The sequence below is a fragment of the Colossoma macropomum genome, unplaced genomic scaffold (assembly GCF_904425465.1).
Source record: "Colossoma macropomum unplaced genomic scaffold, Colossoma_macropomum, whole genome shotgun sequence".
NCBI lineage: Eukaryota > Metazoa > Chordata > Actinopteri > Characiformes > Serrasalmidae > Colossoma > Colossoma macropomum.
The window spans coordinates 9,823,010-9,883,009 of NW_023494794.1; the positions used below are offsets into that span (position 1 = coordinate 9,823,010).

General features: G+C 41.2%; 4 protein-coding genes across 9 annotated transcripts in view; all 4 read right to left on the bottom strand.

Annotated features, from left to right (window-relative positions):
* Nucleotides 1-5,300: 5,300 nt before the first annotated feature.
* zgc:153990 (uncharacterized protein LOC768125 homolog) lies at nucleotides 5,301-13,961 on the bottom strand. Of its 2 annotated transcripts, none has more exons than XM_036580949.1 (4): nucleotides 13,869-13,961; nucleotides 11,024-11,202; nucleotides 7,549-8,013; nucleotides 5,301-6,294 (listed from the first exon to the last, which is right to left on the bottom strand). In XM_036580949.1, the coding sequence occupies exons 2-4, from the start codon at nucleotides 11,151-11,153 to the stop codon at nucleotides 5,843-5,845; spliced, it is 1,047 nt and encodes a 348-aa protein (XP_036436842.1). In that variant the 5' UTR covers nucleotides 11,154-11,202; nucleotides 13,869-13,961; the 3' UTR covers nucleotides 5,301-5,842. The 2 variants fall into 2 exon arrangements, with proteins under 2 accessions (XP_036436842.1, XP_036436843.1); XM_036580950.1 differs by having other exon boundaries at nucleotides 13,831-13,925.
* A 337-nt stretch (nucleotides 13,962-14,298) lies between these two features.
* capns1a (calpain, small subunit 1 a) lies at nucleotides 14,299-27,541 on the bottom strand. Its single transcript, XM_036580127.1, has 11 exons — nucleotides 27,410-27,541; nucleotides 24,937-25,009; nucleotides 24,088-24,124; nucleotides 22,483-22,575; nucleotides 21,837-21,894; nucleotides 21,117-21,181; nucleotides 20,228-20,296; nucleotides 19,273-19,351; nucleotides 17,237-17,353; nucleotides 15,710-15,768; nucleotides 14,299-14,781 (listed from the first exon to the last, which is right to left on the bottom strand). Exons 2-11 carry the CDS (start codon nucleotides 24,981-24,983, stop codon nucleotides 14,755-14,757), a joined length of 651 nt encoding a protein of 216 aa, XP_036436020.1. The 5' UTR covers nucleotides 24,984-25,009; nucleotides 27,410-27,541; the 3' UTR covers nucleotides 14,299-14,754.
* Nucleotides 27,542-32,773: 5,232 nt separating this feature from the next.
* On the bottom strand, nucleotides 32,774-40,877 carry alkbh6 (alkB homolog 6). Of its 4 annotated transcripts, none has more exons than XM_036580128.1 (6): nucleotides 40,731-40,877; nucleotides 40,554-40,622; nucleotides 37,484-37,544; nucleotides 35,641-35,792; nucleotides 34,807-34,905; nucleotides 32,774-33,502 (listed from the first exon to the last, which is right to left on the bottom strand). In XM_036580128.1, exons 1-6 carry the CDS (start codon nucleotides 40,782-40,784, stop codon nucleotides 33,233-33,235), a joined length of 705 nt encoding a protein of 234 aa, XP_036436021.1. In that variant the 5' UTR covers nucleotides 40,785-40,877; the 3' UTR covers nucleotides 32,774-33,232. The 4 variants fall into 4 exon arrangements, with proteins under 4 accessions (XP_036436021.1, XP_036436023.1, XP_036436022.1 ...); XM_036580130.1 differs by having other exon boundaries at nucleotides 37,484-37,587; nucleotides 40,731-40,784; XM_036580129.1 differs by lacking the exon at nucleotides 34,807-34,905.
* Nucleotides 40,878-55,832: 14,955 nt separating this feature from the next.
* The window catches only part of nova1 (NOVA alternative splicing regulator 1), a 40,271-nt gene continuing 36,103 nt past the window's right edge, over nucleotides 55,833-60,000 (bottom strand). For both annotated transcript variants that reach the window (XM_036580132.1, XM_036580133.1), the window contains exon 4: nucleotides 55,833-57,068. In XM_036580132.1, coding sequence (XP_036436025.1) covers nucleotides 56,049-57,068 — 1,020 coding nt within the window. In that variant the 3' untranslated portion in view covers nucleotides 55,833-56,048. The remainder of the gene's footprint in view (nucleotides 57,069-60,000) is intronic.

Consider the following 60,000-nt stretch of genomic DNA (forward strand, 5'->3'; position numbering starts at 1 on the left):
GTGGAAGAACAAGGTGGGTGTTTCTAATAAAGTGGCCAGTGAGTGGAAGTACAGGTAGGTGTTTCCAATAAAGTGGCCAGTGAGTGGAGGTACAAAGTGGGTGTTTCTAATAAAGTGGCCAGTGAGTGGAGTGGGTTTCTATAAAGGGCCAGTGATGAGCAGGTAGGTGTTTCTAATAAAGTGGCCAGTGAATGTAAGTACAAGGTGGGTGTTTCTAATAAAGTGGCCAGTGAGTGGAAGAACAGGTAGGTGTTTCTAATAAAGTGGCCAGTGAGTGGAAGTACAAGGTGGGTGTTTCTAATAAAGTGGCCAGTGAGTGGATGTACAAGGTAGGTGTTTCTAATAAAGTGGCCAGAGAGTGTGGCGATCTTAAGCGCATTACTGCCCTCTACTGGACACATTTTGTAATTTGTGATGAATTATTCCATTGAAAGTGCAGCTTCAGTGCATTAAACTGTCAATCCATTCCACATCTGTGAGTTGGAAGTACAGATGTTTCATTATGATGTGAATTACATTCAAAGTTATTGTTTTTAACGTTTTTTTATTAATTTTTTTCATGTTTTTGTCATTTTTTGACATTGAAACAAAGTGAAAGACACTAGCGAAGCATAATATTGGAATCAAATCCATATCGCCAGACAGATGTTTAGATCTGACCACTGTTTCAAACAGATGTGTTTGGTGATGCTGGTTCTGCACTAAAATATCTGCTTTTTATTCATTTAACTGCGTTTGTAACATTACAGAAATAAACTTTATATTTCTCTGATCCCAGTTTCTACATTTTATAAATATTTGTTTATCAGCATTAGCAGATCTGTACATGTCACATCAGTCCACAACTACCATAGTGGTTCATTTCTAATAGATATAGAGTGTATATTACATATAAATTAAATTTAGTATATAACTATGTAATTAGGCATATAATCATATAATTAAAACATCTAAAGAACAAGAAGCCACAAGAAGCCGATTATTATCAAAGTGTGACATTTTATTTACATATTTAACAATTCTACCATCTGCAGTTTTACTATATATGGGACAAAACATAAAAACTTCCCCTTCGACGCTCAACTAGCTTCCGTTAACAACACGGCTGTTGGTTGAACACACTGGGGTCTGAATGTTTACATTACAAACATAAACACAAAACAAGGTTGTAAATACAAAAAAAAATGTCCAAAATGACAAAAAATGTACCTGATCACATCAGTAACGTTATGTTCTGCATTAGAAAAGGCCGGAGAACGTTCTCCTGATTCACAGCAGGAACATCTGCCACATCACACTCCTGATTCCAGCCATACGGTTTCAGTCGAACTAGAACAGAGCAGATCCTGAAAGTTAAAGCAGACTTAAAGCGCCAGTTTTCACTCTTACCCCAAATACAATCAACCAAGTCAGGTTTGGTGGCTTCTTCAGTTTTTGCACTGGAGCTACAAAGCTAATGTAGCTACAAATGCTAATGTAGCTACAAAGCTAATGCAGCTAACAAGTGAGCTGCATCACAATCAGCACTGTGCAAATCAAACGGAGTCGTTCATCTCTAACAGACTTCATTATGTGGTTCCTGACACTGTATGACCCACTGTAATCTATGAACACTGGCACAGCTGAGGAGCACAGAAACAGCCACACTGTAGGCTGGAATTTGGTACAAACCACAAACAGTCGTATGCAGTTTGAACAAACCTGGTCAAATTAGATTTTTTGTTGATTTTCACACTTAAATATGCGTCTATTTGCAATTTTACTGCACAGTTTCTATTTATTTGCTGAGTTTAACACATTGGCGTGAAAAACTAAGTGCGCTGTAACTTTTGCACAGACCTACAGAGCCCCGCTGGTGACTTCCTGTATAAACAAAAATAATGAGTGGCCACGACTTAGTAAGGCTTGGGAACAAGATAACTAAGTCGTGGCCATGACTTAGTAAGGCGTGGGAACAAGATCCTAATGCGTGGACACAATTTAGTAAGGCGTGGGAACGTGATCATAATGCGTGGCCACGATTTAGTAAGGCGTGGTAACGAGATCCTAATGTGAGGCCAGGACTCAGTCAGGCATGATCTTGTTCCGACACCTTAATAAGTTGTGGGCACAACTTAATTATTTCATTCCCATGACTAACTAAGTTGTGGCCATGCATTAGGATCTCGTTCCCACACCTTACTAAGTTATGGCCATGCGTTATTTGTAGTTATGTCACCAGCGGGGCTCCGTACACATTTTATGTTTTTTTTTTCTAATATGTTAAATCCAGCAAACAGTAATGTGCATTAAAATGTGCATAAGACTGTTTTTTGCAGAGGATGTTTTCACTAATTTATATTCAGGAAATCAACAAAACCCCTAATTTGACCAGGTGTGTTCAAACTTTAACATACGACTGTAAACAAGCCTTCAGACACCAAACATGTTTTGGCTAATCAGTTGATTTTATGCTAAACTCTCCTTCTAAACTCACTGAGCAGGTTAGTAAAACAGACATGAACATCATTCATCTGTGCAAAAGCGAAAAAACAAAAAAACAACCATGTTAAAAAGGCAGTTGTCATGACGACTGGCTAAACTGTAGTATCCTTTCTGCATCAGAGCCGTGTGCATTATAAGGCTTAATAAAGATGATTTGTGTTATGCAAACGTGAATAAAAACAACATAAAATCTAGACTTTACACAAGAGCAGCATCGCGTCCTCTTCACCTGGAACCCCGGCAGGTCACTCAGGCACGGGCGAGTCCGTCCAGGAGGACTGAAGTCTCATGTTTTTCTTGCTCCAGCACAGATTCAACCCACCGACTAGTCAGGGCAGAGCCGTGACTCTCTCTCCAGAGCGGACTGGAGTTCAGCACCCCAGCCATAACGTCCTGTAAGGCAGGGGGGGTCGTATTCACAACGACCAGAACGGGCCACAAACGGCTAAAACAAAAACTGACCCTCATAAATTACAGACAACATCAAACCTCCTGAACGCCTTCCTTTTATTGGTGGAGAAATCAGTCGACTATGCAGGTCATGCCTGAGAGCGACGACTCGAGTCAGTCGAGTACCAGCTCACTTTGTGTTAAAAGGAATATTCCAGTGTTTTTCATCCGAATCGCTATCTTATCAAACAGATGCACCAATATGGGAACCGGGAAGTCCACTGTGTCTTTCAGTTATCAGAGATTTTCTCATTTAGCTCATGATTTCATATGAAGCTTTTAGCTGAAGTCACTGGTGTGACCGACTTTATTCTGAGGTAACTGTGAAAAAATAGAATACATACTAAGTGATAAGTGACGACATATTCTATTCATTTGATGAGTTTAACACAGTAGAAAAACGAAACATATAACAGAAAATGTGCTGTAACTTTTGCACAGACTACACTGTTTTACTATTCTACTATTATGTAAAATAAACAGTGAGTGCATTTACATGCGCTTAATAATCCGGTAACTGTAGAAAATCAGATCGTGTCAGTAACTGGTTCAGTATGTTTAAATGCACTTGGGTAATCAGATAATGGAAAACTCCAGATCTACATGAGTCAGACAGTGATTGGATTTCTGCTTCGCAACCAGAAACTAAACTCACAGAAGAAAATGTGACGTAAATGCAAAACTCTAACTTCATGATGTGGCTGTTTCTTAAAACATCGCACCACTTTACCTAAAAAATATGAACATACATCATTTAGAAGATGAAGAATGTTTAAACCCTACATTTCATCAAGCATGTAGTTGGTTTCAGCGCTGCTCCAAAAGCGTTTTGCTGCATCTCACAGTGATGCTGCTTGCTTATTTCCGGTGCTGCCGTCTGCTTTCACACATGCTCAGACTGAGAAATCCGAAAGAAATCAGAGTAAGAGTTCACATGCACTGAGCAATCTGATTACTGAGCTAAATTCCAGCCTATTTATCAGATTTCTTAATCGGATTTCTAGACCTTACCCCGATTTAAGAAATCAGAGTATGCTGTTTACATGACCATTTGAATAATCAGATAACTGCGGATATCGATTATGATCGGATTATTGAGTGCATGTAAACGCAGTCAGTAACTATGCATTAAAATGTGCTGAAGTGCGTCTCTGTAGAGGACGTGTTCACTTATTATCACTCAACAAAACATGACATTCGACCAGGGGTGCCCAAACTTTTGCATACGACTCTGTGTCTGTAGAAAACATTTGTGAATTTCGTCAGTTAAAGGAATCTGTAATTTAAGCTTCAAATCTTTTGTACTTTAGAGACGGAGCGAAGAATTTGTTGTATATATTTCCAAACGACAGCGATGATCAGCACGGACACCGGCCGACCTTAGAGAAAGTGAAAGTAACCAAAACTCTGTTTACTGAGCTGTTCTAGTGTTTGAAAGCTGAGTAAGATCAGCTTTGAGACAATCTCAGGAAACTCTTGCACATGGTAACTGACCATGCGGTAAAACTAGACATTAGGCTGAAGAAATCTGGAATATTCATTTAAAACAAGCCCAGATTTAACAAACGTGACTGTAATTCAGATTTGCGCTCCTCTTTGGTCAGAAAAGTTGGATTCAATGTCTGTATAAGCCTTCATATGTCTAGAACAGAGGTCACCAGGCCTGGCCCTGGAGATCCACCTTCCTGCAGAGTCTTGTTCCAACCCTGTTCCAGCTAATTAGCTTCTTCACAAGTCTTTGATTGGCTGGATCAGATGCATTAGTGTTACGTAAGGAGGGGGCAGCATGTTAGTTGCAGGTTGGAGTTAAACTCTGCAGTAAAGAAGAAGGAGGTTGGTGACCACTGGGTCACAATGAAGGACCCCACCGTTCCTACAGCAGTGCAGGATCTTTAAAGTGATACATACTTCAAAGATTTACTCAGTCGCCCCTCTGAAGCCTAAACGACCAGCCAAAACATCTGCCGTCTGTAGTCTGCTTCTTTAGTTTTGCACTGGAGCTGTGAATTTAGGCACATATCCTACATTTTTCTTGAATTTTCTTTTCCTTACATTTACATTTAGAGCATTTGGCAGATGCTCTTATCCAGAGCGACTTACAATTTGATCATCTTACACAGGCAGGCGAAGGTAGTGTTAGGAGTCCTGCCCAAGGACTCTTATTGGTATAGTGTAGGGGGCTTGGGCAGGTGGGGGATCGAACCCCAGTCTACAGCATAGAAGAACCATTATATATATATAGTAAAATGGTTCTTCAGATTGATTGAGAATGTGCTGTAGATGGTTCTATATAGAATCTTTTTAGAAACTGTTCTATATAGCACCAGAAAGAGTTCTTTTATTGTTAGAAACTTGACATTGTTACAACAGCAGAACCCTTTTGGGTGCTATATAGAACCCTTACCAAAAAGATTCCATACAGAACTATCTATCTCTAGCATTCGTGGTTCTATAAAGAACCATTTTCTTTACTAAAGAACCCTTGAAGAACCTTTTTTTTTCCCAAGAGTGTACCACATTAAGCTCCTTCACTTAAATGGCTTTAACATTTAAAAAGTAGGGACTTTTTTAACGTTAAACAAACAATGCAAGTTCAGAGCTTCACAGCCAGCTTTGTGCAAATAGCCTGAATCTGCATTATCCTCACAGATCTAGTGCAAAACTAAAGAAGCAAATTTCAGACACCGATCATGTCTTGACTGATCCGCTGTTTTATGGTAAGAGAGGAAAACATGAAAATCTGACTTCTTGTCAAACCACTCCATTAAACAAACAGCTGTTTGGCTGCAGCAGCGCAGTCCCTCCTTCCTTTACTGCAGCAGCGTCGTTCCCGTTCTGTGGTCGGCACAACGTAGCGTCCGAGCCTGAAGACAAAACTCCTCGGTGAAGCTCTTTCACATTTACATCCTTACAGCAGCGGCGGCTTCCCGTTGACCTTTTCGTGCAGCAGCGTTAGCGCTCCGGTGGCGAACTCCCGCAGCACCTGCACCGTTTCCCGCTGCAGCTGCAGCGACTCGCGCACGAACTCCTGCTGCGTCTCGGCCAGCTGCTGCACCGACTCGGCCAGCAGCTCCAGTGAGCGGGACACGGTGGCCAGCAGAGCGTTGGTGGTGTGCTGCTCTTGCACACTCAGGCTGGCGTTCTGCGCTAACTGCTCGCGAGCACCGTCTGGCTCTGCTGCCATGGTGGGCGGGGCTTGTTGTCTGGGGGCGTGGTTAGTAGAGGAGGAGACGTGCGCTATGTTGGCGCCCATGAGAGTCCCGTCGTCTTCTGCGTACGAGTTATTTACAGACGACAGCGAAGAGGAAGGTAAGACATCGTGGTGATCATCGTCGGAGTCCATCAAGCGGGAATCTGGGTCTGAAATAGCAGGAAAAAACTGTTAGAGATATAGAACTTCCTAATATTTACCTGTCCAAGTGTAACGTAATAATGGCAAAAATGCCTCACTGCTCAAATCTGATTTTTACCTCAGATCTGATCTCTCTAACATGATGGTTCACACTTGTTTAGGACACAAATCTGTCACTAATGTGAACAAACCTGCGTCCATAAATGACCCACATGCACACATCCTAAGGTCACGTGAATCGTGTGTCATTAACAGCAAACAAACTAACGAGCAGAACGAGCCTTCGGTGTGAAGGTAATTAACTCTGAACAGCTCTCAGATGAACTGAGCGTTCTCATTAAGGTCACATGGCCACGTATACGTATGCAATCTAGGGCTGCGTTCACATTACCAGGTTGAAGTGGCACAAATCTGATTTTATGCCCTAAGGTGACTCAGATCTGATGTTTTCAGGACTGCGTGGACACGCAAATCTGATCTTTTCAAATCCGACCTGAGCCACTTTAGATACATTTACATTACAAGCCTCACTGCTCAAATCCGATCTCTCTGACACTATGGTTCACACTTGTTTAGGTAATTGATTCAAATCTGTCATTACTGTGAACGAACCTCGTGTGCACATCCTACTCAGTAACGTCACCTGAATGAATCAAGTGCATCATCAGCAAACAGACTAACGAGCAGAACGAGCTTCGCTGAGAAGATAATTAACTCTGATCAGCTCTCAGCTTCATTATTAGAGCGAGACGAAGGAGAAAAAGGTGAGATGAGCTGCTTTTCCACCATTTACAGGCTTTAACTTCTGTTTGGCGCTGCTGCCATGGTAACACTGAATGATGGCACAAGAACACAGTGGAAAAAAAGCACATGAATTCCGATCTGAGCGTCACATTAAGGTTGCATGGCCATGAATTGGATACGTATCTGATCTAGGACCACATATGAAAGTGGCTCAGGTCGGATTTGAAAAGATCAGATTTGTGTCCACACAGCCCTGAAAACATCAGATCTGAGTCCCATTAGGTCAAAAAATCAGGTTTGTGTCACTTCAACCATACTTTACAGTCGCACAAGCAATCCTACTATGCCCAATCTGGAAGCAGCACAGCATGGCCAACAGAGCAGCACCTCCTGGGGTAGTAGGGGGGGTTAAGTGCTTTGCCTAAAGGCACAACCAGGTACACCTGGTCAGTTGTGGGATTTGAACCCGCGACCTTCCAGTTGATGGGGAACACAAGTATAGTGCTAGTACCCCTTACCTGCAGCGTTTGGAGCGTCATGCTGCGCCTCAACGGCACTGGCAGCGCCCCCTGCTGGAGGGGGCATTGTCCTCGTCTCGACCCCCAGCCCAGGGGAACTGTGAACGGAGCTCATTCCCAAAAAGCCGCCGTCGTCATCGTCGTCTATGCCGCCCCCATCCTGGTCGGTGCTCCGGCTGCGAGAGCGTGACGGTAGCGCCGCCTCCCACGGCTTCTTGTCCAGTTCCAGGATAGACTCTACGATACACTCTGTTGGGGACAGTTCGGCCTGAGCGAGCGCGGAGTGCGGGATGCTACCGGAGTGCAGCGCGGCTATTTTGCGTTTGGTGTCGCATTTTAGGTCTGACCATTTCTTGATGATCTCGCCGACCTCCCGGTCGCACTCGCCAATCTCATTCACGCGTTCCGTGATCTCCGCCCACTTCCTTCTCTTCACTTCAGACGGGACCCCGGAGTTGAACTTACCTAAATACACAAACAGAAACCATTTTAATACACAACCCCATTTCCAAAAACGTTTGGACACAGAATACAGAATGCAACGACATGCAAATCATGTAAACCATATTTTTAAAGGAAATTAGTACAAAGACAACATATCAAATGTTGAAACTGAGAAATTTTATTGTTTTTTGAAAAAATATATGTCCAGTTTAAATTTGATGCCAACAACACGTTCCAAAAAAGTTGGGACGGAGGCCTGTTTACCACTGTGTTTCATCACCTCTTCTATTAACAGCACTCTGTAAGCATTTGGGAACTGAGGGGACCAATTGCTGTAGTTTTTAAAGTGAAATGTTTTCCTGTTCTTGTTTGATATAGGATTTCAGCTGCTTAACAGTTCAGAGACTCCTTTGTCGTATCTTTTATTTCATAACACTCCAAATATTCTCAGTGGTGACAGGTCTGGACTGCAGGCAGGCCAGTGTAACTCCCAGACTCTTTTAGTACAGAGCAGTGCTGTTGTAATACGTGCAGAATGTGATTTTACACTGTCTTGCTGAAATAATCAAGGCCTTCCCTGAAAAAGACGTTGTCTGAATGGCAGCATATGTTGCCAAAACATGTATATCATTCAGCATTAATGGTGCCTTCACAGATATGCAGGTCACCCATGCCATGTGCACTAATGCCCCCCTATACCATCATGAATACTGGCTTTTGAACAGTGCACTGATAACAAGCTGAGTGGTCTTTAGGCCAGAGGTCACAGTGTTCATGATTTCCAAAAAGAATTTCAAGTGTTGATTCGTCGAACCACAGGACACTTTTCCGCTTCTCCTCAGTCCATTTTAAATGAGCTCAAGCCCAGAGAAGGCGGCAGAGTTTTATCTAGCATTTGTGGATGCAGTGATGAACTGTTTTCACAGACAGTGGTTCTCAGAAGAGTTCCTGAGCCCATGCAATGATTTTAACTACAGAGTCTGTTTTTAATGCAGTGCCATCTGAGGTTCCAAAGATCACGGCCAGCAAACACTGGTTTTTGGCCTCATCCCTTGAATACAGAGATTTCTCCAGCTTCTCTGAATCTTTTACCGATATTATGTACCGTAGATGATTAAAAGCAGAAGTTATTTGCTTTTTTTATGTTGAGAAACATTATTTTTGAATTGTTGCAGTATTTGATGGTGCAGTCTTTCACAAAGTGGTGAACCCTCCTCATCTTTACTTCTGAAAGACTCTCTGAGATGCTCTTTTTATACCTAATCATGTTACTGACCTGTGGCCAATCAACCACCAGGTGCTTTTTTTAGCATTACACAATTTTACCAGCCTTTTGTTGCCCCATCCCAACTTTTTTGGAACGTGTTGTTGGCATCAAATTCAAAATGGGTAAATAATTTTCAAAAAAACAATAAAATTTCTCAGTTTCAACATTTGATATGTTGTCTTTGTAATATTTTCTATAAAATATAGGGTTTAAATGATTTGCACATCATTGCATTTTGTTTTTATTTACATTTTGCATGGCGTCTCAACTTTTTCAGAACTTTTGCGGGGTTGTAATAAGGATGTCAGTCACCCATTATTGACCCCATCTGCACCTTAAACATTAAAACTAGCATCTGGAAGATCAGATTCTAATGACATGCATTTACATTTTAGTAGTCAAATCTGCTTTCAGTTGGTCAGACTAATGATCTGTTACTATATGACCTTTAATATGCAAATCAGTTCAGTGACAGCCTTTTTCTGCTTCTGTGTGAAAGACGGTTGCTGCCTCAAAAACTACAATTTTGCATGGTCTGGTTAAACTACCGTTGTTAAATTCCAAAGACTCCTGTATACACTCAGTTATGGTCCGTGTGTGTTATATGACATGCAGACTGGCAAACAACTTTGTTTTGTGCAATATGCAGAGTAACCAGGAATGCATCAATCTGGGAATTGTGATCCGATGCTCAAAGACGGCATTTTTCATGTACATATTTGCTGACGCCGATACTGATACATATAAACATAAAAACTGGGGTTACATGTACCTGGAGTAGCATTACAGAGAAACATTTGCTTCTGTAGGCTTACAAATACAGTAAAATGAGTAAAATGCAAATATTTTAGTAACCCAGCGTCACCTAAACATTCTGTGCTCTTAAAAAAGAAGGTTCTTCAAGGGTTCTTTAGTCAAGAAAATGGTTCTATATAGGACCATGAACACTCAAAGAACCCTTTACATGATTTAAGGTTCTTTGCATCGAGAAATGTTTCTTCTGGTTGGTGGAGAATGTGCTGTAGATGGTTCTATATAGAACCTCTTTGAAAAGGGTTCCAATATAACTACAAGTCAAAGAACCCTTTTTTGGTACTATACAGAACCCTTTTTGCTGAGAGCGTGCTCTTCAAAGGCAAAATAAATCAATATCGGTTTTAATATAGGCCAAATCTAAACATCGGTGCCGTGAATTTTTTAAGCAAATATCTACAGATTGTGATGATTCAGATGTGTCACTGTTCATCACTGATACCCACTTAACTGACACTTCGTTTTTTTGTGCTGCCTTCTTTAAAAGATCATTTCATGGTGTGATGAATATTGTCGCTATGGGAGCAAATCCCTTCATCTCCATTACTGGACAGTTCGCTTTAACATTCTGTTAAAACCATGATGAATGGACCAATGGGAATGCTGAAAAGTTGCCCGGTAAAAATCTCATTTTATTCGCTTACATTTAAAGTTAAGAGGGTTATTTCCTTTTTCTGTAAAGATACCATTTTGGAGACATGAGATTTTGTTCCAACTGTGATGTTACCATCATATTTTAAGCTGATTTGATGCACAGTGTGCTATTCTCTCAGCTCTGAACCCACTTTTATCACTAAGCACTGTTAGCTTGATCACAGCTGAAACTCTGGCACTGCAGATATGCCAGGCTGTTTTTCTTGCTACTGCCTGTGTGTTTGTTGGAATGCTGTTCACGTCACAGCGCTTTGCTGAATTCACCTCTCGACACACTAAACCTTCACAGACACTCACCCACAACAATGTGCCGGTTCTTCCGGACTTCGTCCAGCAGAATGTGCACTTCGCTGAAAGTGAAGTTGGCTTTCCGCTTTTTGTAGCGGACCAGGCTGTCCTGGCTGAGATACAGAGAAGACGAGGACATTCTTACTCTGCCTTTACGCCGGATCTCCCACACAGCGACCGCCAGGTACCTGCAAGGGAGTAAAACATGAGTTACACACGATTAATGCTGTAATATTGGTTACCAATTTAATCACCCATCTAATACAGCGTACTCAATGATCTACAGTGTACTCAATAATCTGATCATAATCAGACTTCTGCAGTTATCCAAGTACTCAAATGGCCATTTAAACAGCACACTTTGATTTTTAAGATCGGAATAAGGTCTAGAAATCCGATTAAGAAATCTGATAAAGAGAGCTTTATTTTAGCTTAGTAATCAGATTTCTCAGTGTATGGAAGCTCTTACTCTGATTTCTTTCGGATTTCTCAGTCTGCGTCTGGATATGAGAAAGCTGCAAGTTGGCTCTTTATCGGATTTCTTATTCAGATTTCTAGATTGGAGTATGGTGTTTACATGACCATCTGAATAATCAGATAACTGCAGAAATCTGATTATGATCAGATTATTGAGTGCATGTTTACGCACTCAGTAACATTCTCGGCCGCTCCTTATTTTCCCTGCATTTAATAATGTATCAGATTAAGACACAACTTCTTTTCTGAATTTCGTAATTCATGTTTTAATAAATATAATTACATGAAAAGTTTAATCAGAGCTCTTCTTTACATGACATGACTGAGGTGCCCTTGAGCAAGACACCTAACCCCCAACTGCTCCCCGGCGCTGTGGATCGGGCTGCCCACCGCTCCGGGCAAGTGTGCTCACTGCCCCCTAGTGTGTGTTCACTAGTGTGTATGTGGTGTTTCACTGCATGGACTGGTTAGAATGCGGAGGTGAAATTTCCCCGCTGTGGGACTAATAAGGGTCACTTAAAGGCACAGCACCAAAAACAGCCTGTTCAATTTAGAGAGGCTGTAAAATGCACACTTAAAAAAGATGGTTCTTCAAGGGTTCTTTAGTAAAGGCAATGGTTCTGTATTGAACCATGAGTTCTGTATAGAACCATTTCATGCTTAAATGCTGAAATGGTTCTTCAGATTGATGGAGAATGTGTTGTATATTATATACTTTTTTTAAAAAACCCTTTTTGGTGCCGTATAGAACCATTTTCCACATTATACAGTACATTCTCCATCGATCTGAAGAACCATTTCACCATACAAAGACCCATTAAGCATGTAAATGGTTCTACATAGAACTCATGGTTCTGAATAGACTAAAGAACCTGTAAAGAACCACATTTTAAAGGTGTGTTGTGTATAGAACCTTTTCAAAAAGGGTTCTTCTATTGCTACAAGCTTGACATCGTAACAATGGCAGAACCCTTTTGGTGGTGCTGTACAGAACCATTTACAACACATTCTCCATCAATCTGAAGAACCAGTTCACCAAGCAAAGAACCATTCAAGCATGAGAATGGTTCTACATAGAACTCATGGTTCTGAACAGACCAAAGAACCTGTGAAGGACCACATTTTAAGGGTGTGTTGTGTAGGGTTGTGCATAGAACATTTTCAAAAAAGGGTTCTTCTATTTAGGGGTGTGTTGCATATGGTTGTGTATAGAACCATTTCACCATTCTAAGACTCATTAAGCACGAAAATGGTTCTACACAGAGCTCGTGGTTCTGAACAGACCAAAGAACCCTTGAAGAACCACATTTTAGGGGAGTGTTGTATGTGGTTGTGTATAGAACCATTTCACAATGCAAAGAGCCAGTAAGCATGAAAATGGTTCTACACATGTTCTGAACAGACAAAAGAACCCTTGAAGAACCTTTTGAAGTATACAGACGTGTAAAATCGGACTGAGGCTATTTTTTTTGCCACCCAGATGTTCTAAGTGGACCCAAATGTAGGTTATGGGCCCTTTAAACCACACCACCACCTCAGCGGAGGAGCAGCCGTTCACTACCAGTGCCGGACAGCGACTCTGAGGAGTTGGGAGCGGTAAGAAAAGGAAAAAACCACAATTTTAGCCGAGCTTTAGTTCAGATTCATCCCCAAAGCCTGCGGAGATGAAGGGAAGCGTGTAGGGAAGCATCTCTAAACCGTCAGTTTCATTCATTCGCTGGACAGAGAGGTCAACCGGCTGGAAAACTGCAGCCTGACTGGTATAAACTGACCTGAAATAACTAGACATTAACGCCGAGTCCTGATATGAACACCCACAACACAGCAGCCTCTCAGCGTGAGGCGCCATCGCGCTCAGCTAGCTAGCGTTAAATAATACAGCTAGCTAGAGTAACGTTAGCTACACAAGATGGACCGAAACACCTTTAGTTTAGACCGAAAAAAAGCCTTAAACCAACCGTCTTATCCTGCTGGACGTGAAAGGGGGGATAAAAACAACCAGGATTCACCTACAAAGCGATACAGCATCGAACAAGCCCTGTGTTTTGGTTTTGGTCGCGATGTAATTGTAACAATAGCTACCCGCCAGCGTCTTATCCGAACTCTCCGGTCCACCTTAAATCGTGTGGCAGTTACATTCTGGAGCCGAGGCTCCAGGATGGATCTGCCGCACCGTTTAAGGTGGAACGGAGAGTTCGGATAAGACGCTGGCGGATAGGAAGCCAACTTCTGCCTAGCTAGCTACAAAACACGCCGTAGCTACGAACACGTACGTTACTGTGCGCGTTTAATAAAAAACACAGGGCACTTTAGAGCCACTTCCCAAACTCCTCGCATACCTTCAGCGCACACGGTGAGGGCTGCGGTGCAGGTTTACCTCTAAACGACGGATTTGCGCGTAAGATTTGCGTCCAGAAAATCCAGAAAGTTCGTAGCGTCTCCACCTCCGCGGCGAAGCCTGCAGTTACATACTTTGGCCACACCGGCCCACGAACGGCGCTGTTGCGCACCTAACCTCACCACTTGCAGAACTGCTTAGCTAGAGCTGCACAGGAGATCAGGAGCTCAGAGGGACTAAACTAACTGTATCTACGGTCCTTTCGTGATTGTATTGATTAGAGAGTATGTAGGAGTTTATATATGTTCATTGTTCAGTTGCTGCAATTAAAATAAAAAGGTACAAATGACAAAAAATAGCCACCCACAAGGAACAAACAGCCATACATGTCTGGACAAAATGCATTCCTTTTTTTTTTTTTAAATATAGTCACGTGCATAAACCAAACAAGCAAATAAATGAGGACAAGTTTTCATTTCTTAATATACTTTATTTAATATAAAATATGACATTAGGCACTTCTGCCTAATCCAGGCTCTCACTTTTGCTTTGGCACCCCCTACTGGCGACATGCGCTAATGACATCTGCTGTGTCTTATACACGTTCATGCTGTACACATATATAATATATAAACCCCATCTCCAGCCATAATGATTAACTGAGGACTTAATTAATAAGGACTAAAAGGTCTCCTGGCCCCTATTCTCCATATAAATGACACTAGCTAATATAGGACATCAGTAATGTAATAAGAGTAACTAAAAAAATGAAAACAAGCGCTGGAGCGTTGGAGTCGTGTTGGGGTTTGCGCTAGGTTGTGGGTGTTGTGAGAGAGTGAATGTGCTGAGTGGAGTTAAAAGGCTATCGGGGTGGACACGGGTCAGTTTGGTGAAGTTGATGTCAGTTCCAGGCACAGCCAGATGCTCAGGAGTACATGGTCAGCTGCAGCCACTGTGGATGGACACAGATAAAGAGAGAACACCATTACATAAACTACTAAGAGTACATATTACATAGACTACTATTCAGATTTTTGGGTTTTTTATTATTGTATTCACTAGCAACTTGAACAATGTAGACTGAAATATTGTAAATAAGACACAAAAAGTACTTTTAGATGTTATATTCATTTCAAATAATAATAATAATAATAATAATAATACAATGTATCTGCAAAGAAATTGTTATATATTATTGAAAAAAAAACGTTTCCAAACTTTTGAATGGTACTGTATATTCTTTTACAACGTAAATTAAAGCATTGAGTCAGGTTTGCCCCATCTTATATACAAGATATATTATGAAATGCTCTGTTCTAGAGAACCTTACAGAGTCAGAATTATTCACAGTGGTGGTGATAGGAACCAGACGTCTGAGGAGTTTAATGCCTCTAAAAACTCCCTCACAGAAAGATATTACATAAAAATGGTCATAAATATGCTGCCTGATGTCCGAGACACTGTTTTATGACAGTTTTGCAATAAGCTTTTGTGCTAAAAATGCATTGTTAAAAAGGCCATTAATGACAGAGAGATACCCAAAAAAAAGTCACTTTTTTCAGATTATTTTATCAACAATACATATAAAACTCAGAAGACGTGTAGGTTCACTGGTGATTTTGGATAGTAAATAAAATGGCTATATTTGTGTTCTAGTCATGGCGATCCCTGGTTCCTATCACCACCACTGTAAAGAAATCAGAGTCTGTACGTTTCTCCACAGTGAACCATTTCACACCAAACCAATCTGACTCACTTTGTTTAAATCTCAGCCACTCAATTATGCAGAACATAGATAAAAAAATGAGTTTCTAGCTTAGAGTTGTTCATTTTCCAGTAACATTACACAGTAATTCTACAAGTAACTCTAGTCTTCCCACCTCCTGGATGTTCACTTTGATGGAGCCATTATTGTCTCTGTCCAGCGTCTTAAAGGCACCTGAGACAACAGAGAAAAAATACTATTAGAAGTGTCTTATGAAAGAGGAAAATAATGTGACCAGCAAATAAAATTATTAAAATCACAAGTTTATCTGAATAATAATACTGATGTGGACACAATGATACGAATCCTCCTAACAGAGTGTAATAATTTTAATACAGTTAAAAAAAAATAAAAATAAAAAAAATAAAAATATCAAAACAATGTATGGAAATATAAATCTAATTGAAAAACTATTGGTCTGAGCCAAACCAATCTGTGCAGTGCATAATTAGTGCTCAGTAGAATCAGGTCATTTTTAACTTCAACACTTTTCACAACATAAATCTTGACCCTATTAATTACATCTAATTTTGATGAGCTCTGCAGCTTTGGTAAACTTTTTTCAGACTAATACTTTGCAGTTGTTCTGACTGGAATGATTTACTTTCCAATGTTGATTTCATCTCATTTTCAAACAGATACGTAGCTGTAAAACAGCTGCATCACAAATCATCATAGCATTTAACCTACATTTTTAGAGATGACAGCTCGATATAGGTCGTGGACCATTTATATAACCATATTAGCACAGCTGGAAAGTGTTTGTGCACTTGGCTGTAGGAGTTCCAAGTTTGTGGTTTGCTTATGGACTATTCTGGTTTATGGCTTAGAGTCATTGATTTTGTTGATACCCTGTCCAAGCAGGTATAAACATCACATGCTGAGGCGGCTCCAAACCTCTAGGGGGAGCTGTCAGCTAACACAATCAAATGCTAGCACTGAAACTGCAGCGATAGCACAGACCAGAGGCCATTTTGCCTGTTTAACAATCAGCACCCATCGGTCAGACGGCACACGCAGCACAGGCTAAACATTCATAAGCTCTGTTAAAATAAACGTCAGTGTTTTTTCCAAGTGAAAACACAGCAACAGTTCAACACAGAACAATAATGTGAAACTGATTCCTAATTTGTTTTTGCTTAATTCTACATTCAAAATGACCTTCTTTAGCTTTAATGACATCCTGTCATATTAGAGTTGTTCTTTCATTCAAAGCCTTTTTTTTCTTTCAAAGAAGTTTTTCTAGATGTCGTTTTTTGACTGGTGGGCTTACTGAAGGCTCACATTCAGTCCAGTAGTAGCTCAAGTGGTAAGAGATCTAGTGACTAAACACCAGACTGGTTTCCATACCTGTAGAACATTCTAGCCTTTTATTATTTTAATAGAGCTCATATATATATATATATATATATATATATTTCCAAAGTTTAGTGACACGACCAGCAAATAAAAGTAAAGCCCTCATTTCCCTTCAGCTTTGTCCTTGAACACTTTACACACTTTAGAAAATCATTGCTTGCTTTCATGCTTTTGGCCTGTAGCGGACAAAAATAGCCCCATCGTAGCCTCACTGTCGTCCAGCGAACACAACACGACACAGTGAGCAGCAAAACAGTGACCGTAATGGAGAAGCTGTACTCACGGCACATGGCGTCCAGGCGCACCAGGCAGCCGATATAATTATCAAAGTCCATGTTTTTGTTCTCATCGCTGTATCTGCGGATGATCAGCTGGAAGAGCTGATCTTTCAGGGGGAAACCTACACACACACACACACACACACACACACACACACACACACACACTTAATGTCTCTAATAAATAAGCTCATGAAGGCCTGAGGCCCTGATTTAGAAGCAGCTTCTCTCTTTTATGTACACGATAACAATGACCACATCCTGGAGTCGAGAGTCTCAAATGAATCAACCTCAATATGAACAACTATGTTTACTCAGTATTGTGCAAAATCAGAGACCACCTTTAATTCCCACATCAATTTGACCATTAAGAACAATTTATTCCTTTTTCAGCAACAGGAAGAAAGAAGTGAGGAAACATCCATCTAACACCAAATTGCACAGAAACCTTATCAAATAAATATCATCATATATGTTTCAGTATTTATTGTGTCGCTCTTTACCTTCATTACAGCTTCATGCTTTTTTCAGGAGACTCACTTTCAGCAGGGATATTTTTCCCCACACCTCCACAGTTCAGGCCTACAAGTTTTTTACTTTTTCTATTTTCTGTCCTGCTTCTCACGATCCAAGTAATCCCAAACACATTCAGTGATGTTGAGGTCTGGACTCTGGAGTGGTCAAGCCACTGAACACCAGCAGCTTCTTTTTAGTCTATTTCCTGTTTTTCAGTAATGACATTCAGACGTTAACTGACTACCCTTTCTTGGGCCCAATCGCATTTCGCCCCTCGCCCCTACCACTTAGTCCTTACCCCTCCGTTTTGTGTGGTCATAGATAGAGGGGTAGGGTGAAGTGTTAGGGCTGCATGGCCCTCCAAACAAAGGTGTTTCAGAGGCACACTCCAACCGGCAAGCAGTGGCTGGCTGCGCAAGCGACCAAAGAAACCCACAAATGTGAGTATTTTCTCTGTTAAAAATGACAATAAGCACTGTATTATCTTAGTTTAGTGTCCTTTCAGTGTAGCTAGTAGTATTCTGATGTCTCGGTAGTTAGATAACTAAGTTTCGAACAAGAAGCTGGTGAATATCCGACTTCAGCTTCATAGCACTGAAGAATAAGAGGTGGGCGATAATAAATAAATATTTGAAGGCATATGATGCTGTAAATGTATCTAAAGCCCAGCAGCGAAGTTGCTGAACTTTACCCTCCTCTGCTATCACTGAAGGCGAGCTGGGTCGCCTACAGAGCAGCGCTAGTAGCCTGTTAGTGAAGTGATGTTCTTCTTTATTTGAGTGTTGCCCCATTTCATAGGCGAAGATTTCAACCACTACCCCTCGCACCTCAGTTCCAAGGGGTAAGATGAGAATTGAAAACAAGGGGTAGGGGTGAAAATAAGACATGGGATTGGGCCTTGGATTCTCAGCCAAAGAAACTCACAATCACCCAATGAGCAGCGTCTTAGATGGTTGCGCTATTCTGACAAACTCACAGTCTCTCGACAACAGGATGAAATGCTTTAGGTAAACCATTTGGCAGCCTCTCATAAATCTCATGATACCTTTATTACACTCAAGAAAAAAAAAAGCACAGTCACATAACTTCATCACAATAACGATATCACTCCGAATTTTGTTTTATGATGAATGCAGGCGAAAAAGTTCTAATCTTTCTCTGCTCATATAAAGCCGTCCATTCGGACAGCATTTCTCAACCCTGGTCCAGGAAGCCCACTGCCCTGCACATTTTAGTGCTTTTCCTGCTTTAACACACCCACTTTAACTTAACAATGGGCTGTTATTGAGCTGATTAGTTGGATCAGGTCTGTTGGGAGCAGATAAAACACTAGGCAGTGCAGGGCAGCGGGCCTCGAGGACCAGGGTTGAGAAACACTGCATTAGGACATGAAAAGGATGATTGTTTGCATAACATGTACAGGTTTCCTACCTGCCTGGGGTGAAAGCTCTTTATAGAGCGAGCTTAACCCAAACAGTCTGAGAAAACAGTGGACAAGGGTGTGGTCACTGGAGTGGTGTTTTACCTGCAGCTTTGAATGCATTCGGCAGTTCGTCTTCTCCAATCACCCCAGAACGATCTGCATCAAACTCCTTGTAGACAGCCTGTAAAGGCAAACACAGAGTTACCATGTCTCATTCACTGCAGCCAGTTCAGAAAAATCCACAAAAACACACAATCGCAAAATAATCATAATAAATACAACACTAACAACCACCAATGTATACTACAACTCATGCCAGTAATACAATAAACAAACAAACAGCAGTCAGACATTTCCACCAGCAGCCTGTGCCAGTAACAGATTTCTTTTATTTGGAGAACCCATTGGAAAATAACCACAGTAAACGGTTAAACCAGGTTGCCAAAGGTTTTCATATGGTAATTGAGACTGTAATTATTCTCATAAGAAATAACAGAAATGCAAACGTCAAACAAACTTCACTGAGTTTAACGCTGCTTAACTTGATGCTTTATTCCCTGAACCCATTTCACAAGACAGATTGAAACTGCCAGTTTCGCCTGATAAACGAGAGCTGAGACATGATTTTACTGTGAACCACGATGCTGTGGTATGAGGATGTTGTAAATGTACATCATACCCGAGAGGCAGGTTCTTGTACAGGCATGATATCTGCCTGCAGCACCAGGCACATTCAACCAGCTCAGCTCAACAGCTGCGTTTCTAGAACAATCTGATCTACGTTAGGTTAAATAAATGTGGTTCTTATGTAGGACATCACATCACTAGCATGTTAAAAAGTTCAGCTTTGTTTATATGTGGGAATACTGCTGTCTTGATGTGGTTTGCATAAAAAAAATCAATAAATGAACCACTTGCGGTAAAGGTTTACTGTCACTGGGGGCTGTTAAACTTGGTTAGCCATCACCGGGCACAGGCACTGACCTAAATATATGATCTCACAGTCAAACATGCACACACATGTATTTAAACAGGACAGTGGAATAATGACACTCACCTGCCATTTCTTGATATTGTTCCACAGGTGTTTGAACTCATGGAAGCCCAGTTTACCTGTACTGTCACTCTGCATACAGCATTAAGGATAATCATAAACATCAGTATCAACAAGAACATGCACTTCCTAATTGGATCTTCAAAGTCATCCTCGTGTTTTAAATTCAGTGTAAGTGGGAGAATGAAACTCCTTCTGTACTGTAATATATTTCTGAGTGAAACTCTGTATCAGGGAGAGTCTCTGAGCAGTTTCTCTCAGTGATAGTTGGGGGTGGGAGGGGAAGGTGAAACATTATATTATTGGTTAATATTATTTTGCCTATTTCGGTGCCCGGTGACATAATCAAAAATTTAAAAAAATGTTTTGGAGGTGGGATGAAAGTACATTTTGCTGAATGAGTTCACGAGACAACAAAAATTTTGTTTTTTTTAAATATGATGAATCTCACTTAATATGAGCAGAGACGAACTAATAGGGTAAGAAAAGGTTAATTCTGGTTTCAGGTTGATTTCAAAGCCACAGTTATGGAGTTGTAAAGCTACTTTAATGTAATGTTGCATGAATGTTCTTTATAGAAAAAACATTTTTTTAAAACGACTACTATTTGAATAATCCAATTAAAATTCTATACTGTTCTGCATAAAAAAAACATAAGTAATAGCCTTTTTTAAAATACAAAACAATGTATCCAAAGTACCCATATGTTATTTATATACTTAACTATGTGAACAAATACTTAGAGGAGTTCAGGTATCCATATGTTTGAAAAACCACATCCAGCGCTAGTTCTGAATGAGGCATTTTTGAGCCTGTTTTAGAAATTCTGCAATCCCTGACTGTATCTTTAAAACGCTGGTGCTGTAAGTACTGATAAGCTGGAGAAGGATACATCCATAACAGCCACCATACTCCTGCAGGACTCAATAGTGAAGCCATCTGTCTTCAGGTCAGCATCTGCAGAGAGAGCAATATGCAAAGTCCACAGTGTTGCTTACTGTGAGCATCCTGACCCATCACAGCTCCAGATGAGCGTTTCTGAGTGCTAATGAATCAAGATGTTCACATAACCCAACAAAAGTGAACTATTTTGGAAAGAAAATAATGCAGGCCAACACTCAACCACGTCACAGTTCACAAGCATCTTTATAAAGTCATTCAGACTGGTTTGATGTGAAATGGTCCATTCTAGAGAAACGTACCGAGTCAGAATTGGCCTAAAGCATATTTTTAAATCCAATCATGGCAGAGTGGTACTTGCAAGTTTTTGAATGCAGGTAAAAAAAAATGTTTTTTTCAGATTTAGAACTGTTTCACCATCTACAGCATTAAATATAAAAACTCGGACACGTGTAGGTTCACCGATGGTGTTGGATAGTAAATAAAAAGGCTATATTTGTGTTGTTGACATTGTGACCCCTGGTTCCCATCACCACCACTGTAAAGAAATCTAAGTTAGGAAGTTTCTCTACAATAAACCATTTCAAACCACTCAGTATGAGTTTGTGTACAGACCAGCAAGCAAATTACATGAAAAAAGGCAGAAAAAGTGGTGGAATTTTCCTTTAATATACTGCAAAGTGTACTGCAGTGCTGGTAATCTAACACTTACGTTTAGAGATGATTTTATTCAGGATGTTCATCAGCTCGTTGGGACTCACTTCCATGTCCTACAACAACAAAACATGTGTATGTTGTGTTTTTGTGTTTACTTGTGTGTGTATATAAACATATAAACAGATCAGGCATAACATTCTGACCACCTCCTTGTTTTTACGGTCATTGTCCATTTTATCAGCTCCACTTACTATATAGGAGCACTTTGTACTTCTACAGTTACAGACTGTAGTCCATCTGTTTCTCTGCATACTTTGTTAGCCCCCTTTTACCCTGTTCTTCAGTGGTCAGGACCCCCATGGACCCTCACAGAGCAGGTACTATTTGGGTGGTGGATCATTCTCAGCACTGCAGTAACACTGACGCGGTGGTGGTGTGTTAGTGTGTGTTGTGTTGGTACGAGTGGATCAGACAATGGGGGTCCTGACCACTGAAGAACAGGGTAAAAGGGGGCTAACGAAGTATGCAGAGAAGCAGATGGACTACAGTCTGTAACTGTAGAACTACAAAGTGCACCTATATAGTAAGTGGAGCTGATAAAATGGACAATGAGCGTAGAAACAAGGAGGTGGTCATAATGTTATGCTTGATTGGTGTATATATACACATATGAAATGTGCATGTGTTTGAGGAACACTCACATCACCGGCGAGCTGCTGGAACACTTTCCGGAACTGTCTCTCCTCGTCAGTCTCGTTGGCCTCAGCGTACGCATACGGCCTGCGAGGGGGAGGCTACAACACAAACACATACCCCATTAAATCACACACACTGTTACTGTCAGCATACAATAATATACTACACAGCTGAGCTGCTAGCACAAAAATAACACACACTGTAAAAGTATGTGTCCATATACAAACTTGATGTCTGATATTTTGCTCCCAGAGAAATAAGGGAAGTAGTAGTTTGCCACCATGTAGAGTGGTTTTCCTGCGTGGCTCGTAGGCGTCTCAGGCCGGCCAAATGAGTGATGCTACCATCGCAGCTTCGAGGCCTCCCAGGCGGCGAGGGACCATCTCCCATGGCTAAGGACTTGTGTTTTTTTTTTACAGGCTACGAGGCATCCCAGGACTCTTCCCTGCGTCTAAAGACTCTTTCCAGGCCAACTAAGTGACTCCATACTGTGGTCTGGGGTGTTTTCCCCATTCTGCCTGGTGTCTAATACATAATTTTACAACAGTTTTGGCCTAAACATCTTGTTAATCCACTCATTTTAAACCTTTCATGGCGGAGGGCTGCATGCAGAGCTTTGTGAGGCAAAATAGTCCCCAAAGAAAACTCATATTTTACCATCATAAACTTTACATATAAAAACTCAGTATGTAGGCTGTAGGTTCACTGCTGGTTTTCCATAGTAAATAAAATGGCTGTATCTGTGTGGTAGTCATGACGACCCCTGGTTCCTATCACCACCACCGTAAAGAGATCAGGGTCTGTAAGTTTCTTTACAATGAACCATTTTCACATCAAACCACTCTGAATGACACTGTTTATGTGGCAATGACAGAATTATGCAAATTTTTTTGAAAAATCGGTGGAGTTCCACTTTAATAACACAGTTCAGGTAGTGCCTGCACACAAATACGCATCACTACTCACTATGCTAATGTTAGAAGGGTTAATGTTATCATGTGTAGATAAGGTCAAAGGGCAGGACCTCGGGTGAATCACTACAGAATGTGTGTGTGTGTGTGTGTGTGTGTGTGTGTGTGTGTGTGTGTGTGTGTGTAAACAGGCATGCTGGAGGCGTAGAATCACCTTGAATGCGCTTCCAGCTAAACCTGCCCAGATCATGGAACACTGTGTTTGATATGAAAGCGCAGCGAATGCTGGTGATGCCTTAGATTACTGTAGGTTCAGGTTACTTAACAGTGTTCTCTGAAGACTTTGTACTCGTTTTTTAAAAGAAAAAAAACATCATTCGTTTTTGCCCATTTTAACCAAGAGAAATGCTAAAGGTGTTCAGTTGGTCAGTTTTAGTTACTTGGAATTAAATCCATGTTTTTCAGCCTGTCTGAGACTATAAACTATAACAATGATGAAGTCTCAAAACTCACAGTCCCATTTACGATGTAATAATAATAATAATAATAATAAAAATGTAATAATGCCATGAAAATGGGTCTCTATTACATTACACCACCATCGCTGTGGTTCTAGAACTACACATGAAAAAACACATTTCAAAGAATTAGAATATGCTGGACTGGTTTGTGATATAAACAAACAGAGATCTCACTTACTGGGTCTGAGGGGACAAACTGGCCAGGGTCGATGTTGCTGTGAAAACAAGACAAATTGACAATTTTAGGATCAGAAAGGAACTGATTAATATTAAAATCAGATGCATTTTGACTGAATTACATCATAAAATGTTAGCTGAACAACTAATCTGGCACGAATTTTTGCTTTCTCACGACCTCAAGCACAAACGCGCCTTTATGACAAAAAATGCGGTGTCTGAAACTGGAAGAACCTGTTTCTGGCAGCGAGGGGCCTCAATCTCATTCAAACAGACTGAAGCAAGCTTGCAGAGCATTTCGCAGAGGGTTACACAGAGTTTGGGTCTTGGTATGTACAAACTATTGCGTAACACAGTGAATGTCAAACCCATTTCAAGAACACATTCGAGCAACAAGCGCAAATTCCGCCCCATGTGTCAAACACAGGCCGAGTCAGGCCCGTGGCACAATCCCACTGGGCCCGCAAAATTATTATAATTTTCTATAATATAAGCCCATTTCACCATTAACTGCACTACAGGTCCAGCATGCATTGTAACGCCCAACACTGATCCATGCACCACAAAAACAAAGATGGTGTCTAATTCAAGTGAATGGGCAGTTTCAAAAAACCTACTGTCCACTGGGGACATTTAAAGAGGTTTAACAGTGATCTGCAGGTAATGTTGTCTATTATTTCAAACAATTTGTTTTTTTTCCAAACTTATTTTTGAATCGTTTAAGTATTCAGTGCCTATTTTTTGCCGTTGTAGTTTTGGCATATTTTAAACAAACAATGTCCAGTTGGGTTCGTGGCAAAATGGCTCTTTTAGTGGTGGAGTCTGACACCCCTGCGTTACGCACACTTACCTGACAACATCGATAATTCCTCCAATCAGCTTCTTAGCCAGAAACATCTTCAGCACCGATGAGTCAGTTCAGTCTGTGAGGGGAAAAAAAGCCCAGATCGGGTTGGTAAATTTGTACCACAAAAATCCATAAACAAATTCCAGAGCAGTCGACAAACTGGGGGCTGAGGAGGCTGACGGCTTTTGAGCTGACTGAGCAGAACCTTGTGTCTAGTACTGTTACAGAACATTATCAGTTATTAGGGATGCATATCGGTGCAGATTATTACTTTGAAAGTTATCTGCACTGGACAGACGTTTCAATCTGACAGATATTTGAGATCAATATTCGATGACGTTAATTGATTATGACGGTAGTTACTGTGCAAAAATACCAGCATTTTATTCATTTTACTGCATTTATAACACAAATAAACGCTACATTTCTCTGTAATGTTATTCTAGATAATGTCTACATTTTATTAATGCTTGTTTATCTGCACCAAAAGATAAAAATACCAAACATCGGCGTCAGCACACAATTCCCATATTAGTGCATCCAGAACAGTTTTACTACAATAACTGAATGAGATAATATTATTATTATTATTATTATTATTATTATTATTATTGTTGTTGTTTATTTCCTAGCACCTCTACAAATCAGTCCATAAAGACTAACAACCCATCTACACGTGCCACAACAGCAAAACTGAACAAAAGCCCATTCTGGGTTCTATTGAGAACCTTTTTTCAAAAATGTTTCATATAGGATCATCTGTAGCACATTCATGCACGCTTTCCATCAATCTGAAGAACCATTTCACGCCGAAGGTAAAGACCAAACATGGAGAAGCAGCGTTCAGCTACTATACTGCTCTTAAATGGATCCAGTTAACAGAGAGTTTTAGCAGAGCGCCGACCGCTGGACACTTAAATCCAGTCTCCTCTGTAACGGCACTTTATTATCCTAATTTAATTTTTACATTTTAATTATCATAACTTAATTTCTGATTTGATTTTTAATTTAATGATTTTCTATTTCAAATGTATCGTCAATCAGGCTTTAATGTTTTTACTTTCTATTCTTTTAACTTACTTTTTTAAACCGACTCTGTATTTTCTCATTTTTAAAGCACTTCGAATGACAGCTGTGTATGAAAGATGCTACATAAATAAACTTGCCTCGCCTTTCATGATGCAAACAACAGTTTAACCATGCAAAAGGTTCTCCGAGTGTTCATGGTTCTATATAAGATCTTTATACAGGTTCTTTAAGGATGTTAACTACACAGAGTAAATTGGGCCTCTTTTCTTTGATCATTTAATAAAAAGTCACGTTATTTATCTTGTGTATCTTCTTGCCCAGAGCCTCAAGAAGCATTCAATTCAAATGAGTAACTAAACCAGCCAAACTTGTGAGAAACTCCCTGCTGGCAGTTTTCGTGGTTAACCGTTCATTGTTGCTATGCTGGGGATGAATCACTGCCACAGTGAATCACCTCCTGAGGGATCAAATCTCTTTCAGAGCAGCTCTTCCTCCTCAGCTCAGGTCCGCCCAGTCTGCAGCCCCAGCCCTGGATATGGGTTTACAGGACACACCTAACTACACACAACTACACTCAACTACACTCACCCACGGAATTCCTCCACTCAGCATGGAAAAACTCACTGTAGATCACCAGACAATCACAACCCTACAACACTGACACTCTCCAGCTCAGATAAAGCAGCTTTCCTCACATTCATCCTCATAAGAGCCTTTTCATCACTCCCTGCTTACCCTAACCTGTTTACCCGGCTGCTGGTTTTGTTTACTGGTAAAGTGTCCAAATTAAAAGAAAAATACAACTTAACCTACTTAGCCTAATGTTGGCTTAGCAAGGTGGCTAACACAACCCAAACCGTCCAAAGCAGCCAGAAAACTAAACGGTAGTAACTTCAAAAATCCAATTAACATTTATAAGCAGGCAATACAGCTAAGATATGCGGTCATTTATCAAACTGGCCACTCTTGAAAGCTTATGAAGTCTTGTTTTGGTCCTATTCGCTGATCTAGCAGAGTTAGCATCTCCGAATTCCCCGTTCCACCTTAAATGCTGCAGAAGCTACATGCGCACGTTCCGGCGACAGACGGCAACCGCTGCACATTTAAGGTGGAACGGCGAAGCAACTTTAGCCCAACGTTACCGAGCCTAACAGCTCGAACTACGGTCTTTTCTAACTAGTCTGAACGTCGAAACGTATGTTTTGAGTGTTTTTCAGCGTCAAAAATAGATCGAAAAGCTTTAAAACTACCGAGCCTGTCTGTCTAACGGTACTCCGCGGCTAATGAACTTAGCCTAGCTAGCCTGTCAAAGGCGCTTGTCATCTGTGGTAAAACAAAAACAAGACGTCAGCGACCTTTTCAGAGACTTTATCCTCATAAAAAGACGATCAGGCGTCTAGTTCGGGTTTCATCTCAATATCGCTGGACTAAATAATACAAAACTCACCAGAGTAGAGCAGAGCAGCCTGCGGAGCTGTGGTTTTGCTATGGAGCTACAGAGAAGAAGTGACGCCCAGGGGTGTGGACCCGATCAGGGCTTTTAAAGGCAGAAAACAGGGCTTGGTGGGCCTGGAGTTTTGTTAAAATGAAGGAAGTTTCTCAGCACCGACTTTCTCTTTACATTTCTGTAGCGCTTGGGTTCCTTTCTTATGACAAAACCCCAAGAACAGCATTGTTCCTTATGTTATGAATGTAGTGCTGATTCTAGATACATTTCAGTCATAGATCTAAATGTTCAAACTATGCCTTCATATTTAGTCTTTACTAAGGAATTTGAGCACTACAGACTTAAGAAAGATGGTTCTTTAACCGTCTATTGCACAATGTTGCCTGAGGGCAACAAACTCATTTTCCTCATTTTACAGTAACCTTATACATATTTAAAGACAAAGGGTTAACAATAAAGGAAAGAGCTTGAGTGAGTCAATAAAAAGCATGTGCTTAGTAATACTAGCTCTTAGTGGGCACGTTTAAACCTCTTTTTTAACATTCAGTATCAATTTTTTTGTTATGAGAATTTGCAGAAATATGTTTGTTGCCTAGAAGCAACATTGTGCAACAGTGGAATGGATTTAGCCAGTCACAAGCCAGATCTCACCACTTCAGGGAACACAGCTCTATATCATTTCTTCTTATTGTCGCACAATGTTGCCTCCAGGCAACATACTCCGAAAGGACCCCTGCACACATCTTTTTTATTTATTTATTTTTTTTATGTTTTTGAATTTAATAATCAGGTCCGAAAAAAATAATCAAGAATCATTTTATTCAAGAAAAGTGAATTGGATATTTTTTTCATTGCTTTCATAATGTGTGCAGTAGAGGGTTCTTCAGTAAAGGCAATGGGTCAATTAAGAACCATGAGTTCTACATAGAACCATTTTCATGCTTAAATGGTTCTTTGCATGATGAAATAGTGCTTCAAAATGGTGTAAATGGTTCTCTATAGAGCCTTTTTGAAAATGGTTCTATATAGAAATATAGATACAATGTTTTTGTGCAACAGTGGCGATTTGTATAGTGTATATTTCACAACTATAGAGCAGCTTCATTATAAGAATCATGAAGACTGAAAGCTGAAAGAAAATCTAATGGAAAAAATATAAAAAGCTTGTAAATATTGTTATGTTTGGGTTTTTTGCTTCTAATGTAAAATACAGCACAGAACTGACATCTCATTGGCTCACAAATTATGCTGCAAAACTGCTTTTAGAAACTTTAATATGCTGCTGATGAAGTATTAGATATTAGGCTAATAGTTAAATGATTTATGCTTCTGTTTTAAGCCTTTGGTGAATCTATAAACTCACACAATACCTGAGTTAATCCAGTAGGGTGAGAACGTAACATTAGCTGGGTATTGTTTGCGCTGCTTGTGTCGTATCTGTTTCACTGCTGCTGGTTTTTCCACAATGTCCACCTGCTCAACCTGTTAATGTCCAGATCTGAAATCTTACATTTCATTTGGTCCACATGTTCTCTGAGCTCTGAGCACAAATCTGAAGAAACATTTCAAATTCATGAAAAGATAAGAACAAAAAAGTGAGTTTTAATCACTTAAATTAGCCTAAAATTCAGACTTTCGGGTAAACGGGACTACTGATTTTTAATAAAACAGTAAAACTACAGACTTGATTGTTATTGTAAGTATGAAAATTACATTTAATCAAGCATTCAATTGACTGCTGTTAGATGTTATATAATTGTGTATAACTATAAAAAATTTCATCACTTCAGAACATCTGAGGCTTTTTTTCTTATTATACTAAATTCAGTTGTTGGACATGAATGGGTTAAGAGTAGGTATAAATGTTTCATAGCTACTGAGCTCAGAGTCAACTACAAAAAATAAGTTATTTATTTTATTTATAAATTAATTACTTCATTTAAAATTTAGCTCACTAATTCAATAAAGTAAAAAGTAGTACAAATCAATTATAACTAATCCACACTATCATTAAAAAGTTTGGAATCACTGATTTTAATAATTTAAAAAAGGCAATTTTGTTGCAGGTACATATACAACTTTACAGATATCAAATAATCAGTGGGAAAGAAACGCTTGATCTGTCCAGAATTATCAACTGTAGACGATTCCATAGCGACTGAGAACGTCACTGTAAATCACTACAACATCGAGAATGAAGCTCTAAAATTAACATCCAGAGTGTCTCGTATTCGAAACATGCTGATAAACTCTCAGGCAGATAACTTACCAAGAAATGACAATAAATGATCACTGTATATTATTTTTCTTTTTGGTGTTCCCAGATAATAAAACATCTTTTAAAAACCACCTGGTGTCTAACTTAAATAATATTAATAAATAATGAATAAATTCATTAAATAAATAGTGAATAACAGCATGCACAAGTACGCACAAGCTTAAACAGCCCCGGTCAAAAGACGTGTTTCAATGATTATCTAAGGGAAAAATCAACTGAAGTACCTATATGTCTTCTACAGGGGACACATTTAAATATGGTATCTTCCTGCAAATGTTAGCCCAGAATTTCCAACATATTAGAAAATATAAAATGTGAATTAACTTTTTCACTGCCGACATTTCATGTTTTCTTTTTTTTTCACAAATATGTTAAATTCAGTAAATAAACAGTAATTGTGCATTAAAGTGTGCAGAAGTGTGTCTAAATAGAGGATGTGTTCGCATATTTTCTTTTAGAAAGTCAACAAAATATGGAATTCGAACACGGGCGCATAAACCTTCGCATGAGACTGTATGTGAACGCATTGCTTTTAGTGACATTGCAAAAACATTGAGTTGAAAACAGGCGGTTTTTTCAGCTTAGCTTCCGTATACGGACTGTATAGATGGGAGTGAATGGTGCATTTTTGAAATTTTAACAGTGAGTGTGTTTACATGCACTCAATAATCCGATCATACTCAGATTTCTGCAGTTATCCAATTATTTAAATAGTCATGTAAACATCATAGTCCAATCTAAAAATCTGATAAAGAGAGCTGGATTTCAACTCAGTGATCAGATATCTCAGTGCATGTAAACTCTTACTCTGATTTCTTTCAGATTTCTCAGTCTGAGCATGAGTGAGATCAGACAGCGGTACCGGAAATAAGCAAGCAGCGTCGCCGTGAGACGCAGCAAAGCACTTTTGGAGCGACGCTGAAACCAAACACCAAATTTAGGATTTAAATATTCTTCATCTTCTAGATGATGTTTGTTCATATTTTCAGGTAAAGTGATGCAATGTTTAAAAATTAGCCGCAATATGAAGTTTGAGCTTTACGTCTTGTTTACGTCACGTCTTCTTCTGTAAGTGTATTGGCTGGTTGCAAAGCAGAAATCCGATTACTGTCTGACTCATATAGACCCGGGGTTTCCCATTGTCTGATTACTCAAGTGCATGTAAAAGCGTTGATCGGATTATTGACCAAATCTGATTTTCTGCAGTTATCGGATTATTAAGTGCATGTAAACGCGCTCAGTGTTAAAAAAGAAAGCACATTTTAAGTGCTTTATTTTCAACTCCGCACTAAGTTCAGGTTTATACATTATTATATTAAAACAACAACACAATTTTTCACTTTGGGAATCACTGTATTACAGGAATTTTGCCTTTTCCATCATTACTGTTCAAGGAGTTTCAGAGACTTACAAACCTTAAAGAAATGAAAGCTGTTACAAAATCTAGAGTCTTTGTCAGACGTTATCAGACTGTTGGGATGTTTATTTGTCAGTCCGTATTGCACAGCAATGCCACTGATCTTCATCACTTCAGAGAAAGGCCATCTGAACGCTTTGCATAAAGCAGATATTCAAACCGGTGAGACACATGAGCTGCTGACAGAACACAATTCAGAAGTGCGCTTGAATTTGGTCGTAGTCAGCATGTGGCACCTGCAGTCTCAGATTTCTGTTCATAATCAGAGAAAGTGAAGTACGTTAGCAATTCAAGCTGTTAAAAGACCAAAAATCTCATTCACACAGATTCCCTCTATCCCCGAATGTGGTCAGCTTGGCCAAGACATGTTTGCTACTTCAGTTCTGCACTGAAGCGACGAGGCTCATCTAACAATAAGTGATGGAAACCAATGGCTTCTATTATATTAGCCCTAAAGTTCCACTGCAGAAATGAAGACGTTTCGGTCATCAAACATGGCCAAACATTTGGGGTCAGAGGAAAATTGTGCAAATTAGATATTTCAGTAACTACTCCTGTAAGCACTGATGGTGATATTAAGATGTTTTGAGGTCATTCACTGTTAGAAACATTAGCATTTCTGAATGAGCTGTTTTCTTCAAAGGCCACTAAGCTTCCTGTAAAGGAAACCACAGCTCTACCTCACTGTGACGGTGTTTAATTAATACAACAGGCATCAACACTGGAGGGATCCTCCATCATGGAGATGTTCCTACACTGCATACAGTTTTGTGAAAAAGTTTGTGCACCCCTGTTCAAATGAGTTTTTGTTGATTTTCATGGATTTGCTGAGTTTAATATTGTAAAAAAAAATAATAAAACATATAAAATGTGCCATAAATTTTGCACAGGCCACATTTTGTTTTATTTTCTCCCCAATATGTTACATTCAGCAAATAAACTAAGTGCACATTAAAATGTGCAGAAGTGTGTTTTCTGTAGGATGTATAACTTAGGCTACGTTCACACAGCAGGTAAAAGTGGCCCAAATCCAATCTTTTTCCTCATATGTGACACAGATGTGTGTCTGTGTGGCAGTGTGACAGCAAAAAACACACCGAATCTGACATTTTCAATTCCGATTTAAGACGCTTTCATATGTGGTACTGAAATCCGATCTGTATCTGATCTGGGGCAATACGACTCCGTCTGAACAGCCAGATCAGAATTCATGTGGCTTTTACGTCAATCCAACTCGACATTCGAGACTCATCCAAAACCCTCCACGTTTGAAGAGATTTAGAAAGAAACTGTAGGAGAACGAGGCTGCAGCATCAAAGAACAGTTAAGAGCCTGAAAGCAAAGTTTAAAGAATCCAAGGATGCGAACCAAAGAAGTGACCATGACCTTTTTACCGCGAACTCGAACACATTCTGGGTGATGAGCCCAGCTTGGTCAGTGAAGCTTCATGATGGCTCCTGTGATGCTGGCGAAGATGAAGCTGATCCTCCGGGAGTGACTGGCGTTTATAGTCATGATTGTTTACGTCTGGATGAGCCACGTAAGGCATTGTTCTTTTGCATATGTGGGTCGGTTTGGAAGCTGATCTGTTCAGACTGATGTCCCACACAGGTCACATTTAAAAGATAATGTGAACAGCCAAACAAAAAAATCAGATTTGGTGAGAAAATCAGATTTGGGCCACTTTTACCTGCTGTGTGAACGAAGCCTCATTTTCACTTAGAAAATCAACAAAACAAGTCACTTGACTAGGGTGCACAAACATTTGCATGCAACTGTATTTTTCAGGAATTGCTCAGTCCAAGTATCTATAAACTAAAGCTGTAAACCTGTATTATTCCTTCCTTTGGAAATGGGACCAATGGGACCAGTTTTTCAGAGGGAAGAAGTCGTGGTGATTCTTTATCAGTGTAGTGAAGAAGGCTGAGTGTTCAGAAGCTCCACCTGATCAACTGCAGAACTAACTGGATCTGCTGTTTTAACTGATGAAGCAGATCAAGATGAGGCTGAGAAACACTGGAGTTTCCTTTAAGATGGACGTCTGAACTGTCCTCCGCTCCTCAAACGGTCATCGTGTCTTTAGGCTCTCAGTCCCCGAACAGTCTACTCAGGGGGTCTCTGAGCGCAGTCACTTCCTGCCGAGCAGCAGGTTGGCGCGGCAGACTTTGGGCACGTGGCGGATGGTGAGGGAAACTCGGGTGCCGCGAGTCAGCGTCTCGCCCACCTGCCCGCCCGCCGCAGACAGGTTCGCCACCCGCTCCGTCAGCGTATCCACGGCAACCCCGCGGATCCCATGCAGGTAGCGCTCGTACATCTCACCCTGCAGAATCAGCAGACTGCGTCGCCGTAGCAACAGTGACAACACGTAACGGCTCTCTTCGGTCTGAGGAACTCCAGTCTGAGAGAGAGAGAGAGAGAGAGAGAGGAGAGAGAGAGATAGGTAGATAGAGACAGAGAAAGAGAGAGAGACAGAGTGAGAGAGAGAGATAGGTAGATAGAGACAGAGTGAGAGAGAGAGAGAGAGACAGAGAGAGAGCGAGAGAGAGAGAGGTAGATAGAGACAGAGAAAGAGAGAGAGACAGAGTGAGAGAGAGAGATAGGTAGATAGAGACAGAGTGAGAGAGAGAGAGAGAGAGAGAGAGAGAAAGAGAGAGAGACAGAGAGAGATAAATGAATGCTTGCAGTTTCTGTACTTGGATGATTAAACTGTCGTATTATTCATTAACTACTATTAATAATTCATTATCTACTCTAAATTACTAATTAACTACTATAATTGATTCAGTAATTACTGTGATTTATTCATTAACTATCATGAATCATTTTGTAACCACTATTAATTATTTAGTAACTACTACCAGTAATTCAACACCTACTATGAACTCATTCAGTAACTACTATGAATTATTCAGTGACTATCTTGAATCATTTGGTAACCACAAATGAATTATTCACCAACCACTGTGAATTACTGAGTAACTACAATAAATTATTTTACAACACAATAACTTCTGTTTATAATTCAGTAATTTCTAGCAATCATTTAATAACAACAATTTAGTAACTTCTGTGAATTACTAAGTAATTAGTAAAAATTATTTAGTAATGTCTACACATTACGTAGTAATTACTGTTTATTATTCAGTAACTCAAAAAAGTTACTAAATAATACACAGTATTTACTGAATAATTCACAGAATAAATATTAGTTACTGAATAACTGCTATGAATTATTCAGTAACTAATATTTATTCTGTGAATTATTCAGTAAATACTATGTATTATTTAGTAACTTTTTTGAGTTATTCAATAAATACTGAAAATTATTCAATAACTACTATGACTTATTCAGTAAATAATCTTTCATAGCTACTGTGAATTATTCAATAAATGCTTGGAGTTATTTAATAAATACCATAAAATACTCAGTAACTACTATGAATCAAAAAGTAACTACTATAAATAAATTAATATCTACAGTGAAACAGATATGTTGTTATGAGAGTGAGGAAGTGAAATGTCGGCTCTCAGGGTCGAAGAGGTTCAACTATAAAACACAGAAAACATAGGAAACGTACTGTTTCACTGTATTTACAGAAGTACAGAGTTATGCTAAAGTTACCTTTGAATAATAAAGGATTATAGTCACGTTTTAAACTTCTAGCTGAAATGACAGTCAGTCTGTTTAGGCTGGGTTGGTACCTGAGTCTGATCGACAGGTGCGTAGAAGTCCAGCAGAGTGTGGGACCCCAGGCTGATGGTGGTCACTGTGGGGTGGTAAAGTGGGCCGTCCTCATGAGGCTGAGAGAGAGACAGTTCACTTTATCCACGTGTGCACATTGTAGGTGTACAGTTACAGACTGTAGCTCAACTGCTGCTGCACAGCTCATCAGCCTCTCTGCTGTCTGTTAATGAAAGGGGTCCAACACTGACCGGATATCATTATCAGCACAGCAGTGTATCAGTCACAGCGGCGCTGCTGGAGTTTTTAAACCCTGTGTACACTTACTGGCCACTTTATCAGAAACCCTGTCTTGTAGCTCCTCCCTGCTGGTGTAGTGTTAGACACTGTAGTTCATCTGTTGATGCACAGTTTGTTATTTATCCTCCAGCTTCATCACTGGTTGGTTTCTGACCGCAGAGTCACTCTTGGCTGGATATTTTTGGGTGGGAAGCTCACTCTTAACTAAGCAGGGACACTGATGTGTGTAAAAACCCCAGCGACACCACTGTGTCTGACACACTCAGACCAGCACGACAATATTAATAACATATAACAAAACCTCGTATCTCCAAAACAGTGACTTTACAGGAGAAGGAAAAAAAACTTTGAATGGAAGTTAATGGAACAGGATTTTTCAGAATAATTTTGGATCAATTATTTTTTCCCATTCATGATGAAATTTTAATACAATGTAAAAGACAGCTGGTGTTTTCAAACGCCGTAAAAATAAATAAATAAATAGATAAAGCAAAATTAAGATGCATGGTTTTGTTCAGACAGTGATGATGTATGTATATATTTATATACTATACCATAATGCCCTCCTCCGGCTTGTATTCGTTCACCAGCACATGATTGGCGGTTTTTCCAGCAAATGCACCAAGTGCAGATATTTTCTCTGTGTACTTGAGCAGCCAATCAGGGAGTTTCTCTGCCAGCATTCCTTTCGGATGTGGCAGCCCACCTGGCGGAAGAAGGAAAAAGCTGTGCTCTTATTACCAGTACCTCCAATATTTACACAACGCCAATACACTGTAAAACCAGTCCCTGAAGGCCAAACCACTCCAGCTGAGTGTTTTCCTGCTCAACCACACCTTTTTCAACTCGTGAAACATTTAACAATTATCTGATGACTAGAATCAGGTGTGTCAGAGCAGAGAAACTGAACTGTGTCACAGTCTGACTTGCCAGGACAGGATCTGGAAGCTTCTAGAGCTTCTAATCACACATGTCAATATGTGTCTAAAGGAAAAGTTTAAATAAAGATCAAATTTACAAATCCTTCACTCACTCCAAACGTAGCTGATTAGTCAAGTTTGGTGTCTGATGTTTCCTTTTAGCTTTGCACTGGAGCTACGAGGCTAACGTAGCTATGTGGTAGACTTGGTTTCTAACACTGTGTGATTTACTGATAGCTATAAAAACGTACAGACAAAATTCAAGCTTCAATTTAGCCGCTGTGGCTTTTATCTATGCAACTTTACTGTGAGATGATCTACACATGCAGTTAGCATGACGCTAAGCGTGGTCCATGCTGTAGACTTCCACTGCTTGTTAGCCACATTAGCCTCATAGCATCAGTGCAAAACTAAAGAAGCAGCAGACGCCAAAAATGTCTCGACTGATCGACTATGTTTAATACGTTTATGTTTAGTGTAACGTGGAAACTGCAGATTCCATTTTTGGCTAAACCATCACTTCACTGTCTGCTCCTCGCTGGTTTTTATCTACCACAGTAAAGTCATTTTGCTAATTTTCTGCTAAGAAATGTGAGGAGGCACATCGTTGCTGCTCAAAGAAAAGTGAGTATCTACAGAACAGTAGCTCTTCAGCCGAAAATGTTCTTTACTTTCAGTGTAAGTTGATTTAAAGAGGTTTTATTCCAAGCAATTTTGGAGCACAGCTATAGGCCCTTTTCACATTTCCGCATGTTTTCTGCTGGAAGTAGTCATTGCACGGTATTGCCGCTTCCGCTAAAGCAACGACAATAACAACGATGATGAGTAGGGCGTTTACAGCTCACTGAAGTGTTCGAGTTTAAAGCAAAAACAAACTTCTCAGTTTCAGTGATTTGTCAGTTGATGATGAGCAGAGTTTGTGTAGTTAGCAAAGGAATAAACTTTGTCATATAGAGGAAAAGAACCTCTGTGTCAGCATTTCAGCGCTGCTGAGGAGAGTTAATGTGCAGTTCATGCTTTAAAGTTGCTGCTACAGCCGCTTTCAGAGGAACAGTTTTCATTTCCTCCCTCAAAAACTGTCGGCATCTGAGAGAACGAGTGCTCAGCGGGGAGCAGATGTTCATACGGTGTTTGTGTAAAACGTCTACAGTGGCGTTACGGACAATGACGACCTGGTGCGCCCGGAAGGTCCCCAGTTTGACATGACTGATGTAAAAGAAAACTAAATATCACAAAAAAATGGAGGCTGTTTTTTAAGGACAGCATTGATGTGCAGGTTGTGTAACAACACACTAGACTTCTTAGCTTGTTAGCCGGCCACACTGGACAAGCGCCAGTGCAGCAAAACTTCAGACACCAAACATGACTTGACTAATAACTTTTGCTGTAGTGGAAAATTTCTATTTCTTCTAGTAAATATTCAGGTAAATTACAGTATGAGACAAGATAAACATACGAATGCATTAGAGAAACACACCCCAGTTCTGCAGCCTCCTTCCAGACAGCTGCGTCCATTTGGGCTTCGGGGCTCTGTAAACCTGAAAGCCACACACAGGTCAGGATGTGCACGTCTGCTGCTCACTAGGGGCAAAACACAAACGAACTGTGGCGTCAGAGCACGCTCTGGTTCCCATGATGCCTTGCTCATGCTCGGCTTGGTTGCATTTTCAAGTACGTGATGTTAATTTTTACAGGTTATGGAGCAGCTCGGGTATTTACTGTTTGGGGGTTTGAGTTACCGCCACCCAGGTTTGGGTCATGATTCATAACCCCGGCGAGATTCAGTAGCAGCCCGTCCGTGGCTGTGCCGGCGGTTTAAAGAGCCTATTTCCTCTCTCCATAAATAAGAGCAATTTTCCTCTCTTGTGCTCTGCCTGCAGAGTCAGTTTGAAATAATGCTCAGAGGCACAAACTCAGAGCTGTCTACGCTTCGTCTGTGGACCCTCCATGCTACAGTACGTGACACCTGCTCTTCCGCTGTTTGTTCTGAAATCAGAGTAAATGAGGAATTAATTCATCTTTTAGATGAAAAGAAAGTCATACAGAGTGGTAAGGTGTGAAATCCTGGCGGAGAGGTACAGGCACGACACTGTAAGGCAAAATACAACCCAAAGAAAACAGATTTTTCAGATTTACTTTTTTACCAGGTTTCCTGGTGGTTCTGGACAGTAATAAAGTGGTTATATTTGTGTTTCTATCACTGTAAAGAAATGAGTCTCTACTCTGAACCATTTCACACCAAACCACTCTGAATGACTCTGTTTACATCTCCAACACTCAATTATTCTGAGTGGAATTTGGGAAGTTTGTTCTAACAGCCTCTTCTCTTCAGGGAAGGCTTTACACTAGATGTTGGAATATTGCTGTGAGGATTTGATGGCAGCCACAAGAGCATTAGGTCAGCTACTGACGCTGGATGATCAGCTTTGGATCTCCAACTCATCCCAAAGGTATTGGACAGCCCAATGCTGGGGGGCTTTAGACCCCTCTAGCCTACAATTGCCGTAGGCCCAATTATTTTAAATGGTTGCAATTATTTAAGTTGACTGCAATAAAAGTCGTTGGGCAAATAAATGCAAATAAAAGGTTGGTGCTCTAAAATGTTAAGAGAGCAGCACAAATAATATATTTAATATTTTGTCTATGTAGCTAAGATTAACAATCTTAGCATATATGAGAGAATGAGACCTTGTTTGCATATAGTTTCACTAGCTTTGCTCGACTCTACACACAATTTTATATAAAAAGGATGGTTCTCCAGGGGTTCTTTAGTAAAGGCAATGGTTCTGTTTAGAACCATGAGGTCTATATAGAACCATTTGCGTGCTTAACCCCTTGACATTCCAGGTTTATTTCATACAAAGCCTTATAATTCATTAACTACAGGGACTTCAATGCAAACTAATGGAGCTATTCTTATGTTACAGAAATGTGTAATAAAACTTGCTTGTTCAGGGGTTAAATGGTTCTTTGCATGGTGAAATCGTTCTTCAGATTGCTAGTATGTGTTGTATACGGTTCTATACAGGACCTTTTTGAAAATATCACCAAGAAGGGTTCTTTTATTGTTACAAGCTTGACATCCTAACAACACCAGAACCATTTTCAGAAAGGTTCTATAAAGCACCATATACAACATATTCTCCATCAGTCTGAAGAACCGTCTTTTTTAAGTGTGTAGACAACAGTGGGGTGTATCTAGAACTTTCAGAATGGGGTGGCCAGAGATTTTATTGGAGTGGCACGCTGCTAAGAAAAGAAAAATTTTAATAATTTTTAAAAACTTTTTTGACTTTAAGACCACTTCATATAGACAGACCACAGTTATTCATTTAGACTGTAATGATTAGAAAACTAGCCAGACAGAACTGTATTATATAGCCTAGAACACATCCACATACACAGCTGAAAAAACAAAATCAATTAGCATGATAAACGATTATAGCTGACTAATTAGTGATTCCTCATTAATTAACCTGTCACATTATTAAATGCAGCGTCATCAGACTCTCATAACCGATTGGTAACTACCCCGAGGACAGATTTTCACCATAAAGCATAACTGATGCTTTATTGATGATGGCTGACTGTCTCACTTTCCTCAGCCTAACTGGGCCAGAACATTGGTCATGGTCATGCTTTGTGCTAGAGTGGCTCTGGCCACCCCTGGGCTATGCGTCTGGACAACAATACATACATACATCATCTAAACCGCTTATCCTTCTGGGTCGCGGTGGGGTGCTGGAGCCTATCCCAGCTGTCATTGGGCGGAAGGCAGGATACACCCTGGACAGGTCGCCAGTCCATCGCAGGGCAGACAGACAGACAGACATACACAGTCACACACACACCTAGGGGCACAATTTAACGTGTCCAATCAGCCTGACTGCATGTTTTTGGACTGTAGGAGGAAACCGGAGTACCCGGAGGAAACCCACGCAGACACGGGGAGAACATGCAAACTCCACACAGAAATGACCCTAGTCGCCCAGCCGGGAATCGAACCCAGGCCATTCTTGCTGTGAGGCGACAGCGCTACCCACTGCGCCACCGTGCCACCCCTGGACAACAATGTTACGTATTATTTAGACCACATGTGTCAGGCTCCAGTCCTCGCGGGCCAAAACAATGCAGACTTCAGCACGCTGACTCATTAAACTCACCTGATTCAGCTCATCAGCTAATTAAAAAGACCCTGGGCCCCCAGTTTGACAGGCCTGATTTAGACAATGATAACCGTATTAGCTACTTAGTAGACACTGCTAGGAAGCCACGTAAGGCTTGTACAAGATAACTAAACTGTTAATCGCAATTATTTACGCCACAAATTCCGCTAAGAATTCATGACCGTGACAGCCGACGCTTGGCACTGCGCATGGAGACCTTAGGCTGAAGTGCAGCTGCTCCAGAGCTCCAGTCTACTGGTCAGTGCTTTTCTATGGAGATTCTATGGAGATATGGAGCTGAATTCAGTAATTAGCAGCGTGTCTGGACACTTCTGGACTTTTGGACATACAGGGTTTGATAAACGTGGTTCTAAGCGCTACCTGCTGTAGAAGATACTCCTCCTCTGCCTCTGTTATGAAATCAGGAACGTAGTAAACAGTTGGAGGCGCCTGTGTTCACAAAAAAAACAGTTACTGCTGCAGCTCTGTAGACTCTGATTCGCCAAGACAGGACATTTTATTTCATTTAAACATCTCAGCTACTGAAAAGTCACTTACGTCCTTCACAGCGTATTCATCCAAGTCTTCAGACACCTCACACGGCTTAGCCATCCTGTTAGCAAAGCGCTGTAAACGCTACAACATCTGAATTTCACGTTAGCTCGCGTTAGCTAACCGAAACTAACACGGGCTCTGTCCCGAATCGACCCCTAGTAAACTAACCGGGAACCCCGGCCGATTTCTATGGCTCCTCAACGCTGAAACGATCCTAGGGCACTAGGTAGTAGTCCACTATTTAGGGGACTTGGGGTCGATTTGAGACACAACCAGTGTCCTAGCGCCTCTGCGTAACCTACGCTTTCCTCGTAAACAAATGCCTAACAGGCGTAAACTAGACCATATATAACTACACTATATGTTTTATATTTAGTTTCGTATGTGGCTTATTGACTAAAGTGTATTTTATGACGTTTTATTTAATCAAAACACGAACACAAACTACAGTAGTTTTAGTTCGTCTGTGTTTGTGGGCGCACTGTTTGAGCCGTAAAGCTTCCACACTGCCACCTACAGGATTGGAGCGGAACTGACCTCTACTCTATAGACAAGGCGCTAGTTGCTATTTAACCTCTATACACTTCATGAAGTACACATTCTGCACTCACTGTCCATTTTATCAGCTCAGCTTACTATATAGGTGCACTTTGTAGTTCTACAATAACAGACTGTAGTCCATCTGTTTCTCTGCATACTTTGTTACCCTGTTCTTTAATGGACAGGACCCCCCAGGACCACCACAGAGCAGGTATTATAATTATAAGCTCCAGCAGCACCGCTGTGTCTGATCCACTCGTACCAGCGCAGCACACACTAACACACCACCACCACGTCAGTGTCACTGCAGTGCTGAGAATGACCCACCACCCAAATAATACCTGCTCTGTGGTGGTCCTGTGGGGGTCCTGACCACTGAAGAACAGGGTGAAAGGAGGTTTTTCAGAGGCACACTCCAAATACAGTGTTATGAGAAGAAAAGATGGCTGCACAAGCGACCAAAGAAACCCAGAATGTGAGTATTTTCTCTGTTAAAAATTACAATAATCATCGTATTATCTTAGTTTAGTGTCGTTGCTGTTAATGAAGTGATGTTCTCTTTATTTGAGGTTTGTCCCATTTTGTAGGTGACACTCGAAAACAAGGGGTAGGAGTAAAAATAAGAAATGGGATTGGGCCCTAAGGTGCCCTGAGGGTTCTCCACTGACAAAAAGGATATAAAATGAATTCTGACAAATTGACGGATATAATGCACTACAGAATATTGCAATATTATTACAAGAATGCTGCCAATATTACTATAATATTACAAGAATTTTGCCAATTTAGACAATATTACATCACCTTTAAATGCATTTATCACACCCCAAACTGTTACTTCTCGGCTGCTAACATTATTGCCTGTCAGAAGACTTAGACTATAAAGAAAATGTGCTAAAATAAAGCCAATACATTTGGAGACGAGTGCAGCCCACAGTGTCTTCTGCTCTTTTTTCTCTCATTTACCCATCCCACCTGAATCGCTTGCCCCCCGCCTTCCTCCCCATTTTTTTCCTCTCCAACTCCCAATTTCAGCCTGCAGCACTGCAGCTATGGTTTCCATGGCAACGGCAGCGCGCGAGCCGCATCTTGAATGAGCTACGGTACGCCGTCATTAACAGTTATTGATCAGCCTCTGATAGAAACTGCAGCACGGCCCTCACGGTGGAGCGATTCTGCAGGCTGTGCTGTGATCGTTTGAAAGAACAAGTGAAGAAAAAGCAGCACACAACGGTCCTTTGACCTGGGAATGGTGGTGCTGTCCACTGCAGCAGTGTAGGGGTCTATTTCTTTTCTTTTCTTTTCTTACACCATTTCTTTGTGCGCCACAGACAGGCAGTGCTCTGAAGGGCTATATGGCAGTGTGAAAAACTAGGTTTACTTGTTTGGCTGACAGAAACTCTTTTAGTGGCTGACAAATTGTGCATGAGAGGTCTGTTTAGATGAGGTGTTTCCAGTAAAGTGTCCAGTGAGTGGAAATACAAGGTAGGTGTTTCTAATAAAGTGGCCAGTGAGTGGAAGAACAAGGTAGGTGTTTCTAATAAAGTGGCCAGTGAATGAAGGAACAAGGTAGGTGTTTCCAATAAAGTGGCCGGTGAGTGGAAGAACAAGGTAGGTGTTTCCAATAAAGTGGCCGGTGAGTGGAAGAACAAGGTAAGTGTTTCTAATAAAGTGGCCAGTGAGTGGAAGCACAAGGTAGGTGTTTCCAATAAAGTGGCCGGGGAGTGGAAGAACAAGGTAGGGGTTTCTAATAAAGTGTCCATTCAGGGCAAATATAATGTAAGTGTTTCTAATAAAGTGGCCAGTGGATGTGGTGCACTCATAACAGCGCTTAGCACATTTAAAGGGATTTTCCTCAATGACGACATAATTTGTTAATTCACGTTAGGTGAGGACCACTGCTGACGCGTCTAATTAGCTTTGTGCTGTCTGACCACAGTGGGTGATGTTTCGCTGCATTCACCTGGTGCTCTTGGTGCGGATGCTGAGGAGCGCTGGGTTGCCAGGGTTACGGCGGCATAGCGATGCAGTCGTGACAGGAATACCCTCAGAGCGGCAAACCTGTCGCCTTGACAACGTGATTTTTATCATCAAATCCTCTCCTATTACTATCTTACTCTGAAAGAAAAGAGGGGGCGAGGAAGGGAGGGACGGGATGGAGGGATGGAGGGGGATGGAAGACCCACACCTAAACGTTTTATCTCCTTTATATGCACCAATACGCTTTTGTGTGATCTCGGTGGTTTGCGTTGTGGCGTAGTCGGCAGAGCTGCTGTAACAGTGGGCTCCGATTATTTGCAGTCCTGACACGGATGACCTTGGAATGTCATTGATTGATGAAACTGCGGCAGAGGAAGTTTAGCCGGACCGTGACGCGGACTGACCGTGGGAATCGGACTGTGATCGGGCAGTGGTCATCCAAAATGGTTTTCCTGAAGGACGGGAAATAAGGGTGTCTGAGTGTGGTCTGTGTGATGTCATTGGCTGGAGATGCTGCTCTGGCGCAGTCTGCGTGGCTCCCTCAGTAACATGATTAGAAAACTGACAGCCTCTGTGTCGTCTGTAGCAGAGATGTGAGCGTGTGACCGAGGAGAGGATGGACAGAAAACTGAGGGCAAGTTTTCTAGCAATATTCAATCAGATCAGTTGACTTCTAGGAAGGTGGAGGTAGTGAGAGAGAGAGAGAGAGCGAGAGAGAGAGAGAGAGAGAGAGAGAGAGAGAGCCCATATCATACATGTCATACTTATGTTTTATTTTTCCCTTTGACTTTGACTTCTGACAGTTTTGTATTCAAATAGGCCTAAAAAAGTTATAATTCATCTTTGCTGAGCTTGTTTCAACCTCGTTTTACCCCCTTCGATTAAACTGTATTTGTTACTGTGCCTTTAAGACTGGAATATGCAAATGAGCTCTGTTCTGATTGGCTGCCTCATTCAAAAAGCCCTCTAGGCTGTAGAGTGTGAGTGGGCTGGGCTAAACTACTGTGGGCTGAATATGGCATATTTGTCAATGTGTTGGTTTTTGTGATGTCACAAAAACAAATTTAGAAGCTGATTCTGCAGCTCAGTTTTCATACATGCACTGATGGTTTTGAAAGGTTTACATTTCTACACCAAACCTTTTAATCTCAAAAAGCGAGGAAAACTCTGTTTTTAAAAAATGTAAAGGGCGGATATCATGAAAAACAAATTTTCCTTAATTTGAAGGAATATTAGGGTTGATGTAGCACTGTTCAAATTATGGAGACTAAGCAGCCAAACAGCCTGTGCTGAATTCATCAGGGTTGTGATGTCATATCCATGAAAACATTCACATATGCCTTCAGCCTGCAGCATTTTAACGTCTGCTCATGTGATAGCGATAAGGAGTGCTGTTACTGCAGACAGTCTTTCTGAATGAGGCAAAATAGACCCCTGAAGTCGTGCATATTAGGAACCCCAGGTTTAAGATGGTTTTGCTTACAGAAAAAATAAATAAATAAATAAATAAATAAAAAATTGTCAATATCACCCCCAATTCTGTACATTTTGCCCTGAGTACCAGCTTAAACCTAGAGATCCTTATACCGGCATGATGCCACTTACAAAATGACAGCATGACCTCGGGGTTTTATACAGGGCTCTTGTGAAGGAGTCAGCTAATCATAACAGAGCTCATTTACAAGAACCTTGTATCTCCATTTTTGTCATTTTTCAGTTTTTGACATAATTTGAAAACACCTGTTGTCCTTTACATTGTGTTTACATTTCATGATCAATGGACCACAACAAACAGCCCAAAATGACTTGGAAAAATGTCAGGTTCCTTTGACTTACATTAAAAGTGAAGTATGTTTTTTCCTTCTCCTGTAAAGTTAATATTTTGGAGACATGAGATTTTCTTCTGACTGCGATATACTAGATCTAAACGACCCACAGTAACAAAAACACCACATAAATATGAATTACGACTGAAACATAACACTGATCGACTTAAGATGTAGGATATGGGCTCTTTAGTGTTCAAAATTCAAGGGGCAAGAAATGCAACACGCTGTTGTTGGTTTGTTTGTTTTGATCTTATTGTCTTTTTTTAACAAACACAATACCACAGCAACATTAGATATTAATCACCCTCCATTTAAACAATGACGTAAAAATAAATACAACAAATAAACCAAATCTCTAAACTCTCCGCTCAGTCACGTTCTGGAATGGGACCGTTAGCAGCAGTTCATTGTTTGCTAAACCAAAACTGGATGGAGTTCATGGAGGATCTGAATCTGCATCCTCACGTTGGGTACAGCGTACCTGTTTACATTCATCCCGGACGTCTCCTGGCATTAGATTAAAGGTACGCTTAGGAAGGTTTGGCACATCTGTTCTCATCAAATCCGACTGCATATATAGAATCTCTCTGCGTAGAGCAGTAGGCACAGGGAAAAGACTGTGGGAGCAGAATTGGTGAGGCTATAAAGGGTCTCTGAAAGGGACTGATGGGATCGATCATTCGTTGACATGCTAGCCGCCCACTCTTTTCTCTGCGCTTAAAAAAAAAAGAATGAAGGGATGCTGCGAGGAGCTTGACGAAATGCACGATTACTGTCGATCTTATGAACCACAGTGACGTATCGACTTTGGTCTATCGCATTAATTCCAGCAGGAGGCAATGAGGCTAATGCTAATGGTCCCATTCCGCATCAAAAATAAACACACCAGCAACACATTGTTTTTCTCTCTTTCATTTGCCAGTCCAGTGTTTTTTGGGAAAAAAAAAAAGAGCAAAGGACGTTTCGGTAAGCGAGTCAGGCGCCACTGGCTGTCGGAGAAATGAGTCGAGTGAGTTCATGAGGTGGATCTTCGGCGGCCCGGCTGGTGTCGAGGCACGTCACGTTCCGAGAACGGCTCAAATGGAAAGGACTGGATGAGCGAGGATGCTAAACGGTGTCACAGTCAGCAAGTGACGACATCGTGGACACTATAAATGCAAGTCATTGTTAGCATTAGCTTCCACCTGCTGTGTTAGTGTACACCCCACGCTTAGCAGGCTCATTCCTGTTAGCTAGCTACTGTTTCGTACCAAAGGCCAAACTAGCCTGCTAAGCGCTTTAGCTCAGGTCTCATTGTGTTTGCTGCTCATAAAAATGGAGAGACTGTGGTTCTGTATGGCACAAATGCAGCTGAAAGACGTCTAGAAATAGTCCTGCTCTACTTTGGCACTCAGTGGATGTCTGTGCGTGTGGTCGGGTGGGTTAGAGCAGGAATAAGGACAGTGGTATCGAGCTCTGAGAGCTAACACTAGCAACCAGACAAGGTATGTTGTTCTGTTTTGGCTGAAAATAGAAAAAAAAAAGGTTTTAAAAAAACGACATTCCGGAAAAATCAAACAGGCAGGTTTGCTTCTGGTACCCTGTAATCATTGATAATTACATTCAACACCAGCCTGCTTCCAGTAACCTCACAACAGTGCCTTTACGGGTGGTTGTTTGCAATCATAATGAATGTGAACAACATAAAAGTGCTACTACAGGTATTACTATTATTATTATTATCATTATTATTATTATTATGTGTTGTTATATTCATATTTCCTCCTTGTTTAATGCGCCCGTACATCGAGAGCAAAGCATATTTGTCTGTTTAATGTCACGTACACAGTCTCTGACTAACACACGTCCCTCCATTCATCATAATTACGTCCCGACCGCAGCGTCACACTGCAGTGCGGCAGTGTCACCTCTGGACGTGAATGTGAGAGACTGATCTGGCCTTAAGCAGTGGCTCTAGGTCTCGTATCAGAGGGTGTTCATCACAGACACATCGTCCATGTTTCCTCACGCTGTAATGTATATTGCTTTCACAAACCCCACGTGTTGATTGGTGTGGGTTGTACTTGTCATATTTATTGTATTTAGTGGCTGTTCGATTCTGGACTTCGATTCCGATTCCAAGTGAGTCGATTCCAAGAGTCGATTCAACACAATTTTTCTCGATCCTCGATAAAAAAAAACGAGGATATAAGCTGCTTTCACACATGCATGTTTCAGACCCCGTCGCACTCGCTTTTTCAAATGAAAATTTGCGAGTAAAATTACATTCGTTTAAATGGACGAGTGGGGCAAATAAATTTCATGTGGGAGTCAAACTTTGATGGAATTTGCATCGTCAACTGTGTTGACCTCTGAAGAGCCGCCCTTCATTTAGCAGCACCAAAACCTCCAAAATGGAGGAAACATAAATTAGTCAGCACAAAACTTTTGATATTTATTCCATGTTTCTATAATTAGATGGTATACTGTGCTAATTTCTTCGGTTTTGTGATTTTACTGCTATCTTCTTGGCTAGCTGCAGCAGCACACAAGTCACTACATGGTTGCCAACAATTCCATTTATCTATATAAGTATTATATTACTATGTACATATATATTTCAGCATGTATTATCTATTTACTACAGGTCAGTGCGCAGTATTGGGCTGTTGCAATAATATAATTATCTGATATAATTATGTTCATATTTGTGTTTTTGTTATTTATGGATAGTGAGTCAGCCAGCTTGCTAACTGCAACAGATTTTTTTCCATCACCAATCTTCCAGTGCACTGCCTATTTCGCAAGACGAAGCAAGCTACAAATGTCTAGTGTGACTGTGGCTTTATGCTGATATTACAACAATTGTGAACAGAATTCCCGAAGGCTAACGTAAGAACAGAAGCCGATACATCACTGAGAAAACAATGTCTCCATTACAGCAAAGCTGAATGTTTCCGTGACACTTTTGTTTTTACAATGTTTTCAGGTTTTGTGAGCAAAACAAAAGTTGCCTGAGTATATTTTGTACATAATTTCAGTGAAGCGATCAACAATTTTTTTTTGTCGAAAATAAAATGAAGCTAGTTTATTAATGTAAGTTGTGGAAAAATGCATTTTCAGAAAGGTTGTCAGGTGTTCACATCCAAACCAAATGTCTTCCTATTGGATTTTGAATTTTGGGGTAAAATAGTTTTTGGTTCCTGCTGTTATTCTCATGTGCTGCACAGGAACGTGTGAAAAACGGAACAGTGTTTCATTTATTATTGGCAGATGTCTTTCTCAGAGTTACAGTTTAATCGTGGGCAGATGTTTGAGGCAAATGTAACACCAGGAATCTTGTCCAAGAACTCTTATGGGTATAGTGTGGTGTTCCTGCCCGGGCGGGGAATTGAACCCCTGTCGACTGTGTAAAAGGCAGCGGTATTATCTACTATAATATACAAACCACGTTTCATTGAGCTGCAAACATGCGCTGCAGATGCCACCAGGCTTCTTACTGGGCAGAGGCACAAGGTTGCCCGGATCCATTTGCATAAATTGCAGGTAAGCTCAACTTTTTTTGACGCACCACATTCTCTAAATTCGATTCGCCCGCCCCAACATGCTCTGACAGAACCAATGTAAATGCAGCATCACTGTGTGGAATCGAGCCCGGATCTTTGGAGTCGACTCAACTCCCGAATGCCTGGAATCAGAGAATCAACACTTTTTGGGAGCGACTCCCAGCCCTGGTTGTATTTGGTGTATTGTTGAACCACCGTGTGTGTCCCTGTAAGCGACTGTGAAAATAACATCTGGAAGACGTTGACATGAGTCAGACCCACAGCGTGACCTAACCCGTCCCTTTTTGTGCTGATCGATAGCGACGAAACGTGTTTTTTTTTTCTCGAGGTTTCTCTGTTTTATTTTCCATTCCTCTTCAACGAACATAACTTACAGATTTCAAATCAAAAGAACACCTTTCACATTCAAAGCATTTGATTCAGACAATTGGCCAAAAAAAAAAACAAAAAAAAACAAAACAATAACAGTAATAAGCGCTGTCAGTAAATTACAGACACAAAAACATACACACTCTCACACACTCTCACACACACACACACACACGCACACACACACACACACACACACACACACCAAAGGGAATGCAGTAGGGGAGACGGTGGGGGGGGAATGCTGGAATCTCTCACACGCTCCTTTAAATCTCCCTCAAAAAAGAAAAAGAAAAGCAAACAAAAAAACAAAAATTACAAAAAAGAACACGTTAAAAAAGCACAACTTTTCTTTTACAAACACTCAAATAATAATAATAATAACAACAACAAACAAAAAATAGTACAAAAGCAACAAGAAAAAACAGCACTATCTGTCAAAGGTTTCCAATGTTTATAAACAGGTTGCTTGGTTTCGGTTTTGCATCCAGGAGGTTCGGACTGTGTGAGTGTGTGTGAGTGAGTGAGTGTGTGTGTGTCGGGATGGGAACCTAATGCTCAGTAAAGTGCATTCAATGCCACGGCGGAACGACGAGAAAAAGAAGGGAGGAAATGGCATCAGGAGATAAAAACAGGCGCTAATGTGGCGTCGGGCATTTCGTACACTGACACATATCGCTACATGAGTTTAAAACAGCCTCCACCTACAGACACGGAACATTGAAAGAACATTCTGTTATCATTTTTATGTAAAAATGCAAATACATTCATAAATTACATCTGGGGTTAGGAGAATCAAGCTATGAGACGGTAGTAGAACCTCAAACTGAGTGAACTGAACATAATGCTGTGTAACATAATGTAACGTCGTGTAACGTAACGCTGTATAACGTAACGCAACAGACATTAGCATGCATGGGCATCTTCCCTCCGAATGGTGGACCACCGCATTTCTGTCCCCGCACTGTAAAATATGCAGAGTTGTGCAAATGAACAAATTTCTTTTCAAATTAAACACATCAAAAACTTAAATCAGCTCAATGAAGATGAATCGCTTTGAAAAAAAAAACAACAACAAACAAAGTCATTAATCTTCATTGATCTACTTTAAACCTTTTTGGCTGTGATGTTTTTTTTTCCCTTTTTGTTGATCCAACCTTTTTTTTTTCTTTTTTTTTTACAGTGCAGTTCCAGTTGCCATGGTTACCATACAGTTACGCAAAGGCATAAAAGCTCTTCCCATTTCGGATATAAAATGAAAACCAAAAAAAAAAGATACTGTGGAAAAAAAAAATGAAGCTTACAACAGAAAAAAGTGTTTCGATCTGTGCCACATGCAAAACTGTGCCTCAGAATGACTCCAGACACTCAAATAAACATTAGTTTTTATAGTGTTTTCTTTTTTTTTCATGTTAGTTTTGATTCCCCCGCCCCCCAATAATTCACTTGGATATCATGCAATAGAGACGTGCAAAAAAGATAAACATCTAACTCCACGAAACACACTTTCATAAATGGGACATGTTATGAATGCTTAATAACGTGTTTTACGACATGATTATAACATGTTTACGCCTACTCCATGCCGACCTACAGAGAGAATATGAAGGAAGAGCTGCGTGGAAGCCACAAGTCAAACAAATGCACAGGATGCTTGTTTTTTTTTTTTCGACCGAGGGTATAAAAACCATGTTTATGCATAAAAGAACTATTATTATTATTCTCTATGCAACTATGGAGTTAAAAACAACACTGACATTGCTCTTTGTTCATGTTTTTTTTTTTTCCTTTTTTAACTCTTTTGATTATCTTTTCGTTTCGAACTAAAAGGTATTGATTGATTGGCACTTGATCGATGCGTCTAAAGTTATCGATATCTAAAATGCTTGATCACACGTCTACATGTCGAGAAGCTGCATGGCTCTAATCTGGCACAGGTTGACTATGTTATTAGTATCGATACACCTCGTTTGTGCTCCTGCCAAAAACGAGCATAACTCTAATGAACAGATCAGACATCTTTTCAACTAAAATATTTCTCGTATAGTTCACTTATCAAATAGCAGCATTTTTTTATTTTTTAACTTACAGTATTACAAAAAAAGTACATGTAAACCTATTCATTCAAAATCGTATTAAATCCAAGGGTTCATACAACGGACATAACAAAAACACAAAAAACTGGACAACATGCTACAATATTGCTTCCAATATTTCTTTACATTTTTCTTTATGTAGATCTAAAATCATCAGTGACGTTGATGTGGACACCAGCACTCCGATTAGAGCGTTTCTAATGCACGAACAAATGGCGAAAGCTAATCTTAATCTGGCTCGATTGGCACTGTCGTCATACACACGAGTATAACGGAGTTCACACACTGAAACCCACGGCGCAAGACAACTGCATTTAGACTACAAACTAGAGAACGACACTAAAGTTCCACGAAGACCATGGGACAGGACGGAATCCACAGTTTCATTAAAAAAGGGGAGAAGGGAGAAAGAAAAACTGACCTCAGACCGTTCTCCCCCAGAGAGGAGACGAGAGCGCAGGACGCGAACGACAGTGACGTCATCGGTTGAGCTTGAGGTTCGTCCCTGTCTTTTTTCGCCCAGAGTCATTTGCTCTGGACTTTGCTCCAGGGTCTGATGGACGTCTGGGCCCTTTCTCGGAGCGCCGGTTCCCTGCCTTTCAGGGCGTTGGCGCGTTAACGAAAAAGTCCTTTTACACTGATCTGAGTCCAGTTTAGAGGTTTCTCAAACGATGGTTTAGAAGGTCAGGGTTTGGGTAGGACAAACTGATCCTAGATCAGTCGTAAAAGGCCAGCATCTACCGGGAGATGGCGTAAGGTAGAGGTACGGAACCGTTGCCAGGTCAGAGTTCACAGACAGGATGTGAGCTTGTGGATCGGCGGCACAGTTTAATGGAATAGTGCTTGCGATGTTGGGCTCCAACAGTCATCCACTGCCCCGATGAAGGGCGGGGGTAGGAGGAACGTCTGAACACCACTGTAGCCCCAGAGCGAACGAATCAGCTGCCAACACTAACCAGAGACAAGAGGAGGAGTGCAGAGAAGGGAGGAGAGAAGACGGAAAAGAAGAGGTGACATGCAAACAGTGGATGAAAAGGAGGCAACAGCAGAAAGGAGACAGAATACCAGAGAGAGAAGGCAAAAAAAGAGAAAGACCGCAGGAGGAAAGGAGGTCACCAGCAAAGAGGTAGTGAAAAGGAGAGGTATAGAGAGCGCAAGAGAAAGAGAGAGGCCTCTCCTTCAGTTCTGAGTGGCTAATGCAGTTGCCATTTTCCGTTTTTCCAAATTCATTTGCGCCACGTTAAATTTCCCCTTTTTACAGACGAAATGCGCAGCGGCGACGCAGAGCTCAAACTGCTGCAGCAGCCGTGCTGTGCTTGTGCTTCTGAAATTGCATACGCTCTTTCATCTCAAATCTCAAAAATGAATTATTTAGCCCCAAAACCGACGGCATACAGTAATTGCTCCTCTGTAACAAGAAGTCGTGGAAAGGATGAATATCGTAAAATGGTTTGTTGATAAACTGCCTGTCCAAAGCGCCATGCATGAAAGACGGGGATACGATTTCTTATGGCAATCTTTATCGCAATTATGCAATGCATATAAATGGATGTCTCTCTCTCTCCCTTTCCCTCATTCTCCTCCCCTTCCCCCTCTGTTTCTGTTCCCCCTCCGTTGCAAAGCAGATTAGGGTCTGGGAATTGGAGGCAGTTGATGAATGTCTTTGTGCGTGTGTATTTAGGTCAGTAGAAGATTGGGCATTGCCATGCGGTTATATATAGAAGACCATGGTTCAAATGGAGATCTGCTAATTAATGATAGGTCTGAACGTCGAGCGGTTAGAGAGTGACCCTAAGAATCTTTCGTACTGGGCGGCAGAACCATCTCAGGCCACTGTTCCGCAGTAGAACCATTGCAAACCATGGTCCAATGGCAGAACCATCTCATGGTTCCATGGTGCAACTTTCAGACCGTGGCTCCATGGCACGGCAGAACTGTCTAAGACAACAGTTCAACAACAGAACTGTTTTAGACCATGTTCCCATGGCAGAACCATTTTAAAATTCCATGGTAGAACCATTTTAGACCATAGCTCCACGGCAGAACCAATTACGACTACGGTACGACAATAGAATTGTTTTGCACCACTGTTCCATGGCAGAACTGTCTTGCACAATGTTTCCACAACAAAACTGTCTAAGATCATAGTTCCAAGGAATAACGATCTCAGTTTCGTGCCAGAATCATCTCAGACCATGGTTCTACACCAGTACTGTCCATGGCACCACGGCAGAACTGTCTCACACCATGGTTCCACGGCAGAACCATTTTACAATTCCATGGTAGAACCGTTTCAGACCATAGCTCCACGGCAGAACTGAGACAACGGTACAACAATAGGATTGTTTTGCACCATGGATCCATGGCAGAACTGTCTCAGACAACGGTACAACGACAGAATAGTCTTGCACCACAGTTCCATGGCAGAACTGTCTTGCACCATGGTTCCACAACAAAACTGTCTAAGATCATAGTTCCAAGGAATAACGATCTCACAGTTTCATGGCACAATCCTCCCAGACCATGGTTATATGGCACCACAGCAGAACTGTCTCAGACCATGGTTCCACAGCAGAACCGGTTTGACCCACACATCCACAGGTGAACTGGATCAGCCCCTGGCTCCACGATGTCCTTGTGCTCGCTCTGGTTCTTTGCTTAGCCCTGCCGTGCTGTGTGTTAACGAATGGTGTAATATGTACAGTACATTCCAGAGTTTTGGATGGCGTTGGCCGCTCAATTCACAGTGTGGTTTAAAAGAGATCGCCTTCTTGTTTTTCTGTACAAGAGTCCCTGCGCATTCTGTATCTTATATCTCCCTAGCTGGACTAAAATTAAATGCAGTTAGCAGCAGAAACATTGATTCTGTATGTGCGGCTGTTACGAAAGAAATGCTATTTAGTAGTCTGCCATGCTGTTTTTCAAAAAACGCATCGTACAACACTATGAACGGCGAGACGACTGTGGGGAAGGGGAGGTGTAATGTTAGGGCAGCGCTTGGGCTAAATGCTCTGCAGAGTGCCCAGAACAGGGAGACGTAGGAAAGGCTAGAGCCTGCACTGTGCAGTTTCTCAGAGAAGGACGGTCTCTGTTCAACTGTGTACCACACGGATCTACACCAAGCCAGACTGCACCAGCATCAGTGTGGATAACAGCTTATTATTATTATTACGAAGGCCGTGTCGCATTGTATACGCTCACTCCCTTCCACTGCCAGACCTCTGCAGACAGCCTGACATCAAGAGCAGGTCGCTCAGCAGTGAACTAGGCAACAACTGGAACGCAACCGAGGGCTTGGTTAAACTGCATACAAACTGTAAATCTTCTGTTTTTTCCCATTCTGTCCAAACATGAGGTATATCAGCTTGAGCTCAGTTCGTAGAAAAAAAAAACAAAAAACAAAACAAAAAAATTCCCACAGTTTTAAATCACCAGTATTTAACACCTACAAGTGATTAGTGTGGTATAATACTGTAGGTGTCCTTTTAATAAAGGTGATGTTACTGTGCCTAGCTGTCACCTGAACCCTCCAGTCACAAAAACAAGAGCAGTGTAGAGGTGTGACCTGCGTCCAGTCAGGTCTTTTCACTTTTCAAGTGCAAGATTTGAAGGTCTTAGATCAACCGAGTGATTCAGTGCTGTGTCGGTTATCTCAAATAAGAGATAGTTGGTGGGTGACGAGTGTTTTTATTTTTTCAAATAGCAAGAAAGAGTATCTCTAATGTGTGGCTCATTTGCTCAGTAATGGCATTATAACCAAATCACAAAATTGCTTTCAATTAACAATTAGGGGTAAAGACAACGCAACCCCAAAAGGCTAAAATCTATAGATAAGAACATGAAATTTCTTAAATCTTTGATGTCTGATCAGTGAATTTCTCATAGCACCAAAGAGGGATTCATTGACTAAACTGCACTTGCAAGGTGTGTTGATGTGTTTGTATGTGAGTGTGTGTGTGTGTTGTGTGTGTGTTTACATTCCTGTACTCTCAAACAAAGCGTCTGACCTTTGACATTGGTTGTCTGTCTACCTTTCTTCAACTGAGTTTAGCTGTTGACGCTAAACGGAGACTCGGTTTGATCCTCTAATCACATATAAAAAATATCAAGATTAGTAAGTCTTTATACATTCAGGTCAACCTGGAATCACAGGTTTAAGTAATATCTAAAAGCGTCAGGGTGAGGCCTTATGGAACCAACCATGATGGAGAAATATCGGAGCTGTCCGATTAACGGAAGAAAGCCAGTAATGTTGATCTGAAGCGGCTAGCGAGCGTGTCTGATCATGCCTCAGTTCGACACAAGCCGGCATGAATAGGAGGCAATAAAACGTTTCAAAGTTTCTGCTTAGCTTCCGCTCATATAGATAACCCAACCAGACTGCCAGACTGCTTCAAATACAGGCCGGAAACACATATACATCTGTAAAGAGTGGTATCACTTATATTGAGCTGACCCAAAGAGGGGTCACTGGGAAACCCATCTCCCGGGCTGAGGCCCCTGTCAAGTAGTTCAACTAATTTGTACAAGCTCTGCCAACGACAGAAAAACAAAACGGAACCTAGCTGGCCCCTGGCTGTGGGAGAGAGAGGAGATGAGGTCTAGGACTCCTCCCTCTCGGAGTGCCACAGGGTTCAATACTCAGACCCTCACAATCCACACCAATCGACACGAGTTTAAAAAATAAAAAAACAGCAGAATTTCAGTCACAAATTCATATTCACAGATCACACACTTCTTCCCCCAGGCCCACAGCTGAGCATCTTTCGTTCCTCACACCATTCAAATTTCTTTTTTTTTTTTTATTTTCTCTCCTTTGAAATTTGAACTTGGATGCCCTTTGGATTACCACCCGCTTCCCTCCCCATTTTTCTTCCAATCGTTCATCTGTTCGTTCGTTCGTTCTTTCCTCTTTCGTGTCCCTTCCTCGCTGTTCCCCTCCCCCCTGCTCGGGTTCTGTCTCTAGCCCACTTTCTGTGGATTTGTGGCGCGGACGCCTTGCTCATAAGTGATCCGCTGGCTGATGAGATACTGGGCGGCCTGCGTTGCTGCAGGAGACCCTGTGATGGTTACTTTACGGTTGCGTGTGCCAGGGATGAACTCGCCCTTTTTGGAGATTTGAATGCGAGCACCTGTCAGCTCCTGGTACTCCACCAGAGTCTTCCCGCCTTTCCCCAAGATGGCACCCACCAGGTTCTCAGGCACAGCAATCTCCACCACCTCCTTCCCGCCCTCACCGAGCTTCTCTGTCCCCAGCAGTGAGGATGCCACGAGTGGGGACGAAGGGTTTAGGTAACCATTGGAGGCCCCTGTTGCAGCTGCCAGTGAGCCCAATGAGAAGCCCCCAAGACTTGGTGCAGCAGGGTGACCTGCCCCTCCCGAAGCCTCGCTGGCATAGGAGGCCAGAAGGTTAGCTGCGGCAGCGGCTGCAGGGTTAGCACTGGCGGCGACTGCGGCAAGAACTCCGGACGCAGCAGCTGGGTTAAGGCCGAGTCCCAGTGTGTTGGTGTTGTAGCCATAGCTGGCCAGTGTGTTTAGAGCTGATGTGATGGCCAGCAGATCATTCCCGGATAAGCTGGACATGGCCGCAGGGAAGCCACCCATGCCGGCCAGACCTGCTTGGCCCAACAGGGTGGAGGCTGTGGCAGCGGCGGCAGCATTGGGTAAGACCTCGGTGCTGTTGGCGTATGGGGAGCCGGTGGGGTTAGAGTTGGCCACGGGGCCTGTGACGTTGGAGTAGCTGATGTTCAGGCAACTGCTGCTCTGCGGGTCCTCCTGGATCTTTTGTACAATAATCTCCACAGCTTTGCGGTTCTGCTCAGGCTCACCGCTGACAGTGACCACGCGCTCCTGCAGGTTGATGCCCTCAGGCTTCTGGGAGAGCTGTACCCATGCACCCGACTGCTCCATCACGGACTTCACCGTGGCTCCACCTTTACCAATAATCAGCCCTGCTGTACTGTTGGGTACGATTAGCTTGGCCTGCAGAGAAGAGAGGGAGAGAGAGAGAGAAATGCTCAAGAACAGCATCTGATTGTTCAACAAAAATACACCCTACGCTTACAATAATAACCACCCATGACTATTATGACAGACATGCAGACTACAATGTCCTACGGAAACACTGTAAACACTCTATTGTTCTATTTACATTAATCTTTCTGGGATGCCCGACCCAGATTTGTGTACAGGTGTGTGCACTGCATCTAAAATAGATCATGTATATGTGGCCTTACCTACACAAACTATTGCATCATACTGTAAACAACACCTGGACTGTGCGACTGCATGTGTATAAACTGTACACATGTAAATGTTTGGCAGCCAAAATATTAGCAAAAAAGTAGCCTCTGTTGCCATCATTCATCATCTGCCAGGTTTCTGAGTGGACAGGAGACCTGCCACTCATTTTGACTTGTGTACACAGAAAATAAACATATAGGTCAATGAATTTTAGGTATTATATGCTACCCAGTATTGTTGGTCATTTGATTGGTTCACCTTGGCCTTCTCTAACCCAATTGGAGAAGACTGAATGAATGTTTCCAGGCAGTAACTAAATGACAGCAGTGTGGACTACTGCTCACCACAACTATATATACTGTCCAGGCCACAGCCAGGCGTGTGCGTGTGTGTGTGTGTGTGTGTGTGTGTGTGTGTGAGTGGACGTTTTGTGGGTAAGGTCTCACTGTCCGTTCAGTGCTTATCTCAGCCATTTGTTGATCCTAGGGCTTACTGTGCAGCTGCTCACTCTCTTTCTCTCTTTCTGTCCCTGCTCTTTCTCTTTCCCTGGAACACTCGGTAAAAATAACCCAGAACTCTCACACTTTCCAGGTCTGGTCTGACCCTCTCTCCCTGGGGAAGACCCCCAGCCTGTCTCCCCTTATGCCCCGGAGCTCCAGGGAGCATTTCAGGCTTTACGATATCACACTGCCAGACTGCTCTCAGCATCCAGGCCCTGATTTAAATTAGAAACTACAGCCCAGAGGGCCAAAAAGCTTAATCTGTGGGCTTTAGGTCAGATATCGATCCAAGTGTTGATCATTCAGGCAGGATTTAACCAAATCTAAACTGACGATGAAAATGTGTTGCTAAAGTCATCATTTAAAGCATAAAAGACAATATTGTTAGGTAATAATTTGATCACATTTTTATGAGTATGTAAGACGTATCGCCAAACATTTACGCTTAAGAATGCGAAGATTTATTAAAATGCACGATTATGCAAATAGCAAACACCTCCTTTCCTACCAGTTTCCAAACCCCTTCACTCCACTACTCTGCACAATGTGCTCTAACCTTTGGTGAATCAGGCATACAGCCTTCTATGTTTGAGCAGACTGAGCAGATGAGACGAAGCAGAGCGGAAACAAAAAGCTCCCGCTGTAATATTAAATCATATGCAAATTTTCGATTCATCACTCAGTAACAGTTAAACCATAAACTGAGCAAGTGCTAAATGTAATGGTGCTGAGAACAGCACAGGGGAGCTGATTATGCTAACGCTAACTTAGCAGGTTAATATGTTAGCTCAACGCGCCACAGAACAGGTTAGATTCCTTCTTTCCGTCACACCAACACCAGCCACACAACTTTACTCGCTCAGATTCGAGTCTTTATCCTCTAAACTTGTAGTGTTGTGGTGTATGAACTCAATTTAGTCCGCTCTCTGAACTAACGTTAGCCCCTGGTGCTAATGAACACAGTACAGTGGAGCAAGACTAGCTTAGCTAACAGCTCCACACACAACACAGGTTCATCACCTCAGATTTGAGTTCTTATGATCTAAACTTGCATCATGAGTCAGAACCAAACCTCCGCTGTGGTGTGTGAAGCTGTTTAAGTCGGCTTACTAAACTAACACTAGCTTCTAGTGCTAACTAGTGAAGTTTAGCTTAGCTTATGGCTTCACACACAACAGCACAGTTCATCCTCTCAGTTCTGAATCTCGATGATTCAAAGCTTGCATTAGTGGAGCTTGAATTCAGACCTGGGCTGCTGAGTGAAGCTTAAGACAGCACTACACCATATTTGACAGTTTATTAGACTGAAGAGGGGAAAAAAAACATAATTTTAAACATTAATGTTACATCTGTATGTGTAATTTCCCTGTCATCCTCTTATTAGCTCATTTAGTCTAGATTGAAGCTCATAATTGTGCCACGAACTGCTTTTTTTAGATGTACTGAGAAACTCTGTGTTGTCACATTTCACACAAATACAAATCTATATAATTACAACCCCATTTCCAAACAAAGTTGGGACGCTGTGCAAAATGTAAATAAAAGCAAAATTCAACGATGACACTGTATCCTCCGGGCTAAACATGTTGTTGGTATCAAATTCAAAACGGGCATATATATTTCCAAAAAACAATAGAATTCAACATTTAACTTGTCTTTACTATTTTCGATGAAATATAGGGTTTAAAAGATTTGCACATCATTGCATTTTGTTATTATTTACATTTTACACAGCGTCCCAACTTTTTTGGAAATGGGGTTGTGTAATAAACCATCCAAGAGCAGACCAACCTTGTTGAGATCAACATGTTTTGAGTGCAGGAAGACTTAACAAGTTAAGTTTTAACAGCCATAAGACACTTATATAAGTGAGTTATGCCTGTTAAATAAAAGTCTCTTTATTGTATTTTGTAATGAATATATATTTTTTTCCGATTCGCTGTGACCTGTTAAATATACCTATGAATGTTTGTTGTTTGTTCCATTAGTTATGAGTAAAATGACAACTATTTTAGCGTTATTGTAATAACGTTACATAACATTACGTAACATTTCGGAGCATATTGTGGGAGATGCTGAATAAACATCACTGTACTTGTAGTTTTGGTAGTATTATTTAAAAACTTCTGTCTGTTCCAACTTATCAGGCCTCAGAAAACCAAATCAGGACA

Bases quoted from the DNA above. Each gene is read 5' to 3' on its own strand.
- zgc:153990 (XM_036580949.1), bottom strand. From the start codon at position 11,153: ATGTCCTCGTCTTCTCTGTATCTCAGCCAGGACAGCCTGGTCCGCTAC. The intron at 8,014-11,023 runs GTGAGTGTCTGT...TTGTGTATTTAG, and splicing joins GAACCGGCACATTGTTGTGG to GTAAGTTCAACTCCGGGGTC. The intron at 6,295-7,548 runs GTAAGGGGTACT...CTGCTATTTCAG, and splicing joins TGACGCTCCAAACGCTGCAG to ACCCAGATTCCCGCTTGATG.
- capns1a (XM_036580127.1), bottom strand. From the start codon at position 24,983: ATGTTTCTGGCTAAGAAGCTGATTGGAGGAATTATCGATGTTGTCAG. The intron at 19,352-20,227 runs GTGAGTGTCATT...TTGCCTTTACAG, and splicing joins ACAATATCAAGAAATGGCAG to GCTGTCTACAAGGAGTTTGA. The intron at 15,769-17,236 runs GTGAGTACAGCT...CTGTTGTCTCAG, and splicing joins GCGCCTGGACGCCATGTGCC to GTGCCTTTAAGACGCTGGAC.
- alkbh6 (XM_036580128.1), bottom strand. From the start codon at position 40,784: ATGGCTAAGCCGTGTGAGGTGTCTGAAGACTTGGATGAATACGCTGTG. The intron at 40,623-40,730 runs GTAAGTGACTTT...TTGTGAACACAG, and splicing joins ATGAATACGCTGTGAAGGAC to GCGCCTCCAACTGTTTACTA. The intron at 33,503-34,806 runs GTACCAACCCAG...TCTCTCTCTCAG, and splicing joins CACCTGTCGATCAGACTCAG to ACTGGAGTTCCTCAGACCGA.